This window comes from Gopherus evgoodei, unplaced genomic scaffold (genome assembly GCF_007399415.2).
Source record: "Gopherus evgoodei ecotype Sinaloan lineage unplaced genomic scaffold, rGopEvg1_v1.p scaffold_35_arrow_ctg1, whole genome shotgun sequence".
In the NCBI taxonomy this organism is placed as follows: Eukaryota; Metazoa; Chordata; order Testudines; family Testudinidae; genus Gopherus; species Gopherus evgoodei.
Window position 1 is genome coordinate 5442073 of NW_022060027.1, and position 65505 is coordinate 5507577.

A 65505-nucleotide genomic window follows, 5' to 3' on the forward strand; every position below is an offset into this window, starting at 1 on the left:
TCCGGTGGGGGGGGGGGCTGCCCTGTTTTTTAGCTGGGGGGTAGGTCAGGGGGGCTATGGGGAGGGTTCCCAGTTTGTGTTTTGCTGACGGTTCTGTCCCCCCCCGCCCCCTTTTACCCCCTCCCGGTTGACACATCGTGACTGTTTCATAAGTTATGTTTTTATATGGCTACATTCATGAGAAAATAAAGAGATGAAACGGGGCCCCTGGCTGCCTGGGCAGGGTGGGGGGGCCCCAAACCGCACCCCCCCGTGGCTTACTGGGTAGGGTGGGCCTGGCATGCCTAAACTGGCTCCTGCTGCTCTGTACCCCAAAACCTGCCTGTGGCTGGACCCCTTTGTCCTGTCCTGGCACCCAGAAGCCTCTGGGTGGGGAGTTGGGGGGCTCCCCTCTCTGGGCAGCCCCCCAGGCCAGGAGCTATATGGCTGCAGAACCCAGGTGTCCTGGCTCCTAGCCCCTCCCAGAGCTGGGGATAGAACCCAGGAGTCCTGGTTCCTCCCCTGCCTCTGTCCTAGGGCTGGGCAGAGACCCCTGGAGTCCTGGCTTCATTGCACCCCCAGACCTGCTAAGCGACAGCTGTGGGGTGACGGGGGGGGCTCCCCATGGGGGTGTGGCTTAGAGCTGTGCTCTGTTTCCCCCCCCCCCGATCCCTGGCTGCCCCCTGTGGCCAGTCATCCAGGAAGTGGGGGTCCTGCCTCGAGTGGAGGTAGCAGATTTGGCATTTTGGGGGCAGGGGCTTCCTGGACGCCTCCCAATCCCCTGTGGATGCACCAGATCTCTCCCTCTCCCCCCCCCGCTAGAAAAATACCCTCAGGTGGGGGCTGCCCTCAGCCTAATCCCGCACCCCCATCCCTCCCATCCTTAGTGTGTCCCCTAGGGCTGCTTCCCCCCCCCCCACCAGCCTGGCACATGCGGGCGGGGGGGGGGGGCTGAGTTCTGTCTGGGTGGTGCCTGACGGGGGCCCTGATCTCGGGGGTTGGGGGTGGCCTGTCATGGGGCACATGCTGGTCCTGGGTCCTGTGCCCCTGGGAGTCAGCCAGGCCCTGGGCTTCAAGCCCAGCTTGGGGGGCCCTCCCTGAACCTGTATCTGGGGGGTCCAAGCTGTGCGTGTTTCCTATGAAAGCTGAGCCCCCCAGGGCTTTATGGAGCCCCACCAGCGCCAGGCTCCAGGGGCTAATTCTCAGGCCCAAAGGCCCCATGTGGGACTCCCCCCTCCCAAGCTGTCTCCAGCGCAGTCTGCCCCACGGCTGCCCTCCCTCTGCCAGGCTTCAAGCCCACGGGCCCAGGTTTGTCGCCCTCTCTAGGGCCCTGCCACTGGGCTCAGCCCCCCTGCACCTGCCCTGGGGGCTCAGCCCAGCTGGGCTCCTGGCATCACTTTTAGGCAGGTTTTCTGGGAACCCCGGTCTCCTGGAATTGGGGCCCCGAGGTCCAGCCGTGGGCACCCCAGGGTCAAAGCACTCGCCGCTCCCGAGACGCTGTGTCTGCGAAGCCCCCTAGGAGCTCAGGTTCAGCTGCTTCGCCCGCATGTGGCGCCGCGTTACAACCCTCCGGGGGTTGGGGTCGCTCTAGGACTGACTCCCCCCCAGGTTTGGGGTCATCCGCAGTCTTTAGGGGGCGTTTCCTCCAGCTCCTTGATAAAAACGGTGCCCAGGGCCGGGCCAAGAACAGGTCCCCGCGGGGTGCCCAGAACTCACTGGGGAGCCGGCACAGCCAGTGTTCAAGCCATTTAACGAGGGCCAGTTTTTAATCAAACTGCCCCGGTGGTACCAAGGCAATCTGTATGCACTCCCTATCCGTGGCCCCACGAAGTCCCGGGACCTCCTGGTCAACCTCCTCCTCGCCCTGGCGAAAAAGGCCATCCACGCGACCAGGGAGGGGAGGTTGGCCGACGGAGACTCCGGTGACTGTGGGGCTTGCTTCCGCTCCATGGTCCGATCACACATCCGGGCGGAGTTCCTCTGGGCGGCGTCCACTGGCTCCCTTGCCGCCTTCGAGGAGCAGTGGGCGCTGTCCGGGGTTCTCTGCTCGGTGTCCCCGTTAGGTTCCCTCCTTCTGACCCTTTGACCTCACTCCTGTCCCTGTTCTTTTATTAGTTGTCCCCCGCACTCAGTGGGTTCTGTGGCCCTGTGGTTCCTCCCCTTAGGCTGGGGGAGGATCCTTTAGCAGTGGGCGGGCTTTGCCTGCCCACTTCCCAGACACCCAATAGATGGTACCAAGGCAAATGGCTCAGCACAGTTACCTCTCTGCCCGTTCGTTCGACAGGAGCTGGTTTGCATAACCCAGCGTGATTGGCATTAATGACCTCGCCCACCATCCTTCATTAACCAGCTCGGGGTCTGGCTTCAATTACCCGGTTCGGCCCATTTACCCTTTTTAAATACTACCACAACACGGCTTTTGCCCTGTCTCCCGGCCCTTCCCAGGGTGCCGAGACGTTGGGGAAAAGCAACGGTAATGGCCCAGCGAGCTCCTCGGCCAGCTCTTTTAAAACTCTTGGATGGAAGAGATCTGGACCTGCTGATTTCACACGATCCCACTGCGGTAGCTGCTGCTTACCGGCCTCGAGATACTGGTGGAATGGAAGGTGTTAGGATGGATTATGAATACATCCTTTTTTTTTTTACTCAAATACAGATCAGAAATATTGAACAATTGTGTCTTTTCTGCATTATTGTTGCTATTCTAGTGTCTTCATCTAGGAGTGGACCAATACCACTAATATACACCTCTAGCTCAATATAACGCTCTCCTTGGGAGCCAAAAAATCTTACCGCGTTATAGGTGAAAACCGCATTATACTGAACTTGCTTTGATCCACTGGGATGCGCAGTCCCCAGTTCCCCCCCCCCCAGCGTTGCTTTACTGTATTATATCCAAATTTGTGTTATAGTGGGTGGTATATCAAGGTAGCAGTGTACTTAAAATTACTCCTTCAGTGTCCTTAGTTATGCTGGCTCTAGATGTCTCCTGGTGTCCTTTCCCTTCCCTTATCAATTTCCTACAATTCCTAACTCTTGATTATTTTTAGCAACTACTGCTTGTGTCCATTTATTACACTTTTTCGTAGCTGCTTTTGACTCCCCTTTCAATTAGGCCTCTTTATTTTTTAAAACCCGTCCAGCCGCTTTTCTCACTTCTGGCTTTTTGGACATCATTAAATGTTCTTGAACGATCCTCCATTTCTGTTTGGAACTTTCCTCCTAGCTGCTTTGCCTCTGAATTGTTTCCGGCTTTGTGAAATCAACCCCAGCTGGGACTGGACTGGGCTGGACTCATAAACTTTATCTGACTCCCCTAGGACCTGCCCTGGGGGAGGCACCACTTCCATTTAGCAAATTGTCAGCTCTAGTTTTTAGGAGATCCAGGGCCAGCTGGTTTGGGCAGCAGGGGACCAGGGATCTAGATAAATCCCGTGTGTTCCAGAGCCAGAAGCTGGATTCACCCTGCTGGGTTCCAGATCAACGCTGTGTGTTTATCCGCTCGTGTGCTACACCCACTCCCCCTGGCTCTAGATCTGTGCAGGTGAGTTCCAGATGGATGCCTGCGTCAGTGGGCTGTGGCGTGGTCTAGGTCCCCGGCCTTGTTCTGGAGCTCCAGACCTGTCCCTGCCAGTCCCCCCGCAGAGGGCCAGGGGCTCCCTATTTTCCAGACACCCCACTTCACCTTTTCCAACCCCCCTTTCCAGGTTGTCAGCAGCAGAATTCAGCTGGCACATTCCCCCCCCCACACCACCTTAACTCTGCCTCCCACTGGGCAGCCATCCCCTTAACTCTGCCCAGCATCCATTGGAACAGACCTGGAACCCGCAACATGAATTCCCCAGACATGTTTGTGTGGGGAGGGGCTCCTGGCTGCAGGATGGATGGGGGGGGGGCAAGAAAGGGGCACTAGGAAGATGGAAGCTTAGTGGCAGGAGGGCTTGGTGGAAGAACAGGCTGCAGACGGGCATCTTGCTGGGGTTTATTGGGCCTGGGGCGGACGCTTCCCCCACCGGCCCCACACACTAAAGCATCATGTTAAATTGAGCACAGATGACTCCTGCCTGGCGGGGGGGGTCCCATCCCTCCTCCCCCCCCCCCCACTGGAGGGCGCTATTTCTCCAGGGGGGCATAATTCAGCAGCTTCTCGATCAGATCCACGTGGGAGAGCAGCATCCGCCGGCAGCAATATCGCTTCAGCCCCAGGGCGTCCAGAGCGTCCCTGCAGAGAGACGAGTTAGAATGGGGGGGCTGCGGGTCGGGAGTGAGGGGCACCGGGGGGAGAGGGGGGCTGCAGGTCGGGAGTGCGACGCCTCGGGGGGGCGGGGGAGGGGCCTGCAGGTCGGGAGTGAGAAGCACCGGGGGGGGGCCTGCAGGTCGGGAGTGCGGCGCCCCGGGGGGAGCGGGGGGGGGCGGCAGGTGGGGAGTGCGGCGCACCAGGCGGGGGGGGGGCTGCAGGTCGGGAGTGCGGCGCCCCGGGGGGAGCGGGGGGGGGCTGCAGGTCGGGAGTGCGGCGCCCCGGGGGGAGCGGGGGGGGGGCTGCAGGTCGGGAGTGCGGCGCCCCGGGGGGAGCGGGGGGGGGTGCAGGTCGGGAGTGCGGCGCCCCGGGGGGAGCGGGGGGCTGCAGCTCGGGAGTGCGGCGCACCCCACTTACCCCTCCGTATACTCCGCCTGCAGCAGCCCCAGATACGCCTCCCACTTGTTCCCCACAACTTTCCCGCACGTGAAGCACCGGACCGGGATGATCATCCTGTGGGGGAGGGGGAGACACTGAGCGGGGGGGGACCTGCCCCGGAACCCCCCCCGCGCCCAGCAGCCCCCGCCCCGCCGCGCGGCCGCCAGGGTCCCGGTCCGGTCCGGTCGGGGGGTCGGACTCACCCTGCGCAGCCCCCGGGAACCCGCCGCCGCCGCCGCTTGTTTATGTCGGGTCGGCGCCGGCCGCTAGGGGGCAGCGGGGCCGGGGGGCGGGGCCGGCCGCGGGGGAGGGGCGGGTTCAGCCCCCTACGCGCGGGGTTATGGGGGGGCGCCGGCGGGACGGGTCTGAACCCGAAAACCAGCCCCCCCGGGACCGAACAGCGCTGGACCCCCCCTCAGCCCGTTACCCCAATTTACCCCGGTCCCCTATCAGCTTTTCCCCGCCCCCAGAGACCCCCAACCCCTCCCCCTCCAGCCTCTTCCCCAGCCCCCGCCCCCAGAGACCCCCCAGCCCCTCCCCAATTCCCTTCCCCAGCCCCCGCCCCCAGAGACCCCCAGCCCCTCCCCCTCCAGCTTCTTCCCCAGCCCCCGCCCGCAGAGACCCCCAGCCCCTCCCCAATTCCCTTCCCCAGCCCCCGCCCCCAGAGACCCCCAGCCCCTCCCCAATTCCCTTCCCCAGCCCCCGCCCCCAGAGACCCCCAGCCCCTCCCCCTCCAGCCTCTTCCCCAGCCCCCGCCCCCAGAGACTCCCCCAGCCCCTCCCCAATTCCCTTCAGCCCCCGCCCCCAGAGACCCCCAGCCCCTCCCCAATTCCCTTCCCCAGCCCCCGCCCCCAGAGACCCCCAGCCCCTCCCCCTCCAGCCTCTTCCCCAGACCCCGCCCCGAGAGACCCCCCCCGCCCCTCCCCAATTCCCTTCCCGGCCCCAGAGACCCCCAGCCCCGCCCCCATTTCCTCCCCCAGTCCCGCCCCTTCTACTCCCTCCCCTCCCGTTTTCTCACTCCCCCCACCCCCGCTGAGTCTGGAATTTCCCCTCCTCCATCCCGCCCCCCCGAGCGAGCAGCGCCCGCAGTTTAGGGGGATCCCGCAGCGCCCCCCAACCCGCCGCCGCCAGGGGTCCCAGGTGAGGGGGGCGGGAGCTGGGACAGCGGATGCGATGGGGGGGGGCCTAACAGGACTGAACTTTCCAGCCCCCAAACTCCAGGGAAACTCGGGGGGCCGGGGGGGCACAACATCTCCACCTACCCCCCCAGAGAGGCAGGGGAGCGAGGATATTCGGGGCAACCCCCCCGTAACCCCCTTGGGCCCAGTGGATCTGGGGACGGACGAGGGGACCCAGAACCCCCACGTGCTCCAGCCCCCTGGGACAGACAAGATCCCCCCGCCCCCCATCCCCAGCGAGGCGGGGCAGCAAATGGGGGGAGCCAGGATGGGTCACTGCACCCCCCCCGGTCAGGGACCAGCTGACAGGCGAAGGGGAACTGAGCAAAGGGGGGTGTCAGTGAGGGGCACCGGCGGGGCTGGGCTGGCAGGGGCTGCGGGTCGGGAGTGGGGGGCACCGGCGGGGCTGGGCTGGCAGGGGCTGTGGGTCGGGAGTGGGGGGCACCGGCAGAGTTTGGGGGCCAGGACTGGGCGATCGGGGGGGCTGCGGGTCGGGAGTGGGGGGCACCGGCAGAGTTTGGGGGCCAGGACTGGGCGATCGGGGGGGCTGCGGGTCGGGAGTGGGGGGCACTGGCAGAGCTGGGGGGAGCTCCCCCAGAGGTGCAGACCCCCAACTCTGCTGGCCCCCCTCCCCCGCAGCTCCTGCACCATGGGCCCGACCCAGCGCTGCCTCCTCTGTCTCAAAGTTGAGCTTTTCATCTTCAATCTGATCTTCTGGGTGAGTCTCTGCTGTGAGCGTCTCTGCAGCAGTGCCCTGGGCCTGGGGGAGGGGCTGTGGCTAGGTCCCCTGCCCCCGCCCCCCTCAGCTGGGTGGCTGTGGGGCGTTGGACGGTGGGGCTCTGGCTGGGTCCCCTGACCCCGTCCCCCCAGCTAGGTGGCTGTGGGGCGTTGGACGGTGGGGCTCTGGCTGGGTCCCCTGACCCCATCCCCCCTAGCTGGGCGGCTGTGGGGCGCTGGGCGTGGGGCTCTGGCTGGGTCCCCTGACCCCGTCCCCCCAGCTGGGCGGCTGTGGGGCGCTGGGCGTGGGGCTCTGGCTGGGTCCCCTGACCCCGCCCCCCCCAGCTGGGTGGCTGTGGGGCTCTGGGCGTGGGGCTCTGGCTGGGTCCCCTGCCCCCGCCCCCCTCAGCTGGGTGGCTGTGGGGCGTTGGACGGTGGGGCTCTGGCTGGGTCCCCTGACCCCGCCCCCCCAGCTGGGCGGCTGTGGGTCTGTGAGGCACTGGGCGTGGGGCTCTGGCTGGGTCCCCTGACTCCACCACCCCCCAGCTGGGTGGCTGTGGGGCTCTGGCTAGGTCCCCTGCCTCCATTTCCCCCCCTCCCCAGCTGGGCAGCTGTGGGGCACTGGACGTGGGCTCTGGCTGGGTCCCCTGCCTCCATTCCCCCCCTCCCAAGCTGGGCAGCTGTGGGGCGCTGGACGTGAGGCTCTGGCTGGGTACCTTGACCCTGCCCCCCCCAGCTGGGCGGCTGTGGGGTGCTGGGCGTGGGGCTCTGGCTGGGTCCCCTGACTCCACACCCCCCCCCAGCTGGGCAGCTGTGGGGTGCTGGGCGTGGGGCGCTGGGCGCGGGGCTCTGGCTGGGTCCCCTGACCCCGCCCCCCCCAGCTGGGCGGCTGTGGGGCGCTGGGCGTGGGGCGCTGGGCGTGGGGCTCTGGCTGGGTCCCCTGACCCCGCCCCCCCCCACCTGGGCGGCTGTGGGGCGCTGGGCGTGAGGTGCTGGGCGTGGGGCTGTGGCTGGGTCCCCTGACCCCGCCCCCCCCAGCTGGGCGGCTGTGGGGCGCTGGGCGTGGGGCTGTGGCTGGGTCCCCTGACCCCGCCCCCCCCAGCTGGGCGGCTGTGGGGCGCTGGGCGTGGGGCTGTGGCTGGGTCCCCTGACCCCGCCCCCCCCAGCTGGGCGGCTGTGGGGCACTGGGCGTGGGGCTCTGGCTGGGTCCCCTGACCCCGCCCCCCCCAGCTGGGCGGCTGTGGGGCGCTGGGCGTGGGGCTCTGGCTGGGTCCCCTGACCCCCCCCAGCTGGGCGGCTGTGGGGCGCTGGGCGTGGGGCTCTGGCTGGGTCCCCTGACTCCACACCCCCCCCAGCTGGGCAGCTGTGGGGCGCTGGGCGTGGGGCTCTGGCTGGGTCCCCTGACCCCGCCCCCCCCAGCTGGGCGGCTGTGGGGCGCTGGGCGCGGGGCTCTGGCTGGGTCCCCTGACCCCGCCCCCCCAGCTGGGTGGCTGTGGGGTGCTGGGCGTGAGGCGCTGGGCGTGGGGCTCTGGCTGGGTCCCCTGACCCCGCCCCCCCAGCTGGGCGGCTGTGGGGCGCTGGGCGTGGGGCTCTGGCTGGGTCCCCTGACCCCGCCCCCCCCAGCTGGGCGGCTGTGGGGCGCTGGGCGTGGGGCTCTGGCTGGGTCCCCTGACCCCGCCCCCCCAGCTGGGCGGCTGTGGGGCGCTGGGCGTGGGGCTCTGGCTGGGTCCCCTGACTCCGCCACCCCCCAGCTGGGCGGCTGTGGGGCGCTGGGCGTGGGGCTCTGGCTGGGTCCCCTGACCTCCCCCCCAGCTGGGCGGCTGTGGGTCGCTGGGCGTGGGGCTCTGGCTGGGTCCCCTGATCCCGCCCCCCCCAGCTGGGCGGCTGTGGGGCGCTGGGCGTGGGGCTCTGGCTGGGTCCCCTGACCCCGCCCCCCCCAGCTGGGCGGCTGTGGGGCGCTGGGCGCGGGGCTCTGGCTGGGTCCCCTGACCCCGCCCCCCCAGCTGGGCGGCTGTGGGGCGCTGGGCGTGGGGCTCTGGCTGGGTCCCCTGACCCCGCCCCCCCCAGCTGGGCGGCTGTGGGGCGCTGGGCTCTGGCTGGGTCCCCTGACCCCGCCCCCCCCAGCTGGGCGGCTGTGGGGCGCTGGGCGTGGGGCTCTGGCTGGGTCCCCTGACCCCGCCCCCCAGCTGGGCGGCTGTGGGTCGCTGGGCGTGGGGCTCTGGCTGGGTCCCCTGACTCCGCCACCCCCCAGCTGGGCGGCTGTGGGGCTCTGGGCGTGGGGCTCTGGCTGGGTCCCCTGACCCCGCCCCCCCGGCTGGGCGGCTGTGGGGCGCTGGGCGTGGGGCTCTGGCTGGGTCCCCTGACCCCGCCCCCCCCCAGCTGGGCGGCTGTGGGGCGCTGGGCGTGGGGCTCTGGCTGGGTCCCCTGACCCCGCCCCCCCCAGCTGGGTGGCTGTGGGGTGCTGGGCGTGGGGCTCTGGCTGGGTCCCCTGACCTCCCCCCCAGCTGGGCGGCTGTGGGTCGCTGGGCGTGGGGCTCTGGCTGGGTCCCCTGACCCCGCCCCCCCCCAGCTGGGCAGCTGTGGGGCGCTGGGCGTGGGGCTCTGGCTGGGTCCCCTGACCCCGCCCCCCCCAGCTGGGCGGCTGTGGGGCGCTGGGCGCGGGGCTCTGGCTGGGTCCCCTGACCCCGCCCCCCCCAGCTGGGCGGCTGTGGGGCGCTGGGCGTGGGGCTCTGGCTGGGTCCCCTGACCCCGCCCCCCCCAGCTGGGCGGCTGTGGGTCGCTGGGCGTGGGGCTCTGGCTGGGTCCCCTGACTCCGCCACCCCCCAGCTGGGCGGCTGTGGGGCTCTGGGCGTGGGGCTCTGGCTGGGTCCCCTGACCCCGCCCCCCCCAGCTGGGCGGCTGTGGGGCGCTGGGCGTGGGGCTCTGGCTGGGTCCCCTGACCCCGCCCCCCCCAGCTGGGCGGCTGTGGGGCGCTGGGCGTGGGGCTCTGGCTGGGTCCCCTGACCCCGCCCCCCCCAGCTGGGCGGCTGGGGGGCGCTGGGCGTGGGGCTCTGGCTGGGTCCCCTGACCCCGCCCCCCCCAGCTGGGCGGCTGTGGGGCGCTGGGCGTGGGGCTCTGGCTGGGTCCCCTGACCTGGCCCCCCCCAGCTGGGCGGCTGTGGGGCGCTGGGCGTGGGGCTCTGGCTGGGTCCCCTGACCCCCCCCAGCTGGGCGGCTGTGGGGCGCTGGGCGTGGGGCTCTGGCTGGGTCCCCTGACCCCGCCCCCCCCAGCTGGGCGGCTGTGGGGCGCTGGGCGTGGGGCGCTGGCTGGGTCCCCTGACCCCGCCCCCCCCAGCTGGGCGGCTGTGGGGCGCTGGGCGTGGGGCTCTGGCTGGGTCCCCTGACCCCGCCCCCCCCAGCTGGGCGGCTGTGGGGCGCTGGGCGTGGGGCTCTGGCTGGGTCCCCTGACCCCGCCCCCCCCAGCTGGGCGGCTGTGGGGCGCTGGGCGTGGGGCTCTGGCTGGGTCCCCTGACTCCGCCACCCCCCAGCTGGGCGGCTGTGGGGCGCTGGGCGTGGGGCTCTGGCTGGGTCCCCTGACCCCGCCCCCCCCCAGCTGGGCGGCTGTGGGGCGCTGGGCGTGGGGCTCTGGCTGGCTCTCTCGCAGGGCCGGTTCTCGGCGCTGTCGCTCTCGCTCCCGTCCCTGGGGGTCGCCGGGCTGGTGATGGCCGCCGGCGCCGTGGTGATGGCCGTGGGCTTCCTGGGCTGCCTGGGGGCTGCCACCGAGCAGCGCTGCCTCCTGCTGACGGTAGGGCTGGGGGGGTCGGGCGGGGCGGGGCGGGGTGGGGGGCGGATACAGAGAGGGAGGTGTGGGTTACGGGTGGGGGGGCAGGCGGGGGAGATGGGGGGCGGATACAGAGAGGGAGGTGTGGGTTACGGGTGGGGGGGCAGGCGGGGGAGATGGGGGGCGGATACAGAGAGGGAGGTGTGGGTTACGGGTGGGGGGGCAGGCGGGGGGATGGGGGCGGATACAGAGAGGGAGGTGTGGGTTACGGGTGGGGGGGCAGGCGGGGGAGATGGGGGGCGGATACAGAGAGGGAGGTGTGGGTTACGGGTGGGGGGGCAGGCGGGGGGGGATGGGGGGCAGATACAGAGAGGGAGGTGTGGGTTACGGGTGGGGGGGCAGGCGGGGTGGGATGGGGGGCGGATACAGAGAGGGAGGTGTGGGTTACGGGCGGGGCGGGGCGGGGTGGGGGGCGGATACAGAGAGGGAGGTGTGGGTTACAGGTGGGGGGGCAGGTGGGGGGATGGGGGGCGGATACAGAGAGGGAGGTGTGGGGTTATGGGGGGTCAGGTGGGGGGGATGAGGGGGAGATACAAAGAGGGAGGTGTGGGTTACGGGTGGGGGGGCAGGCAGGGGAGATGAGGGCGGATACAGAGAGGGAGGTGGGGATTACGGGTGGGGGGGCAGGCAGGTGGGATGGGGGGCAGATACAGAGAGGGAGGTGTGGGTTACAGGTGGGGGGGCAGGCGAGGGGGGTACAGAGAGGGAAGCATGGGAGGGGAGGGGGCAGGCTGGGGGTCAGGACAGCCTGGGGGTATGTTGTGGGGGTGGCTTGGGGGGTACGAGGGGGAGCTGCCTGCAGGGCAGGGGCCCAAGGGGAGGGGAGGGGCAGTTTGGACAGGGGGCAGTTTGGGACCCCCCATTGCCAAGCGGGGAGGAGGATCCCCCTGGCTGTCCTGGGGGGCTCTGATCCATCTCCCCCTCCCCCAGTTTTTCGTGGTTCTCCTCACCATCGTCCTGCTGGAGCTGAGCGGGGGCCTGGCCTTCTACGCCTGCCGGGGGCAGGTAAGGGGGTGCCCCACATCTCCCCACCCCATGCCCCTCCCCAACTGCATGGAACCCCCCCGGCCCCTCCCCTTGTTTAATGCCCCTGTACCCCACCCCGTGCCCCCCGGCCGACGTGCTCTGGGTCTCAGTTTGACAGATACGCTCAGGAGGACCTGAAATCGGGGCTGCGGCGATACGGGGCCCCCGGGGAGCCGGCGCTGACCCAGGCCTGGGACACGGTGCAGACCGAGGTGAGCCCCCCCAGTCCCAGCACTGCGCCCTGCCGGTTCCCCCCCCTCAGTGTCTGACGCTCTCCTCCCCCCCTAGTTCCGGTGCTGCGGGGTGCAGAATTACACCGACTGGTTCGAGGTGCGAAACGGGACGGGGGTGCCTGAGTCCTGCTGCCTGGAGCACGGTGCTGCCTGCTCCGGCCTCGACGCCGCCTGGTGGAAGGAGGTGAGTGCCCCTCCCTGCCCTTAACAGCCCCCCCTGAACCCACCCACACACACCCCATCCCGTCTCCCATGGCTCAGCAGGGCTGGGGCACAGTGGGTGGGGTGGCTGGTCACTGTGGCTGGATAACGCCCGGGGGGAGGGTGGAGCCAGTTGCTGTGGCTGGGTAATGCCCGGGGGGAGGGGTGGCTGGTCACTGTGGCCATGTAATGCCTGGGGGAGGGGCAGCTGGTCACTATGGCTGGGTAACACCCAGGGGGGAGGGGTGGCTGGTCTCTGTGGCCATATAATGCCTGGGGGAGGGTGCAGCCAGTCGCTATGGCTGGGTAACGCCTGGGGGGGAGGGGGGACTGGTCACTGTAGCTGGATGATGCCTGGGGAGAGGGTGCAGCTGGTCGCTATGGCTGGGTAAGACCCAGGGGGGAGGGGTGGCTGGTCTCTGTGGCCGGATAATGCCCGGGGGGAGGGGCAGCTGGTCACTATGGCTGGATAATGCCCCGGTGGGTATGGCCAGGTAACCCCTTGTGGGGAGGGAGCACCTGGTCTGTATGGCTGAGTAACGTCTGGGCAGGAGGGGCCGGCCGGTCAATCTCAGGGTTGGAAGGGGGAGGGATAGCAGAGTGGTTTGAGCACTGGCCTGCTAACCCCAGGGGTGAGAGTTCAATCCTTGAGGGGCCATTTAGGGATCTGGGGCAAAAATCTGTCTGGGGATTGGTCCTGCTTTGAGCAGGGAGTTGGGCTAGAACCTCCTGAGGTCCCTTCCAACCCTGATCTTCTATGAGTCTACGAAGGGACCCCAGGAGGTATCTACTCCCACCCTGCTCAAAGCAGGACCAACCCCAACTAAATCCTCCCAGCCGGGGCTTTGTCAGGCCGGGCCTTAAACACCTCTAAGGATGGAGATTCCCCACCTCCCTAGGGAACCCATTCCAGTGCTTCACCACCTTCCTAGTGAAATAGTGTTTCCTGATATCCAGCCTAGACCTCCCCCACTGCAACCCGAGACCATTGCTCCTTGTTCTGTCATCTGCCACCACTGAGAACAGCCGAGCTCCAGCCTCTCTGGCACCCCCTTTCAGGGGGCTGAAAGCAGCCATCAAATCCCCCCTCACTCTTCTCTTCTGCAGACTAAACAGGCCCAGTTCCCTCAGCCTCTCCTCCGTCATGTGCTCCAGCCCCCTGATCATTTTCATTGCCCTCCACTGGACTCTCCAATTTGTCCACATCCTCCTTGTAGTGTGGGGCCCAAAACTGGACGCAGTATCCAGCTGAGGCCTCACCAACGCGGACTAGAGGGGAATGATCACGTCCCTCGATCTGCTGGCAATGCCCCGACTTATACAGCCCAAAATGCCATTAGCCTTCTTGGCAACGAGGGCAACCTGCTGACTCATACCCAGCTTCTCATCCACTGTAACCCCCAGGTCCTTTTCTGCAGAACTGCTGCCTGACCACTCGGTCCCCAGCCTGTAGCCATGCCAGGGATTCGTCCGTCCTGAGTGCAGGACTCTGCACTGGTCCTTGTTGAACCTCATCAGGTTTCTTTGGGTCCAATCTTCTAATTTGTCAAGGTCCCTCTGGATCCTATCCCTCCCTCCAGCGCATCTACCTCTCCCCGCAGCTTAGCGTCACCTGCAAACTTGCCGAGGGTGCAGCCTACACCATCCACGCTGAGATATCGAACAAAACCAGCCCCAGGACCGACCCTTGGGGCTCCGCCTGATCCTGGCTGCCAGCTAGATACGGAGCCGTTGATCGTTTCCCGTTGAGCCCGACGATCTAGCCAGCTCGTAGGCCATTCATGCAGCCCATACGCCTGTAACTTGCTGGCAGGTTACGGTGGGAGACGATCAAAAGCTTTGCTAAAGTCAAGGAATAACCCGTCTGCTGCTTTCCCCTCGTCCACAGAGCCAGTCAGCTCCTCATTCAGCTTGGTCAGGCATGACTTGCCCTGGGTGAATCCACGCTGACTGTTCCCGATCACTTTCCTCTCCTCTTAGTGCTTCGGGATTGGTTCCTTGAGGACCTGCTCCATGATTTTGCCAGGGCCTGAGGTGAGACTGACTGGCCTGTAGTTCCCCGGATCCTCCTGCTTCCCCTTTTAAAAGATGGACCCTACATGAGCCTTTTCACCTGAGACCTCCCCGATCAGCTTTCCAAGATACTGGCCAATGGCTCTGCAATCACATCCGCCGACTCCTTTAGCACCCGGCCCCAGGGACTTGGGATCGTCCAGCTTTTCTAAATAGCCCCGAACCCCGTCTTTCTCCCCGGGGGCTGGTCACCTCCTCCCCAGGCCGTGCCGCCTAGCGCAGCTGTCTGGGGGCTGCCCTTGTTCGTGAAGACAGAGGCAAAAAAAGCATCCAGGACGTGAGCTTTTCCCACATCCTCTGGCACTGGGTGGCCTCCCCCATTCAGCGCGAGGCCCCCACTTTCCCTGACCCTCTTCTTGGTGCTAACGTACCTGACGAAACCCTTCTGGTTACTTGTAACATCCCCGGCCGGCTGCAGCTCCGGGTGGGATTGGGCCTCCTGGTGTCGCTCCCGCAGGCCTTTGTCCAACCTTCCCCTTCCTGTGAGCTGCTGTTCTGTGTCCAGTACCAGCGCGGCTTTCACCGAAAGCCCGGCCAGGCGCCTGCCGTGGGCACAAGTTCCTGCAACCTCACTAAGGACTCTTCCCCCGGCCTCCTGCCCCCTCGGGTTACTCCCCCAGGGGGTCCTGCCCAGCAGTTCCCAGAGGGAGTCAGGCTGCTTTTCTGAATCCAGTCGCTAAAGCCCCAGGGGATAAGGAGGCAGCTGGTCACTGTGGCCAGGTAGTGCCCAGAGGGGAGGAGATGTCTGGTCAGTCCATCTGGGTAACACCTGGGGGAAGGAGGCAGTTGGTCATTATGGCCGGGTAATGCCTGGGATGGGGGGGGTGCCCATCAGTCCAGCCGGGTAAGGCCCGAGGAGGGGGCGGGCGGTACAGGCAGGTAAGGACCAGGGAGGGGCTGGTCCATACGGGTGGATAAGGCCCGAGGAGGGGGCGGTCCGTATGGTTGGGTAAGATCCAGGAAGGGGCTGGTCCATACAGGTGGATAAGGCCCGAGGAGGAGGCGGTCCGTATGGTTGGGTAAGGTCCAGGAAGGGGCTGGTCCATACAGGTGGATAAGACCTGAGGAGGAGGCGGTCCGTATGGTTGGGTAAGGTCCAGGAAGGGGCTGGTCCATACAGGCAGATAAGGTCTGAGGAGGGGGCGCTCGGTACAGCCAGGTAACCCTGGGAGGGAGTGGGCAGCTGGTCCCCACAGCCAGGTAAGGGGCAAGGAGGGGGCGGTCCCTCTGGCTCAGTAAGGCCCGGGAAGGGGGTGGGCGGTAAAGTCCCAGGGAGGGGCCAGTCAGTATGGATGGATAAGGCCTAAGGAAGGTGCGGTCCATATGGCTGGGTAAGGCCAGAGGAGGGGGTGGTCATACGGCTGGGTAAGGTCCCTACAACCCATGGACGGGGTGGTCTGTACAGCCGGGTAAGGCCCGAAGAGGGGGTGGGTGGTACAGGTGGGTAAGTCCCAGGGAGGGGCCAGTCCGTATGGGTAGATAAGGCCCGAGGAGGGCCAGGTCCATATGGCTGGGTAAGGCCTGGGGGGGTGCTTGGTACGGCCCATGGAGGGGGTGGTCCATATGTCCAAGTAAGGCCTGAGTAGGGGGCGGGCCATACGGCCAAGTAATGCCCGAGGAAGGAGCGGTCTGTATCGCCTGGTAACACCCAAAGAAGGGGTGGTCCCTATGGCCCATGGAGGGGGCGGTCTGTACAGCTGGGTAACACCCGAGGAAAGGGTGGTCCCTATGGCTCATGGAGGGGGGGGGTATGTACGGCCAGGTAAGGCCCGAAGAAGGGGCGGTCAGTCCTGCTCTCCAGCTCTCCCATACCAGCCAGCGCGGATTGTGATGACCAGCCGGCACCGGCCCACCCTGATCTCCGGCCCGGTGGGTGGGGGCCGCCGGAGACACGCGGGATCTCGCTGTCAGGGAGGCTTTTGCCACCATCCCCCGGGCCTGGCTCGTAGCAACGTGGGGCCGGATCCTTCTGAACCAGCGACTCCCTGGGGCCCTGGCCGAGCGTTTTATGAACAACGCCATGGCGGGAAGGCGAGTTCGGCTCAGAAATCCGGCGCCCTGGGCAGTGCAGAGAACCAGCAGGTGGGGATCCCAGTGCCCAGCGCTGCCCGTGGGGCAGGATGAGCCGAGGTGACACCCGATCCCACGCCGAATGGGGGCTGGCAGCAGCGTTACTGGGGGGCCAGTCTGGGGCACCGTGCTGCAGGTCAGGCCCGGGGGGGGGGGGTGAACATGCCGGGGCAGAGGGCCGGGCCACAGGGAGGGAGTGATCTGTGGGGTGAGCGGAGCCGCCAGCGGGATCATGGGCCGGGTCGGGCGGGGGCCTGGCTTGGTGACCCCCCATTTCTGTGATTCTCCCATTCCCCAGCCCTGCTATGAGAAGGTGAAATCCTGGGTCGGCGAGAACGTCTGGGCCATGGGCATTTTCGCTGCCTGCATTGCTGTCATCCAGGTGAGGGGGGGGCAGGCTGGGGGGAGACAGCCAGGGGGTCTAATCTGGGGCAAGGGGCCTGGAGCGACCCCCCAGGGAGATCCACAAAGCTCTCAGAATTGGAAAAGGGACCAAAGGTGTGTTGGGGGCCAGCCCAGCTTCTGGGTGAGGGGAGGCAAAACGCCCTGGGCAGAGCTAGCTGGGGTGGGTGGGTGCACCGAGGGGGGGGAAGTGGGGAGCATTATTCACCCATCACCTGACCCACAAACCAGGGGTCACCCGCTGCCGTTAATGGGCAGCAGGTTTAAGACCCCTCAGGCAGTTCTGCTTCACCCAATGCCCCGTTAACCTGTGGAACTCCCTGCCAGGGGATGTTGTGATGCCCACAGGTCAGGGGGCTCAGCAAATGAGAGAGGTTCCCAGAGGTTAGGGCCAGTGCTGGCTGGTAGCCAGGACAGACAGGGACACAGGCCCCCTAATGAATCGCCCAGGTCCCTTCGCTGCCCCCCAAGAGCCCAGCCTGCCCCCCTCCCAACCTCACCCTCCTCTTTCTCCTCCAGGTCCTGGGCCTCATCTCCTCCATGCTGATGTACTGCCAAGTGCTGAAAGTGGAGAAATATTACCACTGACAGGGGGCGCCTGGAGTCTGCCGCCCCCCAGTTCCTCTTACAGCCGTTTCCCCCTCAGCCTGGCCGCCCATCACCCACAGAGCAAGGGGTGCACCCCCCTTACATAGCTTGGGGGGAGTCACATCCTACAGCGGGGGGGAGGCTTCGATTCCAGCCTGGCCTGAGCCCATTCTCCCCAGCCCACTAATACCCCCCTGCAGCTTAGATGCAGTGGCGGGTAGTTCCACTGGCTCAGGTGGGGCAAGGAGAGCCCCCTGCCCCCCCGGCCTGCTTGGGTCCCCCATGGCCACTCATAAATGCAGCCTCTCCTCTGCCCCCCTGTCCTGCTAGCCATACCCCCCCACCCCCCTGCTGCTATCCTGCCCCACGCCCGGCACAATAAATAGTTGTGTCTGGCTCCAGCTCTGCCTTTGTTTGGAGGGGTGGGGGTGGGGGGGTGGAGTGTGTTTTCTGGGAGCTCACTCACCATGGGAGGTTGAGACCCCCCCCCCCACAATCAGAGGCACCAACAGCTGAAGCTGGTAAAAGTCAGCATCTCTTTATTGGCCAACAAGGGATGGAGGGGCGGGGCTCCCCGCGCCCTGACCCACCAATCATCTTTGGACAAAAATAAAGGGGCGAGCCAGGGCCCCTGAGCATCTGGTACAAAAGAGGGGGTGGGGGGTCCGGGCCAGGGACCCACTGGGGTCAGGAACTGAGGCTGGGGGAGCCCCTGCCCCACCTGAAAGCCAGCCCCTGCCTGTCCTCTCAAAGGAGGGGGCAGTCCCCCCCACCCAAAATTCGGGTGTCAGTTCAGGGGAGGGGGTGCATAATTCTCTGCTGGAGGCTGACAGCAGAGCCCCCCCCATGGGGGGGGATGGGGAAGCTGCCCCCCCCCTTTCCAGGGGGGACAGCTCATGTGCAAACAGGGCCTTACAAAAAAAATCTATTAAGACACTTGGGGGAGAGGGGGGCAGCGTCCCCTGTAGTGTGTGGAGGGTGCTCCCCTCTCATTAGCTATAGTGCTGGGGGGAGCGGAGGGGCTCCCCGACATCTGCTGCTGTGGGGGGGATGGAGTGCAGGGGGGACACAGGGCTCCCCCTAATCTTCCGGCAACCCTCGGGATCCTGTAGCATGAGCAGCTTAGATGCAGTGGCGGGTAGTTCCACTGGCTCACGGGGCCCCACAGAGCCTCTGTCACCGCAGGCCCGTTTGGGGGTGGTGGGGATTCCCAATGCTCTGCCATTGGGGGTGTAGTGTCCAAGGGACGGGGTGCTGGTGGGGGGCCCCAGACTGGCGGGGCCCCTCCCCCAGCCGGGGGGGGGTGTCAATACTTTCGCTGCAGTTTCTGGAGGTCCCCGGTGTTGAGGCGGGGGCGGGGCAGGTCCCCGAACATCTCGGTGCCGTCGGAGCCACGCAGGGCCAGCGCCCGCATGCTGGCCGCGATCTTCTCCAGGTCCGGGGACGAGTGCTGGGGGGTGGGGAGGGGGAGGGGTTAGCACCCAGGGGCACCAGCCAGGGACCCCAACACTCCCCCCCACCCCCACCCCCTCTGCAAAGCCTCCAGCCAAGGCCAGTGCCCCCCTGTCCCCGCGCCGGGCCCCCCACCTTGGCATTCTCCTCGTCAGACGAGCGCGGCTCGGGCCCCGCCTGCCGGAAGGCCCAGACGGGCACAGAGACGGGCAGCGACTTGGCGTACTGGTGGTTGGGGGGTGCGGGCGGGGGCTGGGGGGGCGCCTCCTCGCTCAGGCTGCCGTCTGCAGAGGGAAGAAAGTTAAGAGGGGGACCCCGGACAGCACAACTGCTCCCCCCTCCTGCCCCCACCCTTGCTGGCAGGCTCCCTCCCCCATCCACGGTCGTCTGGCCAGACTCCCAGTGCAACGGGGTGAGATGGGGGTGGGGTTTTAGTCAATGAGTTTCACTGCCCTGTATGTGCCTCAGTTTCCCTGGGTGCTGCACCAATGCTAGGTGATGGGAGCTGGGGGTGAGACTTTCGCTGAGGCCCTAGGGGCAGGTGAGGCTGCCCAGCTGTGTGCAGCTGTGTGACCCGAGACCCAGGAGGGGGGTGCGGCCAGGTGACTCTGTGCCCAGGAAGCGAGACAAAGGCCAGGCAGGAGTTGCCAGGGAGGCGGGGGCCTGGGGAGGGTCAGCGTCTGGCCCGGGACTCCTGAGCTGGACTTGGCTGACAGTCCCTGATTTCTGTGCTAACGGGCTCTGCCCTACGCTGTGACGCTTCGGCTAATAAACCTTCCGTGTTACCGGCCGGCTGAGAGTCACGTCTGACTGCGGAGTGGAGGGGCAGGACCCTGTGGCTCCCCCAGGCCCCCCGCAGGCGCATTCGCTGCGGGAAGCGCATGGGGGGAGGGGGATGCTGAATGCCCCCCCAGGAAGGTGGAAGCCGCGTAAGCTTCTTGCCTGGGGCCAGTCTGCTCGCAGAGAGCCCCTCCCCCCCCGGAGTCCTGCCTGGCTTCCTACGGACATCGGCCTAGTGACTCCATGACACCCCCCCCCAAACCTACCGTCAGTGCTCTCCGGGTCCGAATCGAAGAAGGGCTCGTAGTCCTGGCTGGGGGAGTCCTCGTCCATCACAAAGAGACCTGGGGAGCCGCAGAAGAGCCCGTGAGGAGATGCGGCCACCTCTGAGGTGGGGCGCTGGGGCTGGGTATCCGGAGACCACTTATTGGGGCCGGGTACACGGGGACCCCATGCCCGGCGGAGGAAGTGGCCCTCCCTGGGGTGGGGTGCAGGGGCTGGATGTACAGGTCCCCTTGCCAGGTGCTGAGATGTGGCCCCTCTGGGGTGGAGCGGGGGGCTGGCTATACAGGGATACCTTGCCCAGCGCTGGTATACAGGGACCCCTTGTCTGGCACTGAGACGCGTCCCCCTCTGGGGTGGGACGTGCAAGTCCCTCTGTCTGGCAGCGAGACGCGTCCCCCTCCGGGCTGGGGGGAGCAGATCCCTCCGCCCGGCAGCGAGACGCGTCCCCCTCCGGGCTGGGGGGCGCAGATCCCTCCGCCCGGCAGCGAGACGCGTCCCCCTCCGGGCTGGGGGGCGCAGATCCCTCCGCCCGGCAGCGAGACGCGTCCCCCTCCGGGCTGGGGGGCGCAGATCCCTCCGCCCGGCAGCGAGACGCGTCCCCCTCTGGGGCGGGGCGGCGCAGATCCCTCCGCCCGGCACCGAGACGCGTCCCCCTCTGGGGCGGGGCGCGCAGATCCCTCCGCCCGGCACCGAGACGCGTCCCCCTCTGGGCTGGGGGGCGCAGATCCCTCCGCCCGGCACCGAGACGCGTCCCCCTCTGGGCTGGGGCGCGCAGATCCCTCCGCCCGGCACCGAGACGCGTCCCCCTCTGGGCTGGGGCGCGCAGATCCCTCCGCCCGGCACCGAGACGCGTCCCCCTCTGGGCTGGGGGGCGCAGATCCCCCCGCCCGGCACCGAGACGCGTCCCCCTCTGGGCTGGGGGGCGCAGATCCCTCCGCCCGGCACCGAGACGCGTCCCCCTCTGGGCTGGGGGGCGCAGATCCCCCCGCCTGGCAGCGAGACGCATCCCCCTCTGGGCTGGGGGGGCGCAGATCCCCCCGCCTGGCAGCGAGACGCGTCCCCCTCTGGGCTGGGGGGCGCAGATCCCTCCGCCTGGCACCGAGACGCGTCCCCCTCCGGGCTGGGGCGCGCAGATCCCCCCGCCTGGCAGCGAGACGCGTCCCCCTCCGGGCTGGGGCGCGCAGATCCCCCCGCCTGGCAGCGAGACGCGTCCCCCTCCGGGCTGGGGGGCGCAGATCCCTCCGCCTGGCAGCGAGACGCGTCCCCCTCCGGGCTGGGGCGCGCAGATCCCCCCGCCTGGCAGCGAGACGCGTCCCCCTCCGGGCTGGGGCGCACAGATCCCCCCGCCTGGCAGCGAGACGCGTCCCCCTCTGGGCTGGGGCGCGCAGATCCCCCCGCCTGGCAGCGAGACGCGTCCCCCTCTGGGCTGGGGCGCGCAGATCCCCCCGCCTGGCAGCGAGACGCGTCCCCCTCTGGGCTGGGGGGCGCAGATCCCCCCGCCTGGCAGCGAGACGCGTCCCCCTCTGGAGCGGGGCGCGCAGATCCCTCCGCCTGGCAGCGAGACGCGTCCCCCTCTGGGCTGGGGCGCGCAGATCCCCCCGCCTGGCAGCGAGACGCGTCCCCCTCTGGGCTGGGGCGCGCAGATCCCTCCGCCTGGCAGCGAGATGTGGGGCACGGATAGAGAGACATTTCCCCCCCCCCAAGTCGGGGACATGGACTCACCCGTGGTGTCGCTGGGGGGCTGCTGCTTCCCGGGTGCCTCCACCTCCCTGGGCACAGGCATGTTTTTCTCCTCCTCTTCCTCCTGCCCCCCCGCAGCCTCTGCCGGGGCTCCCTGGGCGCCCGCTGTCCAGTGGGGGCCGGCAGGCGGGTCCTGGGGGGGGCAGCTGCGGGAGTAGGGGCTGGAGGGGGGCCTGGGGGCGGGCGGGGGCCGGGCGGCGTATGTAAACGCTGTGGTCTTGTGGACGACGGCGATGTCCTCCAGGTAGCGGCGGGCGGCGTCACCCAGGGCCCCGCAGCCGTGCTGGGCGTAGGCGAAGCCGCCCGGCTGTGGGGCCCGGAAAGCCGTGATCAGAACCACCTCGTTCCCCGTCCGGCGCCGGTACCGCTCGGCCTCCGCGATCAGCCCCGCCCAGCTCTCCCGGTGGTTGTCGGCCATGCCCGTCATCCTGGCCTGGGGGAGACACGCGGTGAGCGCCAGGACGCCTGGGTTCTCTCCCCCTCGGGGAGGGGAGTGGGGGGGTTGGGAGCCAGGATACCTGGGTTCCCTCCTGCCTCGGGTGGGCATGGTCGGGGGGCCAGAGCCCGGACATCTGGATTCTCTCTCTGCCAGTGAGGGGGGAGTAACGGGTGGGGCTGAATCCAGACACCTGGGTTCTCCCCCTGCCAGTGGGGGGAGGGAGTAACAGCGGGGGGCAGAGCCCGGATGCCTGGGTTCTCTCCCTGCCCATAGGGGGATATTGGGGGGGCGGACACCTGGGTTCTCTCCCTGTCAAGGGGGGAGGTATCAGGGGAGGAGCAGAGTCCAGATGCCTGGGTTCTCTCCCTGCCAGTGGGGGGATATTGGGGGGGGGCAGAGCCCGGATGCCTGGGTTCTCTCCCTGCCCATACGGGGGTATTGGGGGGGCAGACACCTGGGTTCTCTCCCTGTCAATGGGGGGATATTGGGGGGGGCCAGAGCCCGGACACCTGGGTTCTCTCCCTGCCCGTGTGGGGGTATCGGGGGGGGGCAGACAACTGGGTTCTCTCCCTGTCAAGGGGGGGGGGGCAGAGCCCAGATGCCTGGGTTCTCTCCCTGCCCATAGGGGGATATTGGGGGGGCGGACACCTGGGTTCTCTCCCTGTCAAGGGGGGAGGTATCAGGGGAGGAGCAGAGTCCAGACGCCTGGGTTCTCTCCCTGCCCGGGGGCGGGTATCGGGGGGGGGCAGTGCCCGGACGCCTGGGTTGTCTTCCTGCCCAGGGGGAGGTAGGGGGGGGGCAAAATACCGGACGCCTGGGTTCTCTCCCTGCCCGGGGGAGGGATATGGGGGGGGCAGAGCCCGGACGCCTGGGTTCTCTCCCTGCCCGGGGGGGGTTATCGGAGGGAGGGGCCAGAGCCCGGACGCCTGGGTTCTCTCCCTGCCGGGGTGGGGGGTATCGGGGAGGGCAGAGCCCGGACGCCTGGGTTCTCTCCCTGCCCGGGGGGGGGTTATCGGAGGGAGGGGCCAGAGCCCGGACGCCTGGGTTCTCTCCCTGCCCGGGGGGGGCAGTGCCCGGACGCCTGGGTTCTCTCCCTGCCAGTGGGGGGGTATCGCGGGGGGGCAGAGCCCGGACGCCTGGGTTCTCTCCCTGCCCGGGGGGGGTATCGGGGGGGCCCGGACGCCTGGGTTCTCTCCCTGCCAGTGGGGGGGGGGGGGTATCGGGGGGGCCCGGACGCCTGGGTTCCCGAGGTCCCGTTACCTGCCCCGCCGCCTCCTGCCTCCCTGTGTCCGTCCCAGCCCCCGGGGTCACTGCGCGGCCCACAGCGGCGTCACCCCCTGACTCCTGACCTTTCACCCCGCTTTATAACCCCCTGGAGCGGCTCCGCCCCCGCCCCGCACAAGCATGGCGTCCCCCGCAGCGCCCTGCACAAATATGGCGGCAGCTTTGTTGCCCCGCACAAATATGGCAGCCGCCACTAGCCTCCCCCCCTCTTTTCCCTTCTAATCCTCTCCTTCCCGCCCCCCGCACCGCGGGGGAGACCAAGGCAAACTTGGTGGACGTACAAAGGTGGAAGTCGCCGCCGGCCACGCAGGGACATGGTGTCACCGTCACGTGGGGACGGACAGCGAGCCCGCCCCGCACAAAGATGGCGGCCGTCCCTGGCCTTTCCTTTGCCCCGCCCCTCGCGTGAGGCGGAAGTGACGTGTTGTTGTTTCCGGAAGTGGTGGTCTGCGGAGGATGGAGTCGGAGGGCTGCCGGGTGAGCGCGGGCCGGGGCCGGGGCTGGAGGGGACCTGCCGGCGGGGGGCGGGGCCGGGGGGGACCTGCGGGCGGGGGGAGGGGCTGGGGGGGTCCCCGGGCGGGGTTGGGGGGGACCGGCCGGCGGGGGGAGGGGTTGGGCTGGGCTGGGCTGGGGCGGTCCCCGGGCGGGGGGAGGGGCTGGGGGGGTCCCCGGGCGGGGTTGGGGGGGACCGGCCGGCGGGGGGAGGGGTTGGGCTGGGCTGGGCTGGGCTGGGGGAGGTCCCCGGGCGGGCTGGGGGGGACCCGCCGGCTGGGGGGGACCCGGGGCGGGGCGGGGCTGGGGCGGTCCCCGGGCGGGGGGAGGGGCTGGGGGGGTCCCCGGGCGGGGCCGGTACCTGCTCTGGCTGACCCCCCCCCCCACAGGTGGCCTTCGAGAAGGACGGGGTTTTCCTGCACACCAGCGCCAAGCGCCACCCGGATCAGGACTCGCTCATCCCGGGGGTCATCCGCATCCTCGAGAAGGTGCCGGAGGGGCTGCGGGGCGGGAGTGAGGGGCACCATGGTGCTGGTGGGGGGGCAGGGCTGGGCTGGCGGGGGGCTGCGGGGCGGGAGTGAGGGGCACCGCGGGCGGGGGGCTGCGGGGCGGGAGTGAGGGGCAGCACGGGTGGGGGGCTGCGGGGCGGGAGTGAGGGGCAGCACGGGTGGGGGGCTGCGGGGCGGGAGTGAGGGGCAGTACAGGTGGGGGGCTGCAGGTAGAGAGTGAGGGGCACCATGGTGCTGGTGGGGGGGCAGGGCTGGGCTGGCGGGGGGCTGCGGGGCAGGAGTGAGGGGCAGTACAGGCAGGGGGCTGCGGGTCAGGTGTGAGGGGCACTGGCCGGGCTCTGACTGCACCCCCTGCCCGCAGGGCTCAGAGCACCTGCTGCAGTGGACGCCCCTGGAGGAAGGTGGTGATGGTGCCCAGATTGTTTTCTCCAAGAAGGTGAGTGGCTCCCCCCTGGAACCCCTCCCGTGCCCCCCTCCCCAGCTCCTCTAACCCCGTGTCTGCCCTGCAGGAGCCCCCGGGCGCGGCTGAGGAGGAGCCCTTCGATCCAGGCTACGAACCTGACTGGGCCGTGATCAGCACTGTGAGGCCCTGCAGGCCGCAGGAGGAGCCCCCAGGTAACGGCTATGGAGATGGTAGGGCAGGATTGGGGGTGGGAGGTGTGTGGGGTGAAGCCTGGCTCGTGGATCTTGGGGTGCAGCAGGGGCCTGAGAGGGTTGGGGGCTGGGGTACTGGTGGGGCAGTCCTGGATGGTGCGGCCGGGAACTGGGGAGGTGGCGCGGGGTGTTAGTGCCGGGGGCCCAGCGTGAGACAGCTGTGTGGGGGCTGTGCAGCTGGAGGGGTGTTAGTGTGGGGGGCACAGCAGGCGGGTCATGGAGGGGCAGGGCTGGGCAGCAGGCCAGGTGCCCTAACCCACCCCCATCCCTCTGCCCTGCAGGCTCTGTGCCCCCGCCCAGCCCCCGGGCGCAGTGGGCCTTCACGCTCAGCCTGTCCGAGCTGCAGTCCATCCGCCGGAGTCGGCCGGGCCTGGGCTGGTCCTACCTCATCTTCATCAGCCGGGACAGTGGGTCCCTGCCCGCCCTCCACTTCCACCGCGGGGGCAGCAAGGCCCTGCTGCGGGCGCTCTGCAAGTACCTCGTCCTGGCCATGTGAGCAGGGGCAGTGCTGCCGGGGTGGCTGGGTGGGGAGGAGCTTGTGAACTGGGGCACCGTCCTGGGGAGCTCGCAGCTGGGGACACTGGGGGGCAGGGCACTGCTGGGGGCAGCTCGCAGTAGGGGTTGGGGAGTGAGGCGCTGCCATTGGTCCAGATTGGGTGGCCCAGGTGGGGGAGCCGGCGACATGAGGCTGGCACAGTGGGCACTCGAGGTGGTCCTGGAGGGCAGGGGACAGTTAGCGGGGGGAGGGCACGCAGCAATGCTGGGGTAACTGAGGATGCTGATGCTGGCTCCCCCCGGCAGCTCCCCCAAGGACTCCCGGCTTTACCTGGTCTGCAGCCATGACTCGTATGCGCTCTCACATGCCTTCGACGAGCTGCAGCTGTTTGACGAGAACTCCTCCAACCTGGTGTCGGTGAGTTCCCCAGTCCCCCCAGCCCGCCCGGCCCGGCCTTGGGGAAGCCCTCCCCACGGCCTGTCTCAGCCATGAGCCCCACCCCTCTCATGACACGGGGGGGAGGGATGTAGAGGTCGGGGGGGCTGGGAACGAGGACTCTTGGGTAGCATCCCTGTGTCATGGAGCGTGGGGGAGTCGGGGCCCCGCTCCCCCCACTTCCTGCGATGCACCAGGACTCTCAGCTGGCCAGTAACACAGAAGGTTTTTTAGCCGACAGGAACAGCCCAAAACCCAGCGCTTGTGGGTACAGAAACAGGACCCCTCAGTCAGGTCCTTCTTGAGGGTTGGGGAGCTCAGACCCCGGTTCTGGTCTCCCTCCATTTTCCCCAGCCAGCTCCAAACTGAAACCTCCTCCAGCTGCCTCCCCCCGGCCCCTCCTCCAGCCTTTGTCCGGTCTCCCGGGCAGGTGTCGCCTGGCCTCAGCCCCCTCCGGGCCCAGGTTATGCAGCCGCTGTCGGGTATCAGCCTCAATGACGTCATCCCCCTATTTCCCATCCCCAGACAGTAAACTGGCGAAACTTCTCCGCAGCATTGCCAGGTTAACGCTCCCTGTTCTGTCACACCCTGGCTCTGGAAGGGGGGGGGGCGGCCTGGGAGCCAGGACTCCTGGGTTCTCTCCTGGCTCTGGGGGTTCACATCCAAGAGTGACTCTTCCCCCCCAGCGTTTCCTGCAGGACCCCTACACTGCCACTTTCGGGGGCTTCTCCAAAGTCACCAGCTTTTTCCGTGGGGCCCTGCACCATGAGGCCGGCAGCGCCCTGCGGCCTCCGGGCGCCACCGCCGCCACCAGCCTGGAGGATGAGCCAGGCTTTGAGGTCATCACGTGCGTGAGTGTCCCCGGCCAATCCAGGCGCACCCCAGAAGCACCAGCCAATCGTGTCTCTGTGTGGTGCGGCTGGAGCAACCGCCAGTCGGGTCCCTCACACTTGTAGGGTGTGGCTGGTTAGTGGGGTGGAGCCAGCCATGCAGGTGGGGCGTGGGTGGCAGGGGGCAGAGCTGGTGACATAGTAGGGGTGGAGAGTGGGTGGCAGGGGGTGGACCTGGCCTAGTGGGGAGAGCGGGGGGCAGGGGCAGGGCTGGGTTTGTGGGGGGAGCGGGCAGTGGGTGGCAGGAGGCAGAGCCGAGCTTGTGGGGGGTGGGCGTGGTGTGCGCTGGGGGTGCCTTTCCCGCCTGCCCCGTGACCCCCTCCCGTTCGCAGCAGGTGCAGCTGGGGCCGCGGCCGGCCGTGTGCCGGGAGGCCCCGATGACGGAGCAGGAGTGGGGGCAGCACCTGGACCCCGAGGGGCGCATCACCCACCTGGACAGGCTCAAGAGTCGGATCTTCGCTGGGGTGAGGGCAGGGCCTGTGGGGTAGGTGGGGCGGCCGGGTCTCTGGCAGACAGCTGTGCTTGGGAGCTGGGGCCCTGGAGACAGGTGGCCCCAGCTGGGAGGAGGGATTGATGGGGAGGTGGCCTGGCTGAAGGGCACAGTGGGGCTGCAGGAGAGGCCTGTGCTTGGGGGACTGGGGGCCCTGGGCTGGAGGAGGGGCTGGGCTGGAGGAGGGGGCTCGGCGGGGGCACGGGGCTGCAGGGTGTGGGCAGGGCTGGGTTGGGAGGGGGCCTGGCTGGGCACTGGGGAGGCGGGGCTGCAGGGTGTGGGCCGGGCTGGGCACTGAGGGGGCGGAGCTGCATGGTGTGGGCGGGGTAGAGGTGAGGCTCTCTGGTAGGAGGCGGGGCTGGGTTGAAAGGGGTGGGGCTTCAGGGTGTGGGTGGGGTAGAGGAAGGGCCTTAGCTGGCGGTGGGGTGGGGCTGGGTTGCAGGAGAGGGCAGGGCTGCAGGGTGTGGGTGGGGTAGTGGTGGGGCCCTGGTGGTGGGCGGGGTAGAGGCGAGGCCCAGGTGGTGGGTGGGGCTGGAGGAGGGGGAGGGGCTGCAGGGTAGAGGCGGGGCCCAGGCAGTGGGTGGGGCTAGAGAAGGGGGCTCTGAGGGGGGAGGAGGTTGGAGCTGGTTCGACTTCCATGTCCATCACTTGGGGGGGTCCCAGGGCCCTGCCCCCCGGGTCTCACCCCAGCCGCCCCCCCCTCCCCAGGGCCTCAGCCCAGCTCTGCGCAAGGAGGCCTGGAAGTTCCTGCTGGGCTACTACAGCTGGGAGAGCAGCAGCGAGGAGAACCGGGCCCAGGCCCGGCGCCGAACGTGAGCCTCCGCCCGGGCTGCGGGTCGGGAGTGAGGGGCACCGGCAGAGCTGGGGTGGGGGCAGGGCTGGGTGGGCAGGGGGCTGCAGGTCGGGAGTGGGGGGCACTGGCAGAGCTGGGGTGGGGGCAGGGCTGGGTGGGCAGGGGGCTGCAGGTCGGGAGTGGGGGGCACTGGCAGAGCTGGGGTGGGGGCAGGGCTGGGTGGGCAGGGGGCTGCAGGTCGGGAGTGGGGGGCACTGGCAGAGCTGGGGTGGGGGCAGGGCTGGGTGGGCAGGAGGCTGCAGGTCGGGAGTGGGGGGCACCGGCAGGGCTGGGGGCTGCGGGTCAGGAGTGAGGGGTGGGGGCTGCGGGTCGGGAATGTGGGGCACCGGCAGGGCTGCTGGGGGGCAGGGCTGGGCTAGCAGGGGGCTGTGGGTCGAGAGTGAGGGGTACCAGCAGGGCTGGTTGGGGGCAGGGCTGGGCTACCAGGCGCTGTGGGTCGGGAGTGAGGGGCACTGACAGGGCTGGGGGCTGCAGGTCAGGAATGGGGGGCACCGGCAGGGCTGGTGGGGGGCAGGGCTGGGCTAGCAGGCGCTGTGGGTCGGAAGTGAGGGGCATTGGCAGGGCTGGTTGGGGGCAGGGCTGGGCTAGCTGGCGCCGTGGGTCGGGAGTGAGGGGCACCAGCAGGGCTGGTTGGGGGCAGGGCTGGGCTAGCAGGCGCCGTGGGTCGGGAGTGAGGGGCACCAGCAGGGCTGGTTGGGGGCAGGGCTGGGCTAGCAGGCGCCGTGGGTCGGGAGTGAGGGGCACCAGCAGGGCTGGTTGGGGGCAGGGCTGGGCTAGCTGGCGCCGTGGGTCGGGAGTGAGGGGCACCAGCAGGGCTGGTTGGGGGCAGGGCTGGGCTACCAGGCGCTGTGGGTCGGGAGTGAAGGGCACTGACAGGACTGGGGGCTGCAGGTCAGGAATGGGGGGCACCGGCAGGGCTGGTGGGGGGCAGGGCTGGGCTAGCAGGGGGCTGTGGGTCGGGAGTGAGGGGCACTGGGAGGGCTGGTTGGGGGCAGGGCTGGGCTAGCTGGCGCCGTGGGTCGGGAGTGAGGGGCACCAGCAGGGCTGGTTGGGGGCAGGGCTGGGCTAGCAGGCGCCGTGGGTCGGGAGTGAGGGGCAGCCCCTCACCCCGCTCCCCCTGCCCCAGGGACGAGTATTTCCGCATGAAGCTGCAGTGGAAGTCGGTGAGCGAGGAGCAGGAACGGCGGAACTCCCTGCTGCGCGGCTACCGCAGCCTCATCGGTCAGTGGCCCCCGCCCCCCTCCCTGCCCTGGGTGACCCCCCCAGAGTGAGCCCCTGTGACCCGGTGCCTGGAGGGGCAACGCTCGGGGTGGATGCTCCCCACACCCCTAACCGGGGAGCGGCTCTGGCTAGTTCCCCCCAAGCCAACCCCAGCCCCCTTCGTGAAATCCGGTTCACCATTCTTGTGCGCACCCAGGCACCTGCGCACGCCTGTTCCCTGTGTGCAGCACGCCGAGATAAACCGAGGCACACGCCAGCTTTGGGAAAGTCCCCCCACAGAGCCCCCCCACAAAGCCCCCCCCAGCCATGTAACACCCCCCCCCCTTGCAGAGCGGGACGTGAGCCGCACGGACCGGAGCAACAAATTCTACCAGGGCAGCGAGAACCCGGCACTGGTCCTGCTCCACGACGTGCTCATGACGTACTGTGTGTACAACTTTGACCTGGGTGAGCCGGGGGCGCCTGGGGGGTGGGGGGGTCCTGTGCCGCGGGGGGGCCAATCTATAACCCCGTTGTCCCCCCCAGGCTACGTGCAGGGCATGAGCGACCTGCTGTCCCCCGTCCTCTACGTCACCCAGAATGAAGTTGATGCCTTCTGGTGCTTCGCGGGTTTCATGGAGCTGGTGGTGAGTGTGTGGGGGGGGGACCGGAGCTGGGGGGGACGAGATGGAGGGGTTCGGGCCCCCCTAACCCGCCATCTCCCCGCAGCACCATAACTTCGAGGAGAGCCAGGAGAGCATGAAACGGCAGCTTGGCCAGCTGGGGCTGCTGCTGCGCGTGCTGGATCCGCCGCTCTGCGACTTCCTGGGTGAGTGCCCCCCCCGTGCCCCACCCCCTTGTCATGGGGGCTGCGCGAGGGTCTGTGCACCCCCCCCGGGCCTGCTCCTCGGCTCCCCCCCAGTCCCAACTCGGAGCCTGCCCAGCGGCCCGTCCTCTGCCGCATTCATCACCCTCTTCCCACCACCTCCATACACGGGGAAACTGAGGCACGTGCGATAGTCATGCAAAACACTAAGAAAATTCCCATTTCATCACATCTCTAGGACTCCCCGGGGCTGGAGGGGGGCCAGAGGGGACAAGCCCCGTTTCCCCCCCCCCCCCGTACCCTGAGCCAGCCAGTCCCCCTCCCAGGGCTGGGCCCCCTCACTGACAACCCCCCCCGTCTCCCCCCAGACTCGAAGGAATCCGGCTCCTTGTGTTTCTGCTTCCGGTGGCTCCTGATCTGGTTCAAACGGGAATTCGCCTTCGAGGACGTGCTGCAGCTCTGGGAGGTGGGGGGGGGCTGTGTGTGTTGGGGGGGCTGGGGGGGGCTGTGTGTGGTGTTGGCTGGGGGCGTGTAATCCAGGTGGGAGGTTTGGTGGGTGACCCCTGCCCCTGGTAGGTAGATACATGGGGGGGAGGGTGTCCCTGTGGGGGGAAGGGCTCAGCTGGGGGGGTCCTTGTGAGTCTGTCTGGCAGGGAGGGGCCTGGGCCCCCCGCTGACCCTGCCCCTCCCCCCAGGTGCTGTGGACGGGGCTGCCCTGCCCCAGCTTCCACCTGCTGGTGGCCTGTGGGATCCTGGACTCGGAGCGCGAGGCCCTAATGAACTCGGGGTTCGGCTTCAGCGAGATCCTCAAGGTGAGACCCCCTGTGCGCCCCACGAGATCCCCCATCCCAGCTGCCCCGGCTCCGACGCCATCTCGGGTGTCCCCTCGCTCTGGCCCCAGCCCCCCTATGCCGGAGTGGGGAGTGTTCACCTGGGAGTGGTGCAGGGGAGATTTACTAGTTTTCTGCCAACACGGGGCGTGCCTCAGTTTCCCCGGGTGCTGCACCACTACAAGGTGGGGATGGGAAATAAGGGGGTGACGTCACTGCGGGGTGATACTTGTGACCTGAGCCCAGGAGGGGGCTGGGGCCAGGTGACACCTTCTGCCCGGGAAACTGGACAAAGGCTGGAGGAGGGGCCGGGGGGCTGCTAAGGGGGGTTTCAGTTTGGAGCTGGGGGGCAAGGCCAGAACCGGGGTTGGGGTGTCCCTGGGTCATGGGGCGACGCTCTGGGACTGCTCCTTACGAAGGCAGGACTCGGGGGAGCCCCCTCTCTGACCCCGGAGCATCCAGCATCCCCGTTCCCCCATGCGCTTCCCGCATGAGTGCGCCCGGGGGGGGCTGGGGGAGCCAGAGGGTCCTGCCCCCCCCCACTCCGCGGTCAGACGTGACTCTCAGCTGGCCGCTAACAGGAACAGCCCAAAACAGAGCTTGTGGGTACAGAGACCAGGACCCCCCAGTCTGGTCCATTTTGGGGGGTGGGGATCCCAGACCTCGGTTCTGCCCCCCCATCTCCCCAGCCACCCCCCCCCCGCCCAGCCCCCCCTCTGGCCTGTGTCTCTCCCGGGCCAGGAGGCCACCAGATCCCTTTGTTCTCCAGCCCCTTCAGTTGGCACCTTGCGGGGGGGGGGCCAGGGGACAGGGTGTCGGCATCACCCCGGCCCTCTCGGGCTCTGCACCAATCACCCCCTAGACACTGCACAGGGGAAACTGAGGCACCCACCTGATGTTCAGAGAAAACATTCGAACTTTCCCGTGTCCTCCCCCCCCAAACCCGTCCTTTGTTCTCCAGGCGTTACCGTAATACACCTAAGAGAACTACGCGGGTGCTGGGGGATCCTGGGGCGGGAGTGGGGATCCAGGGCACAACCGTAACGTACCTAATAGTTGTCCCCCCCTTCCCCCCCAGCACATCAATGAGCTGACGATGAAGATGAGTGTGGAGGAGACGCTGAGCCGGGCCGAGGCTCTGTACAGACAGCTGGCGGCCAGCCCTGTGAGTGCCCCACGGCCTGCCCCACGGCACCCCCTGCCTGCCCCCCACACCCCAGCCCTGTGAGTGCCCCATGGCCTGCCCCACGGCACCCCCTGCCTGCCCCCCACACCCCAGCCCTGTGAGCGCCCCACGGCCTGCCCCACGGCACCCCCTGCCTGCCCCCCACACTCCAGCCCTGTGAGCGCCCCACGGCACCCCCTGCCTGCCCCCCACACCCCAGCCCTGTAAGTGCCCCACGGCCTGCCCCACGGCACCCCCTGCCTGCCCCCCACACCCCAGCCCTGTGAGTGCCCCACGGCCTGCCCCACGGCACCCCCTGCCTGCCCCCCACGGCCTGCCCCCCGGCACCCTCTGCCTGCCCCCCACACGCCAGCCCTGTGAGTGCCCCACGGCCTGCCCCCCGGCACCCCCTGCCTGCCCCCCACACCCCAGCCCTGTGAGTGCCCCATGGCCTGCCCCACGGCACCCCCCTGCCTGCCCCCCACACCCCAGACCCGTGAGCGCCCCACGGCCTGCTCCATGGCACCCCCCTGCCTGCCCCCCACACCCCAGCCCTGTGAGCGCCCCATGGCACCCCTCCTGCCGCCCCCCACACCCCAGCCCCGTGAGTGCCCCACGGCCTGCCCCCCGGGACCCCCCTGCCTGCCCCCCACACCCCAGCCCCACTGAGTGCCCCACGGCCTGCCCCCCGGCACCCCCCTGCCTGCCTCCCACACCCCAGCCCCATGAGTGCCCCACGGCCTGCCCCCCACACCCCAGCCCCGTGAGTGCCCCCCAGCCTGCCCCCTAGCACCTGCACCCCTGCCCCCCGGCACTCCCCAGCCCCACAGTTCCCCCCTGCCTGCCCCCCAGCACCCCCAGCCTGCTCCCCACAACCCCAGCCCGGTGAGTGCCCCCCGGCCTGCCCCACAGCATCCGCACCCCTTCCCCCCGGCACTCCCCAGTCCTGTGTGTGCCCCCTAGCCTACCCCCTGGCCTGCCCCCCGACGCCCCCACCTGCCCCCCGGCGCCCCCACTCCCTGGCCTGCCCCCTGCCTGCCTGCCTGCCTCCCACACCCCTGCCTTACTGCCTCCTGCCTTCCCCAGCCTGCCCCCCACCTGCCCCCTGCCTGCCTCCCACACCTCCAGCCCCCCGTCTGCCCCCTGCCTGTCCCCAGTGGCCCCTCAGCCCACCTCCCACACCCCCAGCCTGGTGAGTGCCCCTCCGCCTGCCTCCCACACCCCTGCCGCCCCCATGTGCCCCCCCCCCGAACCAGCCAGTCCTGGCCCCGTGTCCCAGCCCCCGGTGACCTCGCTGTTCCCACAGGAGCTGCCACGGAATGTGCAGGATCTTCTGGGGCTGGGGGGGCCCAAGGGGGGTAGCCCCCCAGCTAGCCCACCTCAGCCCCTCTCGCCCAGCCAGGCCGCGGAGCTGGAGCTGACGGGCAGCGTCTCATGCCCCCAGCCCGACAGCAGCATCGAGATCCTGCCCCCCGAAGAGCCCCCCATGGCTCGGAGCCCCCTGCCCTGAGCCAGATGCCGGGGTCCACCAGCCACTGCCACCTCTTCACACAGCACTTTAATGGGGGGGGGTGTCTGCTGAGGGGTATCAGGATGCCCGTGGGGGGCATCGGGGCCAGACTTTGTTCCCAGGGTGTACTGGGTTCTGCTCCCGTCCCCGCAAGCCGGACTCCTGGGTTCCAGCCCCGGCTCTGTCGAGGGAGGGTTTTCTGTCACCCCACTGGCCCGGGCCCATGATCCTGGGCGGAGGCCTGGGCCTGACTCCGGTGCCATGTGGGGGAGCAGCAGCCTCGGGGGGCCCCTGCCCGGCCCCTGCTGCCTGTGAGTATCCTGAGGTGGATGGGGAGGGGGCAGCATGGGAGCCAGGACTCCTGGGTTCTCTGCAGGCCCAACCCCTGTGCCCCTAGGGCTGCTCTTCACCCCAGCCCCGGGGGGCCCCCATTGCTGCCCGGGGGCTTGCTGCTTTTGGCCATGTACAGATCCCGAGGGGTGGGGGGTCCCTGCTCCCCCCTGACACTGACCCCCTCTAACAGCAGCTGTCCAGGGGTGCCCTGCCCCCACCTCCCACTTGCTTTGTAATGTACATTAAACACTCGTTTACCAAATGGCTTGGGTATGTTTCCTAATTGGAGGGCTGGGAGCCAGGACACCTGGGTTCTGTCCCCGGCTCTGGGAGGGGCTGGGAGCCAGGACGCCTGGGTTCTCTCCCTGGCTCTGGGAGGGGAGGGAGGGGCTAGTGGTTAGAGTGAGGAGGGGTGGGAACCAGGACTCCTGGGTTCTCTGCCTAAGCGGCACCAGGAGGCCCCTTGTCCTCCCAAAATCAGCATCCGCTTCCCTGCCAGTGACCCTCCCTGAGAATGTAATGGGGGGGGCCCAGATCCCCCCGCCAGGGAAGGGAATTTCCTGGGTCTGCTCTAACCTGCCCCAGCCAGAGCCCTGTGTCCCCCTCCTCAGGGAGTCAGGGGCAGGGGTCTGGATCCTGGGGAGGGGGGTGGGCAGAGATGCCCCGGACTCCTGGGTTCTAGGATTCCTCCAGCAGGTCATTGTTGGGCTGTTGTTTGTGGGGGGGGGGCTGGATTATTCCTCCCTGGGAGGGAGAATCTAGGCCACATGTGTTCCCCCCCCCCAGCAGGGGCTATTTCTGGCCATGCGGCCCCCTCGGTGGCTCCCTTACATAACCAGCTGCGCCCCCGGGACGCGACCTAGTTCTAGCAGCAGGCGGGCGAAAGGCAGCAGCTGCTGCCCCCCGCGGGGCCGGGCATGGAGGGGGGGCTGTGCCAGGCTGGAACATGCACCCCCAGCTTTCCCCCCCCCCCAGCTGGGCTGGTGCCTCTCACTCCCAACCTGCAGCCCCGCCCAGCCCTGCCCCCCCCCCCCCCCCCGGTGCCCCTCACTCCCGATCTGCAGCCCCCAGCCCTGCCGGTGCCCCTCACTCTCGACCCGCAGCCCCTCCCAGCCCAACCCTGCTGGTGCCCCTCACTCCCGATCTGCAGCCCCCAGCCCTGCTGGTGCCCCTCACTCCTGACCCACAGCCCCTCCCAGCCAAACCCTGCTGGTGCCCCTCACTCCCGACCCACAGCCCCTCCCAGCCCAGCCCTGCCTCCCCCCCAGTGCCCCTCACTCCTGACCCGCAGCCCCTGCCAGCCAAGCCTGGCCCCCGCACCCCTGCTGGTGCTCCTCATTCCCGACCTGCAGCCCCTGCTAGCCCAGCCCTGGGGTTCCCCCCAGCCCTGCTGGTGCCCCTCACCCCCGACCTGCAGCCCACTGTTAGTCCAGGCCCCTGCCCCACTCTCCCAGTGCCCCTCACTCCCGACCCGCAGCCACCCCCAGTCCAGCCCTGCCCCTCCCCTCCCCAGCCTTGCCGGTGCCCCTCACTCCCAACCCACAGCCCCCTTCTCTCCCAGGTGTTGCTCTATGTTTGTCTCCAGGCCCTTTGCCAGGCTGACCAAGCCCCACAGAGGCCCCATGGCAGGAGAGGGGAGGGTCCAGCTGCCGTGGGGGAGTCACAGACTCTCTGACCCAAGGCCAGTCCTGACACTGGCCACACATTGACCTCCGCTCCAGGCCCTCCATGGGTCCCGGCCATCCCAGCCCTGCCGCCAACAAGATGCCCGTCCGCTGCTCTGGCCTGCAGCATGAATGGGGGCTTTGGAGCCCCCAGAGGAGACAGCCCCCCCTCCACCACAACCCCAGCCAGAGGGGAGGCGAGCCCAGGGCCGGGCTAGCAGGGGCTGCAGGTCAGGAGGGAGGGGCACCGGCAGGGCTTGGGGGGGGGAAGGGGGCCCAGGGCTGTGCTAGCAGGGTCGGGAGTGAGCGGTACTGGTAGGACTGGGCTGGCAGGGGGCTGTGGGTCGGGAGTGAGGGGCACCAGCAGGGCTGGGAGCTGCCAGCCACAGATCATTTAACCCAGTCTTGTGTTGGGGGGGGGGGCTCATACTGGTAGTAAAGAAGGACAGAAAGGAGGGCAGCCCCCCCCCCCGGGCCTGGAGAATTAATTAGCTACAAACGAGCTAAACTGGGTCTGGAAGGACTGAAATAGACACAAAATACAGCAAACCCCCTCCCCCTCCAGAATCCTGCGTTCTCTCCCAGCTCTGGGAGGGGAGTGGGGTCTAGGGGTTAGAGCAGAGGGCTGGGAGCCAGGAATCCTGGGGGTCTCTTTCCCATCCCCCCAGTGTCAGGCCCCGGCGGACCCGGCTCTGGGAGCTCAGGGCTGCTGGGGAACGGGCCGGGGGGGGGGGCGGTCCCTGGGCCACATCCGCTCTGCAGGGGGCTCAGAGCTGGGCTGGGTCGTGGCCCTGGTGCCTGATGTGGCTTCTCGCTGGCTGCGGCCAGCTGGGCCCCTCGGAGCGGCCAGGAGCCGCCCAGCCGGGCCCCTCGGAGCCGCCAGGAGCCGCCCAGCCGGGCCCCTCGGAGCCGCCAGGAGCTGGCCCAGGGGACAGACCCTCGTTATGGGCTTGGAATTAACATTAATTCACTAACACACGGGCTGGATGCGGGAGAGGGACATGGGAGGGTTGGCGCCAGACCAACCTAGGGTGGGCATCACGCCCAGCCCTCTCCCCAGCCCTGCTGGTGCCCCTCACTCCCGACCCGCAGCCCCAGCTAGCCCAGCCCTGCCCCCACCCCCAGCCCTGCTGGTGCCCCTCACTCCTGACCCGCAGCCCCAGCTAGCCCAGCCCTGCCCCCACCCCCAGCCCTGCTGGTGCCCCTCACTCCTGACCTGCAGCCCCAGCTAGCCCAGCCCTGCCCCCACCCCCAGCCCTGCTGGTGCCCCTCACTCCCGACCCGCAGTCCCAGCTAGCCCAGCCCTGCCCCCACCCCCAGCCCTGCTGGTGCCCCTCACTCCCGACCCGCAGCCCCAGCTAGCCCAGCCCTGCCCCCACCCCCAGCCCTGCTGGTGCCCCTCACTCCCGACCCGCAGCCCCAGCTAGCCCAGCCCTGCCCCCACCCCCAGCCCTGCTGGTGCCCCTCACTCCCGACCCGCAGCCCCAGCTAGCCCAGCCCTGCCCCCACCCCTGCTGATGCCCCTCACTCCCGACCCGCAGCCCCAGCTAGCCCAGCCCTGCCCCCACCCCCAGCCCTGCTGATGCCCCTCACTCCCGACCTGCAGCCCCCTGCCACCCAAGCCCCATGTTTGCTAGGCCCCGGTGCCTCTCGCTGGGGCAGGGTTTGGAGGGGACCATTGGCTGAGGGGGGGGGTCACAGATGGGGGGGCAGTGCCTGGAGAGGCTCAGCTTGGGGTGGGGCTGGGAAGTGGTTGCCCAATTCTATCATTTTCCCCCCATCGCCCTTAGGCTCAGGCCCCCCTCAGCCCCGGTAGCTGCCCACCCCTGCCCCAAGGAAGAGGCCCCTAAAGGATGGGGGGGAGGAGGGGCTGGGTAGCTGGTGGGGGCTGGGTCCCTGTTCCCCTGGCACCGTGTAGGGGCCCCCCAAAATCCTCCCCCCCTGCGCTGGGCGGAAGGAGGCGCTGGCCACGGGGTGAAGGTTTCATGAAAACGATTCATTTATTTCATGCTGTAACTCCCGGCCTGGCCTCATGCAGACCTCGGCCCCCCCCCGCTCCCCCCACAGGCAGGGACTGTGGGGGGGAATTGGAGGGGTGGCAGATAACAGGGGAGAGAAAAGAAACAGCAACAAAAGCACAACCCCCCCACGGAGCTGCTCAGCACCCCCCCAGCCTTGAGCGCTCTGGTGGGGGGGGGTCCAGGCGGGCTGGGGGGGCAACACCAGGGCCCCCCCCAGGGGGTCGCAGTGGGCCCATCCCGCGTAGCACCAGAGTTGAATGGGAGCAGGGGGTGGAGGCTGGGAAGATGCAAGCCCCCCTCCAGAGGCGAGGGGGGTAGACAGATTGGGGGGGCTGGTGGCAGCGGGGGGGTGGGGTGATGTGCGGCGGGGGGGCGTGTGGCAGGAGGGTTGGGGAGGGGCCTGGCTGAATGGACACAGGAGGAGTGGTGGAGGGTCAGGCAGGCTGGGGGGGCAGGGGGGTGGAAGGACAGACGGATGGAGGGGGTGGCTGAGAGGTGCGGGAGGGAGGGTGGGAGTAAAGAAGGTTGCGGGGGAGGGAGTGGGGGAGTGGCTGGGGGCAGGCTGGAGGGGGGTGGATGGGGGCAGGATGTGGGGGGAAGAGATGGGGGAGTGAATGGGAGCAGGCTGTGGGGGTGAGGAGAGGGGGGAGTGGCTGGGGGGGCAGGATGCGGGGGGAAGGGGGGGTGGATGGGGGCAGGATGCGGGGGGAAGGGGGAGTGGCTGGGGAGCAGGATGCCGTGAGGAAGGGGGGGGATGGGGGCAGGCTGCAGAGAGAAGGGGGGGGTGGATGGGGGGCAGGCTGTGGGGGTGAGGAGAGGGGGGAGTGGCTGGGGGGGCAGGATGCCGTGAGGAAGGGGGGGATGGGGGCAGGCTGCAGAGGGAAGGGGGGGTGGATGGGGGGCAGGCTGTGGGGGCGAGGAGAGGGGGGAGTGGCTGGGGGGGCAGGATGCGGGGGAAGGGGGTGGATGGGGGCAGGCTGCGGGAGGGAAGAGAGGGGTGGATGGGGGCAAGATGTGGGGGTGAGGAGAGGGGGGAGTGGCTGGGGGGGCAGGATGCCGTGAGGAAGGGGGGGATGGGGGCAGGCTGCAGAGGGAAGGGGGGGTGGATGGGGGCAGGCTGCAGGGGGAAGAGATGGAGTGGATGGGGGGCAGGCTGTGGGGGTGAGGAGAGGGGGGAGTGGCTGGGGGGCAGGATGCAGGGGAAGGGGGGTGGATGGGGGCAGGCTGCGGGAGGGAAGAGAGGGGTGGATGGGGGCAAGATGTGGGGGGCAGGAGGCAGGCTGCAGAGGGGAGTGGCTGTGGGTTGGAGGAGGCAGGATATGGGGGGGCAGGCTCAAGGCCTTGGCTGATTTGGGGGCTGCTGCAAGGCATGGGGGGGTCACCCTGGGTCCTGCTGGCACCGCGTGTGTGTGTGTGTGGGGACCCACTGGCTTGTCCCGGGGGCTCAGCCAGGCCCTGCCCCCCCAGTCAGGATGGGGGGGCAGTTATTGCTTTGTGGGGGGGGGGCAGCACTAGGAGACCACCCCCCAGCCAGGTGCACCAGCTCACGAGCCCTCCCCCCAGGAGAGGGGTGGGGGCTAGTACTCGCACTCCGCCCCCCCCCCGCAGGGAGGCTGTAGAGGGGTGGATGAGAGACGGGAGGGCTGGATCAATGGGGGGGACATGGCACATGGGGGGGCACAGGTGGAGGCCCTAGAATTACACGTCATCCAGCAATTCCCCCCCCCCATCACAATTCATTTGGCACAATTTTGGGGTTGGGGCCAGGACCCACCGCGGGGGGAGGGGGACATATGGGGCAATGGGACCCAGGTGTCCAGGGGAAGGAGTGGGTCCCGTCCCCCCCCCCGACTCCATCACAGTGGTGTGTTGCCATGGAAACCGGAGGGGGGTTGTTTCTATGAAAAAATAATGTCACTTTTCCTCATTTTATTAAACATCTGCTTGAAAAAATAGATCTGTGCCCCCCATGTACCCCCCCACCTGCCCATCCCCCCCTCACTTTGCACCTTTCCCTTCCTCCTGCCCCCCCCGGGGGGCTGGGCCATCCCCAGCTCCCCCCCTTCCTGAGTCTAAATCAGCTGTATGTGCCCCCCCGCCCTTGGCGGGGGGCAGGCCGTGGCTGGAAGACATTGTCATCCCTGTCCTCTGTGGGGCTGCCCCACAGCTATAGGGCTCACCCCCCCCCCCGAGTTCTTGACTCTGGGACTCCCCCCAGAAGATAATTTAATCAGGAGCCAGCACAGTTGCCCCTCCCCCTTGATTTTTCTCACTCCCCCAGCTCAGTGCAATGGGGGGGGCAGCTCCACAGGGGCTGGGGGGGCTGGGGGGACCCTTAACCCCCCCCCCAAATAAAGTCAATCCCAGCCACAAGTGAGGTGCTGAAATTCCCCAGTTGGGGGAGGGACTGGGGGGCTGTTAAAGTGCAAGATGGGGGGGAGCAACACAGAAAAATATTCCCCCTCAGCGATAGATGGGGGTTAGACACGGGGGGAGCTAAGTTTTCACGGGTGGGGGGGCTTATTTTAAAAGAATCGGAACCCCCCCCAACATGCACGTGGGGGGAGCAGTAGACAGGCTTTGCCCCCCCATAAATAGCATGCTCCCCCCAGCGAGGGGGGCTCGGAGCTGGGGGGCGTAGCCCAGCCAGGCTCGGGGGGGGGGGGCGTGGAAGGTCCTTTGGTCAATATGACCCATAAGCTGCCATCTGCAGTGGGCAGGGACTGGGGTATGTGTGGGGGGGACGCACTGCAGGGGAAATCCCCTTCCCCCCAGCCTTCCCTCCCCTCTGCTTCTCCGGGGGGGGGGGGAAGCCAGACCCCCCCACAACTAACAAGAAAATCCTTTGAGTTTTGCATAGGAATTGTTGCATAAGAATGGGGGGGGCAAGAGACTGGAAGGGGGTCTGGGGGGGATCTCAGAGCATTGCTGGGAAAGGGCAGGAACTGAGGGGACCCCCCCACAGGAGACCCCCCCCGGCTCAGACTGGTGCTGTTGCATAGTGCGACGGATGAATTTCCGGGGAGAGGGGGGGTCTGTCCACCCTGCAAAGGGGTGTGGGGGGGTGACATTGGTGGGGGCAGACTCTCCCCAGCCCTAGGCCATGCAGCTGCTGAGGGGGGGCTCCAACCGCTCTGAGGCCTAGTTTGCTGCGTCCACGGTAGGTGGAGGTCGTGGGGGTCTTCTGGGGGGGGAACTGAGTGAGGAAGAGCAGGGCCAGGCGGGGGGGAGGCAGAGGTGTGCCCCCCCACCTCAAACGGCTCCCCACAGCCCCCCCACTGCATCCCCTCCCGCAGGGGAGGAGGGCAAACCGGGCGCTAAGGGACAGGGGACCCAGGATTTGGGGGGTCCGGTGCTGCGCCCCCCTCCAGACTGGGGTGGTGATGGGGGGTTGCATATAACACGAGCAGATTCACATGCAGACACATGCTGGCTGGCACAATGCAACTTGGAGATCAGCTGGTGGGGGTGGGCAGTCCCGATCCTGCGCCCGCAGGCAGGAGCCCCCCACACACACACGCTGGTCCCACCTCTGGCCGCTGGGGCCCCTCGTTCCGCTGGGGCCGGCGTCTGGCCCTGGGGCGCAGCCACGGGGGGGATCACAGTGACGGGCCATGCCAGGAGGGTGGCACGACCCTAGGGCAGAGGAGGAAGGGGTGGGGGGGAGCCGGCAGGCCCCCCCCTCACCCCATGCTGGCACTCCTCTGTCCGTCCGACCCGACGGTCCACGAAGTCTGTGCGTCCTGGGACCGGCAGCCTGCAGCCGGAGAGGCCAGCGCGTTGCTTATTGCTTGTGTGATCCATGGAAGATCCATGCAGGAGAGAACCGAGCGGGCGGGGGGTCCGGGGGGGTCCTCGAAGGAGCAGAGTCTGTGAGTCCAGAAACCGGAACAGAGGGGGGGTGTGTGGGCGGGGGGGACAGACAGACTGATGGGCGCACAGGGATGGACAGACAGAATGGTGCATATGGGGACGGACAGCCGGAGGGGTATGGATAGAGACAGATAGACACCTGGAGGGGTGCATATGGGGACAGGCAGCTGGAAGGGGGTAGGTGAGGACAGACAGACAGTTGGAGGGGGTGTATGGGGACACACAGCTGGAGGGGGGTTGACGAGGACAGACAGACAGTCGGAGGGGGGTGTATGGGGACACACAGCCGGAGGGGGGTTGACGAGGACAGATAGTCAGAGGGGGGTGTATTGGGACACACAGCCGGAGGGGGGTTGACGAGGACAGACAGTCGGAGGGGGGAGTATGGGGACACACAGCCGCAGAGGGGTTGACGAGGACAGACAGACAGTCGGAGGGGGGTTGACGAGGACAGACAGAGTGGGGTGTATGGGGACTCACAGCCGGAGGGGGGTTGACGAGGACAGACAGTCGGAGGGGGGTGTATGGGGACACACAACCAGAGGGGGGTTGATGAGGACAGACCGACAGTCGGGGGGGTGTATGGGGACACACAGCCGGAGGAGGGTTGATGAGGACAGACAGACAGTTGGGGGGGGTGTATGGGGACACACAGCCGGAGGGGGTTTGACGAGGACAGACAGACAGTCAGGGGGTGTATGGGGACACACAGCCGGAGGGGGGTTGATAAGGACAGACAGACAGTCGGGGGGGTGTATGGGGACACACAGCCGGAGGGGGGTTGATGAGGACAGACAGACAGTCGGGGGGTGTATCAGGACACACAGCCGGAGGGGGGTTGATGAGGACAGATGGTCGGGGGGGTGTATCAGGACACACAGCCGGAGGGGGGTTGATGAGGACAGACAGACAGTCGGGGGGGTGTATGGGGACACACAGCCGGAGGGGGGTTGACGAGGACAGACAGACAGACAGACAGTCGGAGGGGGGTGTATGGGGACACACAGCCGGAGGGGGGTTGATGAGGACAGACAGTCGGAGGGGGGTGTATGGGGACACACAGCCAGAGGGGGGTTGACGAGGACAGACAGACAGTCGGAGGGGGGTGTATGGGGACACACAGCCGGAGGGGGGTTGATGAGGACAGACAGTCGGAGGGGGGTGTATGGGGACACACAGCCGGACAGAGGGAACGGACAGAAGGACCCAGAGGTGCAGTGTGGGGCAGCGGGCTCCTGGACTCCCCCCCGCAGTATTTGGATTCTCAGAGCAAACGTCCCTCCCGCCAAAAATACAAACTCTGCCGCCCCCACAGCCCCAGGTCAGGCCCCTCCCCGGAGGGACCCAGGCGTCCTGCTCCGGGGGGGGCAGGGGCGGGACTCAGGGATGTTCCAGGAGGTGCCATGGAGCGTGTCCTGTAGCAGGCGAAGGGGGGACGGGACCCACGCTGCCCCCAGCGACGAAGCCCCCCTGGTTGCCCCCGGCGACGCCTCCTCTCTTCTGCCTTGTTCTTCTGCTTTAAAAGTCGGGGGGGCGGAGTCCGGGGCCCCCGGGCTAGAGGACGGAGGGCAGGGGCGGGCGGGGGCGCCGGGGGGCGCCGGGCGAGCCCAGGGGGCTGGGGGCGGGCGAGAGCCGCAGCCCCACGATGCTGTTCAGACTCCGGGACTTCTCATAACCTTCGGGGGGCACCGGTGGGGAGAGAGAGACGGGGGGTGAGTGGGGGGGAGGCACCTGCCCCCCTACCCATGGCAACCCCCAGCCTGTTATCCCCCGACCCACGGCACCCTGACCCACGGCACCCCCAGCCTGTTATCCCCCGACCCACGGCAACCCCCAGCCTGTTATCCCCCAACCCACGGCACCCCTGACCCACGGCACCCCTGACCCAGGGCAACCCCCAGCCTGTTATTCCCCGATCCATGGCAACCCCAACCCATGACAACTCTGACCCCCAGCAACCCCCAGCCTGTTATTCCCCTGACCCATGGCACCCCCGACACACAGCACCCCCCAGCTTGTTATCCCCCGACCCACAGCAACCCACAGCCTGGTTATCCCCCAACCCATGGCACTATACCCCATCAAGGCCCCCATGACTCACAGTACCCTGTGCCCTGAGCACCCCCCAACTCATAGCATCCTGTAATCCACAGCACCCCACACCCCAGGCAGCCTGTGGCCCACAGGACCCCTCTGACCCTCCAACACCTAGGCCACCCCCCAAAAAAACCACAGCAACCCACATGCCTATGCACCCCCAGCCCCTCCCCACTCATCGCCAGCAACTCAGCCCCAGCCCCCCAATGCAGCTCCTGTCACCCCCACCCCCAAACATCCTCCAAATAGCAAGTATCCTCCCCCAGGTCCCAGAAAACTCTGCCCCCCCCCACACTCTGCTCCTACCAGTGCCGGCTGCCAGCGAGGCGGGGGGGGCGCCCGGGCCCCCAGCTCTCATCCCCTTTCTCCCCTCCCCCTGCCCCAAAGGGTGTTTGGGGTGTCCCCCCCAAACCTTTCAGCCCAGCGAGCCACTGGAGAACCCAGGAGTCCTGGCTCCCAGCCCCCCGCCCCCGCTCTAACCACCAGACCCCACTCCCCTTCCAGAGCTGGGGAGAGAACCCAGGAGAACCCCCTGCTCTACCCACTAGATCCCACCCCCAACCCCAGAGTCAGTCGCATCTCAGCCCACATAGAGGGGTCCCAGTATAACCGCAGTCCCTTCAGCCCGCCCCAGAGCCAGCCGCATCTCAGCACTGGGGGAGGGGTCCCCATATACTCAGCCAAGTGAAAGGTCCCCTTATAACCATCCCCCACATCCCTCCCAGAGCCAGCTGCATCTCAGTGCTGGGGTAGGGGTCTCCATATAACCCACCCTTGTGCCCCACCCCAGAGCCAGCTGCATCTCACTGCTGGGGGGGTCCCCATATAACCCGCCCCTGCACCCCACCCCAGAGCCAGCCGCATCTCAGGGCTGGGGCAGGGGTCCCCATATAACCAGCCTCCGTGCCCCACCCCAGAGCCAGCTGCGAGGGGTCCCCATATACCCAGGCTCTGTCCCCCACCCAGAGCCAGGTTCTTGCCCCGAGCAAACAGCGGAAAGGAGCCCGTAAGGAGCAGTGGGGGGGGGGCCGGTTAGTGCGGGCGCCCTAGGCTGGTGGGGTGTGTCAGGGGATATGGGTGGTGGGGAGACACTGATCTGCTCAGAGTGGTGGCGGAGGCTGCTGGGAGGGAGGTGAGGTTTTGTGGGGGGTGTCTGTGCCCCACGGGGTGCCGGGGCAGGGTACGTACCTGGCTGACGCAGCCGGGGCATTACAGGGGCACTGGGCGAACCCTACAAGATGTATGAAATGGGGTGTTAATTGGGGTCAAATATTGGAGCAGCCCAGGGTGAATACGAGGGGAGTCCTGAGCACCCCCCACTTGCATCCCCTCCACCCTCCCCCAATACCCTGACCCTGAAACCCACCCCTCGCCCCCTGTACTCCTCCTTCTGTCTCCCCCACTACTCCCTGCACCTCCCAGCCCATGCCACCCCCATTCCCAGCACCCCATCTCTTCCCCTCCCGCCCATGAGATGCCAACCCCAGCTCCGATACCCCCAGGAGGAATATGGAGACCTGCCACCCCCATGTGACCTGCCCTTAGTCATGGCCTCTGGCCTTGTCTCCCTTTGGGGTGGGGATAATATTTTGTTTGACTACTGCGTGTGCCTCAGTTTCCCCACATACTGTGTGGTCATGGTAGAGTGGGGGGGGGCGAAGAGGCTGTTTGCTCACTGCACAGACCCAGGTGTGACCCACACTGGCTGGCTGGGGCCAGGCCCCCACATGCCCAGGGAGGGGCCCAGAAGACAATGGCCCCCCCACTGCCCAGCCTGTTGGCACCCAGCAGCTAACGGCCACGGGTGCCCCCTGGGCAGGGAGCTGGGCGGCTGCGACCAGCTGGAGGACAAGGGTCCGGGGGGATTCGCTCTGTGTGGGGCTGGTGGGGGGAGCTGGGGCACCGGCACTAAGGGGTCGGGGGCTCTGGGCTCGGGCCCGACCCAGCTGGCCTCGGCTGTAATTTCTGCTCTCAGCACTAACCCAGGACTCTCCGCTCTGCGCCCAGACCCCCAACAACCCCCCCACACTCCGCTCCCAGCCGAGTCACTCCCGAATCCAGAGCTGGGGGGCCTGTCTGCCCCCGGGGCCCATCCCGGGGCACTCGCTGCAGGGGACTCCCGGCCTGACCCCGGGGCAGGGGGCTGCAGGCTCTGAGGGGGGGGCAGTGGGCAGGAAGCTGAGGGGCTCACCCCACTGAGAGCGACCCCCAGGGGGCTGCAGGGGTCCCCCAGGGTCCAGGCCAGAGCTCTCTCCTATCACAATGAGGGGTTCCAGGCATTGTCCCGGGGGTCCCCAGCACCCCCCAACCCAGGGCAGGGACCCCTCATATTCACCCACTGCCGGCTGGCCCCATATTTGCCTCAGAGATGGAGATGTGGCCGAGGAAAAGCAGCAGGTAAAAAGCAATGGACTGGGGGGCGGGGCGGGGGGGCACTCGGGATGTTGCGGGGAGGCCCTGGCAAGGGGGGCGGGGGGCGTGTGAGAGTCGGGCGGGCGGGGGTGGGGCCTAGGGAACCAGGGGCGGGGCTTGCGGAATAGCCAGCGAAGGGGGTGGAGCCTAGCCGCCGGGGGCGGGGCCTATGGAACGTAAGGGGCGGGGCCTGGGAGCTGAGGGGCGGGGCATAGGAAATATCCCAGCTAAGGGGCGGGGCCTGGGATTTGAGGGGCGTGGCCTGGGGAATGTCCCGGCTAAGGGGCGTGGCCTGAGATTTGAGGGGCGGGGCCTGGGAAACCCCAGGCTGGGGAATCACCAACCCCCAATCCCCAACCGCCAGCCCAGACCTTAGTTAAAGGGCCAGAGTCCCTCACCACTCCCCCTTTCCCCACACTGGAAATCCTGACCCCCAAGTGCAGCTGAGTGGCTGAGTTTTGGTAGGACCCACAGGAATGGGTCTGAGGGGATGGCTGGGGGTTTGGGGCGGGGGGAATCAGCCAATCAGGAGGACGTGGGGAGGGGGGTATCAGGCAGGGGAGGGGACTGGGGCTGCATGGGGGAGGGGGGATCCTAAGAGACCCCACTCCCTTCCCTGAGCCAGGATGGGACCCAGGAGTCCTGGCGGCCAGCTAGGCCTGGCTGTGTCTTTAGCCTCAGATGAAGATGGGGAGGGGGCTTGTTCCTGGCTGGGCTCAGACAGGGTGGGGGGTGGCGGGGCTAGGGGGGTGCATGGGGCGGGGAAGGAGCAGCCTGGGCAGCTCAGATGAGAAAGGAGGGAGGGGGCCCAGCGAGGTGCTGGGGGGATCCATGTAGGTGTGTGTCCGGCGGGCGGACGCGGGGGTGCAGGGCTGCAGTGGGGGGATGGGAGGGGGTGCAGCACAGGATGCAGCAGGGGGCGTGGCCTGGGGGGGCAGGGCAGTGGGGGGCAGGGGGTTACTCACCCTTTCCCAGCATGCCCTGCATTCTAGTGCTGGCTCCAGGAGGCGGCAGTGGCATTGAGGTCATGCAGGCACCAGGGGGCAGCGTCCGTGGGCGGCAAGCGCAGTGCGGCTATGGGGGGGCCCGGGCGGAGGGGGGGCACGGCGGAGATGTGGAGGGGGGAGACAAACAAACAGAGACGCCACGTGAGGAGGAGGCACTGACGGGGGAGGGGAAGGGACCCACCATCCAATGTGCCCCCCTCAACGCGTCTCCTGGGTGTGTCATCCTGGCCGGGCCCCCCTGGTTCCCCTCGCTGCAACCCCACTGCACCCTCCTCCACTGCACCTTCCCCCGAACCATCCTCACTGCTTCCCCCTGCAACCCCGCTGCACCTCCCCCACTGCACCCTCCCCATTGCACCCCCATGAACCATCCTCACTGCTCCTCCACTGCAGCCCCACTGTACCTCTCCCTGCTGCATCGCCCCCACTGCACCCTCCCCGCTGCACCTTCCCCGCTGCACCCCACTGCACCCTCCCACGAACCATCCTCACTGCTCCCCCACTGCACCTTCCAACCACTGCACCCCCGCTGCAACCCCCACTTCATCTCCCTCGCACCTTCCCCCATTGCACCCCCGCTGCACCTTCCCCTTACTGCACCCTTCCCCCAAACCATCCTCATTGCAACCCCACTGTACCTCCCCCCACTGCATCCCCCACGAACCATCCTCACTGCTCCCCCACTGCACCTCCCCCTGCTGCACCCTCCCCGCTGCACCTTCTCTGTATGCACCCTCCCCCACTGCATCTTCCCCTGAGCCATCCTCACTGCTCCCCCACTGCACCTTCCAACCACTGCACCCCCTGCTGCAATCCCCACTTCATCACCCATGCACCTATCCCCGAACCATCCTCACTGCATCTTTCCCCCACTGCACCCCTTGCTACAGCTCCACTGTACCTTCCTCGCAATGCAACCCCACTGCATCTTTCCCAAACCATCCCTCTGCACCTTCCCCCAAATCATCTTCACTGCACCATCCCCCCACAGCACAATCACTCACTGCACTTGCCTCTGATGGCACCATCTCCTACTGCACCCCATCCTCACTGCACCCCCACTGCATCCCCTCCTTCACCCTCACTGCACTTTCCCCTCACCTTCCTCACTGCATCTTCCCTCCATTGCACCTCCCCACGGCACGATTGCTCACTGCACCCCCCACTGCACCCCCACACCATCCTCACTGCACCTTCCCTCCACTACACCATCTCCTACTGCACCCCCCAAAGCTCTCCCCATTGCACCATCCCCCACTGCACCGTTCCTCCACCACATCCCACACGGCACCCCACACAGCACCATCGCCTACTGCACCTTCCCCACACTGCACCCCCGCCACCGCACAATTCTCCCACTGCACCACCACCTGCTTCCCTGCTGCCCCTTCCTCCCACTGTACCTCCTACTACGCCCCCATCACACACACTCCCCCCAGTGCCTGCCCCATCCCATGACTCACCTGCTCCTCAGTGCCTAGCAGGGGGAGGCTGGGGGAGGGGTTTGATAGATTTATTGACCAGCTGGGCTCCCACCCCCCCCCCTATTTGCCCTGGACCCCCTCTTAAAGGTGGGCTTGGAAGGGGCCTGACCCAGGAGTGGGGTTCAAATGTTCCTCCATCCCAAGCCCTTGTCTGGAGGGAGGGGCCTGGGCTCCCGCCTTCTTCAGCCGCCCTCCTCCTGGTCAGGGCTGTCACCCCCTATCTGGGCCCACCCCATGGTCTGCCCCCTCCCACAGGCTCCAGCAACTGCTCCTAAGGGGGCTGTGAGGGTGTGACAAAGTGGGAGGTTTTCTAGGTTTTTCCATGTTTTCCAGTGGGTTGCATGCAGAGGGGGTGGGACTCAGTGTCCCCAGGTGTTACGGTTTAACGAGGGGAGGGGAGAGGGAGTTTGTGGGTACAGAGGGCCGGAGAGGGAACTCGGGACCCCGGCCGATGGCCTGGAGGATGAAGACTCAGCGACTCATGCCCTGGTGACCCAGAGACCCAGCTCAGGAGTTGCAGCCGGTTCTGGCCGGGGGAAGGACAATGGGCTGCGGGAACAGGACCCCAGCGACCTGACCAGCTGGGTCCAGCCAGAGGGGCCAGAGGACGGGAGGGGAGAGGAGACCCAGGCCATCCTGTTTACGACCCTGTTTCCCTGGAGAGAAGCCAATGGACAGAGGGGGCTTGGGGCCGGGGGTATCAGATGCCCAGCCGGGAAGCAGGGGGCTCGGGGCTGGAGAGGGGGAGCAGGCAGAGCCCCCCTGGCTGCAGGGAGACTGGGATGTGCTGGGCTGAGGGGGGCCAGGCCTGAGGCCGGAGAGTTTCCTGTGCTGGGTACAACCCTCAATAAACCCTCCTGTGTTACGCTGGCTGAGCATCGCTCCGGGCTAGAGAACAGGGGGAATCGGCCCTTTGGGGGCTGGAGGCCCCAGGGGTCCGGAGCGAGGGGACCCCCTGAGGGGCCCACGGCAGAGACAGACGTGCTGAGGCTCAGAGAGGTGCAGCTCCGGGAGGTGGAGGGGCCTGACCCTGAGAGAGAGTGGCCCCCCGAGAAGGGCTGTCACACTGAAGGGGGTTCCCCCCACGGACCACACGGGGCCATGAGTGGGCACAATCTGTGAGTCCGTGACAGATGGGGGGGGGCATTAGACCCTAGTATGAATCCTGGGGGATCAGTTCTTGTTGACTGCTCTGAGGAAGGGGGGGTGTCTTCAAGTCAGGGGGAGGGGGCTGATGAGAGGATGGAGGCATGTCTGTGCTATGGGGAGGAAGTGGGTCAGGATGCGGGGTCTGTCCTTGCCATGGGCTGGGGGGCTGGAATGGGTCTCAGTGTGGGGGAGGAGGAGGTGGGGGGCAGAGTGAGGGGGATGGGGGGTCCCATTGGATGGAGGAGAGCAGTGCCCGTGCTGGCAGGGAGGGTTGGTGGGGTGTAGGAGGGGGGTTGTCATGGGGCAGTTGACATTAGTGGGTGTGAGCGTCTGTACCCCAAAGCAACCCCCTTGCCCCCTCATATTCCCCATTCTGGTACAGAGCATCCCTTGTGAGGTGTCATTTTAAAAGTGGGGAACGGGGGGGGGGGGCAGGCTAATTCCTGCTGGCGCCAGCTACCAGGGCCAGATGCTTGATTCAGATCCACCCGGGTTTACACAGCTCGGCCTGGGGGTTGGGTTTCTTGTGTCGGGATCTGGACACTCCCTGACCATCGCTCTGTCGGCAGGTCATCAATCTGGTTCCTATGGGCTTGGGGGGGTCAAGGCGCTGGGGGAATCTGGTGCCTCGTCCTCTCTACGGACAGGGGAATAAACTGACCCCGGCCGGGCGCTGACCGGGGCGGCTGGTATCTCTCTGGGGTGCGGGGCTGGGGAGAAGCCGTCGTGGAAGTGCAGCTGTAGGGGGTTGCGAGGTCTGCAGCTTGACACAGGGGCTTGGGGGCCAGCCGGGGGGGCTGCAGAGGGGGCCACGCTGCACCGGGGGCCGGCCAGGGGAGGGGCGCTGCAGAGGGGGCCAGGCTGCACTGGGGGCTGGGCGGGGGGGCTTCAGAGGGGGCCATGCTGCACCGGGGGCCGGCCAGGGGAGGGGCGCTGCAGAGGGGGCCAGGCTGCACTGGGGGCTGGGCGGGGGGGCTGCAGAGGGGGCCACGCTGCACCGGGGGCTGGGCGGGGGGGCTGCAGAGGGGGCCAGGCTGCACCGGGGGCCGGCCAGGGGAGGGGAGCTGCAGAGCGGGCCAGGCTGAACTGGCAGCCAGGCGGGGGGGCTGCACTGGGGGCCGGCGGGGAGGGCTGCAGAGGTGGCCGGCCGAGGGGGCTACAGAGGGGGCCAGGCTGCACTGGGGGCTGGGCGGGGAGGCTGCAGAGGGGGCCGGCCGAGGGGGCTGCAGAGGGGGCCAGGCTGCACTGGGGGCCGGCCAGGGGAGGGGAGCTGCAGAGGGGGCCAGGCTGAACTGGTGGCCAGGCGGGGGGGCTGCACTGGGGGCCGGCGGGGAGGGCTCAGAGGGGGCCGGCCGGGGGGGCTGCACCGGGGGCCGGCAGGGGGTCACCTTTGCGGATGTTGCCGTCGGGCGCCGGCCCGAACTCGCCGGCCGTCAGCAGGAAGCAGGCGCGGTCCCGGCTGTAGCGTTCGTGGGCCGCGGGGGTGACGGGCGACTTCTCCTCGGGGGACAGGGCCTGGTCGATGGTGGGACAGTCCTCGTTGGCCAGCGCCGCCTTTGCCGCGTCGCCGTTCTGCTTGGAGTCTGCCAGCGACACAGCCCGGGTCAGGGGAGCCGAGACCCCTCCCCGGGGGAGAACCCAGGAGTCCGGGCTCCCAGCCCCCCCCCCCCGCCCCACCTATTGCTGGGTATTATCTGGGTGAATCCACAGCAGTGAGCAGCCAAAGGGCGGGAGGGGGGAAGGGCCGGCCACACTTGCCCAGAGCCCCCCCCCAGTGATGCCCTTCTGCTGCGGGGAGCCCCCTGAGCACCCCAAAGAAGACTCCATCCCCCCTGGACGTTTTCATGTACCTGATCTGCCTGCATCCAAGATTCTCCTCTCCTCCCAGAGAATGAACCCAGGTATCCTGGCCCCCCCCCACTTCACCCCCATTCCTCTCCCAGAGCCTGGAAATGAACCCAGGCATCCTGGCCCCCCCGCACTTCACCCCCATTCCTCTCCCAGAGCCTGGGAATGAACCCAGGCGTCCTGCCCCCACCTTCACCCCCATTCCTCTCCCAGAGCCTGGGAATGAACCCAGGCGTCCTGCCCCCCCTTCACCTGCATTCCTCTCCCAGAGCCTGGGAATGAACCCAGGCGTCCTGCCCCCCCTCTTCACCCCCATTCCTCTCCCAGAGCCTGGGAATGAACCCAGGCGTCCTGCCCCCCCTTCACCCCCATTCCTCTCCCAGAGCCTGGGAATGAACCCGGCGTCCTGCCGCCCCCTTCACCCCCATTCCTCTCCCAGAGCCTGGGAATGAACCCGGCGTCCTGCCCCCCCCTTCACCCCCATTCCTCTCCCAGAGCCTGGGAATGAACCCAGGCGTCCTGCCCCCCCTTCACCTCCATTCCTCTCCCAGAGCCTGGGAATGAACCCGGCGTCCTGCCCCCCCCTTCACCCCCATTCCTCTCCCAGAGCCTGGGAATGAACCCAGGCGTCCTGGCTCCCAGCCCTGCCCCCAGGGCCCGTGCAGCACCATCTGCTCCTGTCCCCACTCCCCCTCAAATCCTCAGCGGGCCATATGCTCTTGCCCCAGAGCATTGTGGGAACGGGCTGCTGTGGATGTGAGAGCTGAGCCCCAGCCCCCCCCAGCACTGACAACCCCCCACCCCCGCCGCCCGGAACAACCCCCGGGCTCCCACTGGGACACAGTCATTGCCCTGTGCGGCCACATCACACAGACTGACCCTCGGCACCTTCACAACAGCCAACACACTACGCACTCCCCGTGCACACCCATCGTGGCGCACCCCCGGCACAGCGCATGCCCCTGTGCACACCCATCGTGGCGTACCCCTGACACATCGCACACCCCTGTGCACCCCGGCACAGCGCACACCCTTAGGCACACCCATCATGGTGCACCCCTGGCACAGCGCACGCCCCCGTACACACCCATTGTGGTGCACCCCCGGCACAGCGCACACCCCTGTGCACACCCATCGTGGTGCAGCCCTGACACAGCGCACACCCCTGTGCACCCCCGGCACAGCGCATGCCCTTAGGCACACCCATCATGGCGCACCCCGGCATAGCGCACACCCCTGTGCCCCCCCGGTACAGCGCACCCCACCTGCGCACCCCTGGCACAGCGCACACCCCTGCGCACATCCGGCACAGTGCACACCCCTGTGCACACCTGGCACAGTGCACACCCCTGCACACACCCGGCAGAGCGCACACCCCTGTGAAGCCCCGTCGCAGCGCACACCTCCACGCACACCCATCACAGCACACACCCCTGTGCACACCCATCACAGTGCACACTCCTGTGCACACCCATCACCGTGCACACCCAGCACAGCTCATCCCCCGTGCACACCCGTCACAGCGCACCCTCCCTGTGCACCCCCGGCACAGCGCACACCCTGTGCACCCCCGGCACAGTGCACCCCCCCTGCTCACCCTCGGCACAGCGCACTCTCCTGTGCACACCCATCACCATGCACACCCAGCACAGGTCACCCCCTCGCGCACAGCCGGCACTATGCACATCCCTGTGCACACCCATCGCTGCACACAGCTGGCACAGCACACAGCCGGCACAGCGCACACCCGGCACAGCACACACCCCTGCGCACACCCGGCACGGTGCACTCTCCTGTGCACACCCATCACCATGCACACCCAGCACAGGTCACCCCCTCGCGCACAGCCGGCACTATGCACATCCCTGTGCACACCCATCGCTGCACACAGCTGGCACAGCACACACCCGGCACAGCACACACCCCTGCGCACACCCGGCACGGTGCACTCTCCTGTGCACACCCATCGCTGCACACACTTATCATAGTGCACACCCCTGTGCACCCCCGGCACAGCCACACCTGGCATAGCACACACCCTTGTGCACACCCAGCACAGCGCACACCCCGTGCACACCCATCACTGCGCACACCCAACACAGTGCACACACGGTGCAGCACACCCCCATTCCCGTGCATACCCAGCACAGTGCACACCTGGCATAGCACACACCCCTGTGCACACCCAGCACAGCGCACACCCCGTGCACACCCATCGCCATGCACACCCAGCACAGTGTACAGTCCTGTGCACACCCGGCACAGCGCATCCCCCCATGCACACCCGACACAGCACACATGCTGTGGGACAGGGCGTGGGGCTGGCATCGCCATGGGGCAGGGCGCAGGGCAGGGCATGGGGCTGGGATCCCCTTGGGGCAGGGCACGGGGCTGGCATCACCGTGGGGCAGGGCGCAGGGCAGGGTGTGGGGCTGGCATTGCTGTGGGGCAGGGCGTGGGGTGTGGGGGTGGGATTGCCGTGGGGCAGGGCATGGGGCTGGCATCGCCATAGGGCAGGGCGTGGGGCACAGGGTTAGGATTGCCGCAGGGCAGGGCGTGGGGCCTGGATCCCCACGGGGTGGGGCATGGGGCTGGCATCCCCACAGGGCAGGGCGCGGGGCAGGGCCTGGGGCAGGGCATGGGGCTGGGATCCCGGTGGGGGAAGGTGTGGGTCTGACATCGCTGTGGGGCAGGGTGTGGGGCTGGGCACGGGGCTGGCATCGCCATGGGGCAGGGCTTGGGGCTGGCACCCCACGTGGCAGGGCTTGGGGCTGGCATCCCCGCAGGGCAGGGCACTGGGCTGGCATCGCCATGGGGAAGGGCTTGGGGCTGGCATACCTGTAGGGCAGGGCACGGGACCTTGATCCCCATGGGGTGGGGCATGGGGCTGGCACCCCACGGGGCAGGGCTTGGGGCTGGGATCCCCGCGGGGCAGGGTGTGGGTCTGACATCGCCATGGGGCAGGGCGTGGGGCAGGGCTTGGGGCTAGCATCCCTGTGGGTCAGGGTGCTGGACCTGGATCCAAATGGGGTGGGGCATGGAGCTGGCACCCCATGGGGCAAGGTGTGGGTCTGACATTGCCGTGGAGCAGGGCGCGGGACCTGGATCCCCATGGGGCAGGGCTTGGGCCTGGCACCCCACGGGTCAGGGCTTGGGGCTGGCAACCCGCAGGGTAGGGTGCGAGACCTGGATCCCCGCAAGGCAGGGCTTGGGGCTGGCACCCCGCAGGGTAGGGTGCGGGACCTGGATCCCCGCAGGGCAGGGCTTGGAGCTGACATCCCCGCGGGGCAGGGCGTGGGACCTGGATCCCCACAGGGTAGGGCACAGGACCTGGATCCCCGTAGGGCAGGGCTTGGGGCTGACATCCTCGCGGGGCAGGGCGCAGTCCCCTACCTGCCCGGTTGATCTCGATGATCTCCTCCTGGGCCAGGGGGCAGGCGTCGGCGGCGGGGGGGCCGGGCCGGGGGCCGGGGGTTCCCTCTGGCTTGCAATAGTTGGGCGAGCCGGGCTGGGGCGCCCGGGGGATGTGTTTGTTCTTCTTCTTGGGCAGTTTCTGCTTGGCCATGGCCAGGGAGTAGTACATGCCGAAGTTGTTGACGATGACGGGCACGGGCATGGCGATGGTCAGCACCCCGGCCAGGGCGCACAGCGCCCCCACCAGCATGCCCGACCAGGTCTTGGGGTACATGTCCCCGTAGCCCAGCGTGGTCATGGTCACCACGGCCCACCAGAAGCCAATGGGGATGTTCTTGAAGTAGGTGTGGTTGCTCCCCATGATGTCGTTCGGGTCGGCCCCGATGCGCTCCGCGTAGTAGATCATGGTGGCGAAGATCAGGACGCCCAAGGCCAGGAAGATGATGAGGAGCAAGAACTCATTGGTACTGGCCCGGAGCGTGTGGCCCAGCACCCGCAGCCCCACGAAGTGCCGGGTCAGCTTGAAGATCCGCAGGATCCGCACGAAACGCACCACGCGGAGGAAGCCCAGCACGTCCTTGGCCGCCTTGGAGGAGAGGCCCCGCAAGCCCACCTCCAGGTAGAAGGGCAGGATGGCCACGAAATCGATGATGTTGAGGCTGCTCTTGACGAACTCCAGCTTGTCCGGGCAGAAGCAGACGCGCATGAGGAACTCGAAGGTGAACCAGATCACGCAGGCCCCCTCCACGTAGGTGAGGAACGGCTCCGTCTCCACCTCCACCGCCACCTGGGTGGCCGTCCCGTTGGCCACCGCCACCGGCTCCGTCTTGTTGATGATGCGGTTGAAGGCCTCGTGCGTCTCCAGGCAGAAGGTGGTGATGGAGAGCAGGATGAAGAAGAGGGAGGCGAAGGCCACGTACTGGAGAGGGGGTGGGGGCGGGGCGAGGGGTGGACGGAGATGGGTGGGGATGGGGGGCAAACATGGAGGATTGTTAGTCATCCCGTTCTAGAAATCTCAACAGCAACAACAACAAAACCCCCCCAAAAACCTCCTGGAGAGGGGAACCCCCCGGCAAGATGGGGATCCCCCCATGCCCCAGCCCTGAGCCAGCCAGCTCCCCACCCTGGGGCCAGATGGGAGCCAGTGCCCCCCAGAGGGGAGAGGCCCATACTCCATTCCCTGCCCCCCTGAGCCAGCCACTTCCCGCCCTGGGGGTGGATTGGAGCCAGCGCCCCCCAGAGAGAAAGAACCCAGGAATCCTGGATTCCTCCCCCCTCCTTCCAATGGCTCCATTTATACCCGGGTCACCCTGGGCAGAGGGATCCAGGGAATGGGAGCATTCGCACGTGGGGGGGGGGGGATGAAGGGGTTTGTGGGGAAACATGGAGCCCCCCAGAATTCCAGTGGGAGGGGGCAACCCTCAGCGCCCCCCCCCCAGTGAATGAGCACCAATATCTCTGCTGAAGACAGGGGAGACACCAAACAGCTGGGAGAGAACCCAGGCGTCCTGGCTCCCCGCGCTGTTAATTGGGGAGATGATCAGAACACGAGGCGGGAAGTGGGGAGGGGGAGTCACCGGCTCTGCGGCTGCCCCCCCCCGGAAGTAACAGGAGGGTGCTAGGATCAAGTAGAACCGGGCCGCGCGGGGGGGACATACGGGTCCGGGGGGCGGGGGGGGGACATACGGGTCCGGGGGTCGCGGGGGGGGAACGGGCCAGGGGAGACACACGGACGGGCTTCGGGACCGGGAAGATTGAGGGGGGCAGCCGTGGGGAGCTGCGGGGCGGGGGGCGGACATACGGGTAGGTGCGGGGGGGGCGCGGGGCCGGGGGGTCTGCGAGGAGATCCGCGGGGGGGCTGCGGAGCCGGGGGGACACGGGGGGAACCGCGGGGGGCTGCGGAGGGATCCCTGGGGGCGTGAGGACCCAGGGGGAGCCGAGGGGGGGCTGCGGAGCCGAGGGGAGACGGGGGGGCTGCGGGCGGATCCGGGGCCGGGGGACACACGGGGCGGGGCGGGCCCAGGGGGACACGGGGGGAGCTGCGGGGGGATCCACGGGGGGGTGGGGACCCGGGGGGGCTGCGGTGAGCGGATTGTGCCGAGTTTGCGGGATTCGCTGCTGCAGCGCTGCGGGGCCAGTCCAGCGCCCCCTAGTGGGCGACCTGCGCCTCTCCCGCCCCCGCCATAGATCCGGGCGGCCCTGCTGCGGGGCCGGGGGGGGACGTGTATAAATAAACCCAATAGCCCCAGAGCCCCGGCCCCCAGCACGGACGGGGGGGTATCACGCTGCCCCACCCGGGAGTTTATCTGGGGGGATCCTAAAGAGCCCCCCACTGCACCCCGTCCCATCCCCCCTGCTCCCCATCCCCCTACTGCACCCCGTCCCATCCCCCCTGCTTCCCATCCCCCCACTGCACCCCATCCCATCCCCCCTGCTCCCCAGCCCCCCACTGCGCCCCGTCCCATCCCCCACTGCGCCCCGTCCCATCCCCCCTGCTCCCCATCCCCCCACTGCACCCCGTCCCATCCCCCCTGCTTCCCATCCCCCACTGCACCCCGTCCCATCCCCCCTGCTCCCCATCCCCCCACTGCGCCCCTTCCCATCCCCCACTGCGCCCCGTCCCATCCCCCCTGCTCCCCATCCCCCCACTGCACCCCGTCCCATCCCCCCTGCTTCCCATCCCCCACTGCGCCCCGTCCCATCCCCCCTGCTCCCCATCCCCCCACTGCACCCCGTCCCATCCCCCCTACTTCCCATCCCCCACTGCACCCCGTCTCATCCCCCCTGCTCCCCAGCCCCCCTGCTCCCCAGCCCCCCACTGCGCCCCGTCCAATCCCCCCTGCTTCCCATCCCCCACTGCGCCCCGTCCCATCCCCCCTGCTTCCCATCCCCCCTGCTCCCCATCTCCCCCTGCCCCCTCACAGTCTCCCCTGCTCCACAGCCCCCCTATCCACCCACTGCACCCTGTCCAACCTCCCCACTCCCCAGTGTCCCTGACCTCTCCACTGCGCCCCATCCCAGCCTCCTTGCTCCCCAGCCCCCCAATCCCCCCACTGCCCCATCTCATTCCCCCCCACTCCCCAGTGTCACTGCGCCTCGTCCCAGCCTCCAGTCCTCCCACTGGACCCTGTCCCGACTCCCCCCTGCACCCCCCCCCAACTGCAGTCTTCTTCTATGGCAAGGCAGGCTGTGGCCTGTGTGTGTGTGTGTGTGTGTGTGTGTGTGTGTGTGCGCGCACGCGCGCACCCACAACTGTGTGTTCCCGTGTTTGTGTGTGTCTTTTGCTGTGTGTCTGTGTTCACTGTTGTGTGTGTGTGCATGTGTGTCTGTGTCCATTCGTGTGTGCATGTGTCCATGTCTGTGTGTGTGTGTCCATGTCTATCCATGTGTGTCTGTATGTGTGTCTGGGTGCATGTGTGTCTAGGTGCGTGTGTGTCTAGGTGCGTGTGTCTGTGTGTGTCTGTGTGTCCATGTCTAGCCGTGTGTGTCCGTGTGTATTTGTGTCCATGTCTAGCCATGTGTGTCCGTGTGCCTGTCCATGTCTATCCGTGTGTGTCTCTGTGTGTGTCCATGTCTATCCATGTGTGTCCGTGTCTGTGTGCATATGTGTCCGTGTCTATCCATGTCCGTATGTGTCCATCTCAGTCCATGTGGGTCCATGTCCGTGTGCACAGACACACCTGTGCAGGCTGTTACATTCCCTACACTCCTGCTCTGAGCCCAGCCCCTCGCTGGGGTGGAGGGTTTGTTTCCAAGCTCTGGAGGCTCGTGTGCCCGCTTGGCCCCGCAGCCGTCCAGGGCAGACGGGTCAGGAACGTGGCCCTAGACGCTGGCACCTTTCCTCCTGGGGTCCCCCTGGACCTGCCAGCTCCACCCACCCCACGGATACCCCCAGGGCGCTGGGCTGTCAGCCCTGACCACCGGCTGCATGGGCACGGCCTCAGAGAGGAGGCTGGTGCCGTCGGTGAGGGCGGCTGTTGCGGCCGAGGTCTCTGCTGGCAGATGTACCCGTCCATTGCCACGCTGCCAGGCAGGAGCTGGGCAGGGGATGGTTCTGCACCTATGGCCTCAGCCCGAGCGCAGCGTGTTTCACAGGGGGCGGGTTTAACTCCTCAGCTGACAAGTTATCCATCCGTCTGTCTACCTGCCCATCCACCTGTTCATCCATCCACCTACCCCTCTACTCATCCATCTACCTGCCTGTCCACCCGTCCATTCATCCATCCGTCCATCTACCTGCCCGTCCACCCTGTCCACCCGCCCCCTACCTATCCATCTACCTGCCCATTCATCCATCCACCCATCCCTCTACCCATTCACCCGTCTACCTGCCCGTTCACCGTCCGTCCATCCACCCGTCCATCTACCTGCCCATCCACCTGTCCATCCATATCCACCCGTCCGTCTACCAGCCTGTCCATCCATCCACCTGCCCCTCTACCTGTCCATCCATCCGTCAACCTGCCCATCCACCCGCCCTTCTACCCGTCTGTCTAGCTGCCCGTCCGCCCGTCCATCCATCCACCTGCCCTTCTACCCATCCAGCCGTCCGTCTACCTGCCCAGAAAACTATCCATCCATCCATTCACCCCACTACCCATCCACCTATCAATTAATCCATCCATCCATCCACCCAACCCACTACCATCCGTCCATCCATCCATCCATCCATCCCACTACCTATCCATCCATCCACCCGCCCCTCTACCCACCCATCCATCCTTCCTTCCATCCATCCATCCATCCACCCACCCACCTCATTCCCCACCCATCCACCCTTCTACCCATCCATCCATCCACCCACCCCTCTACCCATCCCTCTGTCCACCCACCCAGTCCACCCTGCCCTTCTAGCTGTCCATCCATCCACTTGCCCCCTACTCATCCATCCATTTACCCATCCATCCATCCAATCCGTCCACCCTCCCTGCTACCCATCCATCCGTCCACCCACCCCTCTATCCGTCCACCCGCCTCCCTACCCACCCCTCCATCCACCCTCCCCACTACCCCTCCATCTGTCCTCCCATCCCACTACCCACCTCTTTGTCCACCTGCCCCTCTACCTGTCCCTCTGTCCACCTGCTCCTCTACCCATGCACCCATCCGTCTACCTGCCCATCCACCTGTCCATCTGTCGACCCGCCCTGCTACCCATCCCTCCATTCACCTACCCCTCTACCCATCCATCTGTTCACTTGTCTGTCTATCCATCCATCTGTCCATCCGCCCTCTCTCCACCCACCCCTCTGCCCATCCATTTGTCCACTTGCCCAGCTACCTGTTCGTCCACCCTGCTATCCGTCCATCTGCCCCTCTACCTGTCCACCTGTCCACCCACCCTCTATCCCTCCAGCCGCACCTCTGTCCTTCTCCCCATTCCTCCGTCCATCTGCCCCGCAATCTGTCCATCTGTCCCTCCCTCCCTCCGTCCATCTGCCACTCACTCCCTCCTTGTCCTTGGACCAAGTCACTAGAGGACAGGAGCCCGGTGGGAAGTCTCGCATTTCATTCCCTCCCCCCTTGGAGATAACTTTTCTCACCACCCCCCCACTACCAGCAGCAGCTGATGGGGCAAGGAGCGGGGGTCACCCTGTGCATCTGGCAGAACCGGCTGCACTAGAGCACCGCTGGGTGGGGGTGGGGGGCTGAGGTGCATCCTGGAGGTGGGGGGGCATGGCAAGCTGGGCTGGATGCAGACTGCAGTGCGGTCCCCCCACCTCCGACCCGCTGCCTCTGCAGAACCAGCCCAGCGCAGAGCCAGCGCCAGCCACTGTCCTCAAAGTGATCCTGAACTGGGGGGGGGGAACAGGGCTGGGCTAGGGGTGCAGAGGGTGGGACAGGGCTGTGCTGGGGGTGGGAACAGGGCTGTGCTGGGGGTGCAGGGGGGCTGGGACAGAGCTGTGTTGGGGGTACAGGGGGCTGGGACAGGGCTGCCGGGGGTGGGGGCTGGGACAGGGCTGTGTTGGGAGTGCAGGGGGGCTGGGACAGGGATGCGGGGGGTGCAGGGGGGCTAGGACAGGGCTGCCAGGGGGGCTGGGACAGGGCTGTGTCGGGGGTATGGGGGGCTGGGACAGGGCTGTGCTGGGAGTGCGGGGTGGGAGGCTGGGACAGGGCTGCAGGGGGGAGTATGAGGGGGCTGGGACAGGGCTGTGGGGGGTACAGGGGGGCTAGGACAGGGTTGCAGGGGGAGTATGGGGGGCTGGGACAGGGCTGTGGTGGGGTGCAGGGGGGCTGGGACAGGGCTGCAGGGGGTACAGGGGGGCTAGGACAGGGCTGCGGGGGGAGTATGGGGGGCTGGGACAGGGCTGTGGTGGCGTGCAGGGGGGCTGCTGGGGGGGCTGGAACCCGGTTGCAGGGGAACCTGGGGCAGCTGCCTGGGGGCATGGCAGGCTGCAGGGGGCTGGGGCGGCGGGGGAGGGGTAAGCAGGGGGAGGATGGGCCGTAAGGTGATTGTCTCTCCCCCAAGGGGTCAGGCTGGGCATGTCGCCCCCTGCTGGGGGTCAAGTCCCCCCCAAAAATCCCAGCCCCTCACCCCCATGCCCCTGCCATTGCACACTCAGTCCTTTCCACACTTGCTCTCGCACACTCACTTTATTTCCTCTTTGCACACACACCCTCTGCCCCGTTCTTTGCCACCACAGCTGGCTTCTCTTACACACACAGCTCTCTCCCTTCTCACACACACCGGGCCCCTCACACACTCACACACCACATCTGCACATTCACATCCCTTGCACACTCCTCTGTGCACACTTGAAAGAACCCTCGCATGCAGCGCATTACACATGCACGCTGACCTTGACACGCACGCTTAGATGCTCACAGTGACATTTGCACCATTCCCTCACACTCACACTAGCTTTGGTACACACACAGCTGCATGCTCACATTGACCTTTGCACGATTCCCTTGCACACTCACATTGACTTTGGTGCGCACACACTTGCACGGTCACACTGACCCTTGCATTATCCCCCCACACACACATCGCCCTGGTGCACATCCTTGCACACTAAGACTGACCATTGCACTATTCCCTCATACACTCTCATTGACCCTGGCATATCTACCCTTGCACACTTATGCTGACACTTGAAATATCCTTTTGCCACTCGAAATGACCCTTCCACTATCCCCTTACACACTCACACTGATGATGCCACACACACCCTTGCACACTCAAACGGTCACTTGTACTATTCCCTCACACTCACATTGATCATGGCACACATACTCGTGCACACTCACAGTGACCCTTGCACTAATCCCCATGCACTCACATTGGATGTGGCACACATACCCTCAAACGCTCACACTGAAATGTGCACTACCCTTTTGCACACTCAGAATGACCCTTCCACTATCCCCATCACACACTCACACTGACCATGCCACACAAACACTTGCACACTCAACTAGTCACTTGCACTATTCCCTTGCACACACATTGGTCATGGCACACATACCCTTGCACATTCACACTGACCCTTGCACTATTCGTGTGCACAGCTACAGTGACCATTGCACTATCCCCTCACGCACTTACATTGAGGCTGGCATGCACACACAAGCCCTGGCACTCTTCTGGTGCCCCTTGCCCAATCCTCATGCACCCTCCCTCTGACCCCGACTCTATCCCCATGCCCTCTCAAGCTGGCCTTCACCCCCCCATCCAAGCAGGACACCGTCCCCTTGCACGGGCCCACCGTGACCTCAGCTCACGTGCCCCAGCCCCACTCGCACACGTGCTCCCCTCACTCGCTTACCCTGGCTATCTTGGAGGAGTACGGGTCCTCAAAGAGCGCCCAGAGCTTGGGCTGCCAGCGGCGCCACCAGCCGGCCTGGCGTCCGTCCTCCTGCAAGCAGAGCCGCTTGAGGTCCCCGGCGGCGTCCTCCTCGTCCTGGGCCTCGGGGGCCTCGAAGCTGTCGAGCGCCTCCTCGGCGTCCCGGTGCTGCCGGTAGTTCATCCAGCAGCAGGCCTCCACGTCGGTCTCGTCGATGCCCCAGAAGGCCAGCTCCTCCTCGAAGAGCGGGCCGCAGACGTCGGCCGGACAGTGCAGCTTGCCGGTACGGTAGTAGTTGAGGACGTAGGCGAAGACCTGCGGGTGGCGGTCGAAGAAGAACTCGTCGGCAGCCGGGTCGTAGTCGAAGTTGCTGCAGGCGTCGGGCTCGGTGAGCCAGGCCAGGCGAGTGCCGGGCAGGGTCTGCAGGGTGCTGCGGTAGGTCTCGTGCCGCACCCCCCCCACGTTAATCACGATCTTCTCGCTTTCCTCGTGCCGGCCCATGTCCCCCCTGGCGCATGACTTGGCTGGCGCCTGGCTGCCCGGCTTGCGCCCGCGGAAGGACGAGACGCACACTGAGCTGAGCATTGGGGGGGGCGGGCACGGCGCGCCCCCCGGCACGCTGCGGGGGGAGGGGAGGGGGCAGTCAAATCAGGGCGCTCTGCGGGGGAGGCGTCATTGCAGGCCCACCTCCGCTGGCCCCGGCGGGAGGGGGCGCAGGACTGAGGTGGGGGGGTCGGGATCCCAGACGTGGGGGGGCGCTGGAGTTTGAAGAGAGGCAGAGAAGCTGGCAGGCAGCAGGCGCTGAGGGAGAGACGAGAAACAAGGTTAGTGTGGGCTCCATCCCTCCGCTGAGCCTCCGTCCCTCCATCCCTCTGCCAAGACTTTCCCATTCCCTCCTTCCCTCCATCCCTCCGCTGAGCCTCTGTCCCTCCATCCCTCCGCCAAGACTTTCCCATTCCCTCCTTCCCTCCATCCCTCCGCTGAGCCTCCGTCCCTCCATCCCTCCGCTAAGACTTTCCCATTCCCTCCTTCCCTCCATCCCTCCGCTGAGCCTCTGTCTCTCCATCCCTCTGCCAAGACTTTCCCATTCCCTCCTTCCCTCCATCCCTCCGCTGAGCCTCTGTCCCTCCATCCCTCTGCCAAGACTTTCCCATTCCCTCTTTCCCTCCATCCCTCCGCTAAGAATTTCCCATTCCCTCCTTCCCTCCATCCCTCCGCTGAGCCTCCGTCCCTCCATCCCTCCGCCAAGACTTTCCCATTCCCTCCTTCCCTCCATCCCTCCGCTGAGCCTCCGTCCCTCCATCCCTCCGCCAAGACTTTCCCATTCCCTCCTTCCTTCCATCCCTCTGCCGAGCCTCTGTCCTTCCGTCCCTCCACCAAGACTTTCCCATTCCCTCCTTTCCTCCATCTCTCCATACCTCTGCTGAGCCTTTCCCATTCCCTCCATCCCTCTGTCCCCTCTATTCCTCCATCTGTCTGCTGAGCCTTTCCCATTCCCTCTATCCCCTCTATTCCTCCATCTGTCTGCTGAGCGTTTCCCATTCCCTCCATCCGTCCTCCGAGCCTGTCCCGTTCCCTCCGTCCCTGCACTTTCTCTCTTTCTTTTCCTTTCCAGAGTGTGTTTGGGTCTCAGATCAGGGACCCTCCCCCCAAACAGGCCCCCCAGCTCTCCCTGCTCCTGCCCCTCTGTCTCTGTATCTGCCCCTGTTCCCCTGCTCCCCCCTGTCACAGCCCGTCCTGTCCCCCTCGACCCCTGGGGTCCCGGCTGGGGTCTGCAGGTGCTGCAGGGACCTGGCTGGGGGCACTTTGGGGCTGGGGACTGGGGTGGGCGGACGCTGCCGTCCCGTCATGGGGCTGTGCACTCAGCGGGGGGAGGGGGGATTCGGAGCCTGCAGTCACCCCCCCCCACTCTAGCTGAAAAAGCTCAGCTTTCACCTGGGGGGGCTACTTCCCTTGCCCTCCCCCCAAATTTTTGCTGCAAACTCGCTGCAGCCCCCCCCCCGCGTCCTTCAGGGACTCTTGTGTAACTGAGGCTAGCAGCTCCCCCCCCCCCGCGAGCGACTGGGAACGAGGCATAAATACCTCACGGGGCTCACCGCCCCCCCCAGCAAGGCTGCTAAGCCCCCCCCCATGCAACTCCCCCCCCACCCTGAATCCCCCCCCTCGCCTCAGGTGAGTGCATCAAGGGCAGGCGGGGGGGGGGCTGGGAGCCGGGACAGCTGCCTCAGCAGATCTGGTGTAGGGGGAGTGAAGCCCCCCCCGCACTCAGAACCTGCCGCAGCTGGGCTGTGGGGGGCTATGGGACAGCTGAGAGCGGGGGGGAGTCCTGAGGTGGGGGGTCTCTGGGGCTGGGGAGCATCCTGGGGGGCACTGTGGGACTGGTACAGGGGGTGCATGCTAAGGGGGGGCTGGGTGTGCGAAGTATCAGGGGGTGGGGGGTAGCCCGAAGGGGGTCTCTGGGGCTGGGTGTGAGCTTTCCAGTGGGAGGCTGGGGTTGGGGGGCATTCCAGGGGGCTGGAGGTGGGGGCGATCTCAGGCTGAGTGAGAGGGTTCGGAGGAGCTGGTGTGTGAGGATTCTGGGGGGTCTTGGGCTGGATGTGGGGGTTCTGGGGGGTGGGGATGGGAGTGGGGGTCAGGGGGTCTGGATGTAGGGGGATTTGGGGGTGCTGTGGGAAGTTCCGGGGGGGGGTTGGATGTGGGGTGTTGGGGGTGGGGCTGAGGTGGGGGTTCGGGGGTGCTGGATGTGGAGGGGTTCTGGGGGGGCTGGAGGTGGGATCCCGAAGGCTGCCGGAGCACAGAGGTCCCCCCGTTCTGCCCCGTCCCTCTGTTAATTGTCCCAGTGTGTGGATTTGCCCCCTGGCCCCTGAGCTGAGTGGTGGGTGCGGGGGGGGGGGGAGCAGGACCCACAGGCAGCCCACCCCGGGGGTCCGGACAGGCTCTGCTCAGGAGCCTCCCAGGGGAGGCCTCCAGGAACTCGCTGTGTGTGTGTGTGTGTGTACACTGCATGTGTGTGTGCTGCGAGTGTGTGTGTGTGTTGCTGTGTGCATGTGGGAGAGCTGGTGTGTGTGTGCATGTGCTGGTGTGTGCATGCTGTGTGTGTGTCCGTTGATATATGTGCTCTGTGT

At 67.4% G+C, this 65505-nt stretch overlaps 6 protein-coding genes across 15 annotated transcripts in view; 3 read left to right on the forward strand and 3 right to left on the reverse strand.

The window, feature by feature from the left end:
- Positions 1 to 245, forward strand: part of PRMT1 (protein arginine methyltransferase 1) — an 11770-nt gene extending 11525 nt beyond the window's left edge. For all 3 annotated transcript variants that reach the window (XM_030545096.1, XM_030545095.1, XM_030545097.1), the window contains one exon: positions 1 to 245. This exon is cut by the window's left edge and continues 398 nt beyond it. The gene's annotated coding sequence lies outside the window, so the exon portion shown is untranslated.
- A 3700-nt stretch (positions 246 to 3945) lies between these two features.
- LOC115641742 (DNA-directed RNA polymerases I, II, and III subunit RPABC5-like) lies at positions 3946 to 4940 on the reverse strand. Its single transcript, XM_030545098.1, has 3 exons — positions 4858 to 4940; positions 4634 to 4729; positions 3946 to 4201 (listed from the first exon to the last, which is right to left on the reverse strand). Exons 2-3 carry the CDS (start codon positions 4726 to 4728, stop codon positions 4093 to 4095), a joined length of 204 nt encoding a protein of 67 aa, XP_030400958.1. The 5' UTR covers position 4729; positions 4858 to 4940; the 3' UTR covers positions 3946 to 4092.
- Positions 4941 to 5680: 740 nt separating this feature from the next.
- Positions 5681 to 17346, forward strand: LOC115641787 (tetraspanin-4-like). Its single transcript, XM_030545172.1, has 8 exons — positions 5681 to 5794; positions 6472 to 6550; positions 10141 to 10332; positions 11299 to 11373; positions 11505 to 11606; positions 11683 to 11811; positions 16270 to 16353; positions 16893 to 17346. Exons 2-8 carry the CDS (start codon positions 6482 to 6484, stop codon positions 16959 to 16961), a joined length of 720 nt encoding a protein of 239 aa, XP_030401032.1. The 5' UTR covers positions 5681 to 5794; positions 6472 to 6481; the 3' UTR covers positions 16962 to 17346.
- On the reverse strand, positions 13851 to 23284 carry AKT1S1 (AKT1 substrate 1). 6 transcript variants are annotated; one of them, XR_003998115.1, is made up of 8 exons: positions 22918 to 23031; positions 21737 to 21803; positions 21201 to 21651; positions 19460 to 19537; positions 18549 to 18697; positions 16874 to 16934; positions 14273 to 14670; positions 13883 to 13906 (listed from the first exon to the last, which is right to left on the reverse strand). XR_003998115.1 is itself a non-coding variant. In XM_030545171.1 (7 exons), exons 2-7 carry the CDS (start codon positions 21788 to 21790, stop codon positions 14651 to 14653), a joined length of 813 nt encoding a protein of 270 aa, XP_030401031.1. In that variant the 5' UTR covers positions 21791 to 21803; positions 22918 to 23031; the 3' UTR covers positions 13851 to 14650. The 6 variants fall into 6 exon arrangements, 5 of the variants coding, with proteins under 5 accessions (XP_030401031.1, XP_030401027.1, XP_030401029.1 ...); XM_030545171.1 differs by having other exon boundaries at positions 13851 to 14670; XM_030545170.1 differs by lacking the exons at positions 13883 to 13906; positions 14273 to 14670; positions 16874 to 16934 and adding an exon at positions 18175 to 18411 and having other exon boundaries at positions 22918 to 23023.
- A 79-nt stretch (positions 23285 to 23363) lies between these two features.
- Positions 23364 to 33886, forward strand: TBC1D17 (TBC1 domain family member 17). Its single transcript, XM_030545166.1, has 17 exons — positions 23364 to 23418; positions 23823 to 23921; positions 24304 to 24378; positions 24452 to 24557; positions 24878 to 25088; positions 25398 to 25509; positions 26214 to 26378; positions 26750 to 26881; positions 27616 to 27719; positions 28887 to 28981; positions 29312 to 29428; positions 29507 to 29607; positions 29690 to 29789; positions 30155 to 30252; positions 30482 to 30598; positions 31695 to 31781; positions 33088 to 33886. Exons 1-17 carry the CDS (start codon positions 23398 to 23400, stop codon positions 33289 to 33291), a joined length of 1944 nt encoding a protein of 647 aa, XP_030401026.1. The 5' UTR covers positions 23364 to 23397; the 3' UTR covers positions 33292 to 33886.
- An 8850-nt stretch (positions 33887 to 42736) lies between these two features.
- On the reverse strand, positions 42737 to 63000 carry KCNC3 (potassium voltage-gated channel subfamily C member 3). 3 transcript variants are annotated; one of them, XR_003998116.1, is made up of 6 exons: positions 62363 to 63000; positions 54573 to 55512; positions 50720 to 50914; positions 46657 to 46765; positions 44468 to 44510; positions 42826 to 42858 (listed from the first exon to the last, which is right to left on the reverse strand). XR_003998116.1 is itself a non-coding variant. In XM_030545189.1 (5 exons), exons 1-4 carry the CDS (start codon positions 62963 to 62965, stop codon positions 46680 to 46682), a joined length of 1824 nt encoding a protein of 607 aa, XP_030401049.1. In that variant the 5' UTR covers positions 62966 to 63000; the 3' UTR covers positions 44255 to 44510; positions 46657 to 46679. The 3 variants fall into 3 exon arrangements, 2 of the variants coding, with proteins under 2 accessions (XP_030401050.1, XP_030401049.1); XM_030545189.1 differs by lacking the exon at positions 42826 to 42858 and having other exon boundaries at positions 44255 to 44510; XM_030545190.1 differs by lacking the exons at positions 44468 to 44510; positions 46657 to 46765 and having other exon boundaries at positions 42737 to 42858.
- Between the last annotated feature and the right edge of the window lie 2505 nt (positions 63001 to 65505).

Bases quoted from the DNA above. Each gene is read 5' to 3' on its own strand.
- LOC115641742 (XM_030545098.1), bottom strand. From the start codon at position 4,728: ATGATCATCCCGGTCCGGTGCTTCACGTGCGGGAAAGTTGTGGGGAAC. The intron at 4,202-4,633 runs GTAAGTGGGGTG...GTCTCTCTGCAG, and splicing joins CAGGCGGAGTATACGGAGGG to GGACGCTCTGGACGCCCTGG.
- LOC115641787 (XM_030545172.1), top strand. From the start codon at position 6,482: ATGGGCCCGACCCAGCGCTGCCTCCTCTGTCTCAAAGTTGAGCTTTTC. The intron at 11,374-11,504 runs GTAAGGGGGTGC...TCTGGGTCTCAG, and splicing joins TCTACGCCTGCCGGGGGCAG to TTTGACAGATACGCTCAGGA. The intron at 11,812-16,269 runs GTGAGTGCCCCT...CCCATTCCCCAG, and splicing joins ACGCCGCCTGGTGGAAGGAG to CCCTGCTATGAGAAGGTGAA.
- AKT1S1 (XM_030545167.1), bottom strand. From the start codon at position 21,790: ATGTCCGGGCTCTGGCCCCCCGACCATGCCCACCCGAGGCAGGAGGGA. The intron at 21,652-21,736 runs GTATCCTGGCTC...TGTCTCCCCCAG, and splicing joins CGAGGCAGGAGGGAACCCAG to GCCAGGATGACGGGCATGGC. The intron at 18,412-19,459 runs GTAGGTTTGGGG...CCCACCCCCCAG, and splicing joins GGACCCGGAGAGCACTGACG to CACTCGTCCCCGGACCTGGA.
- TBC1D17 (XM_030545166.1), top strand. From the start codon at position 23,398: ATGGAGTCGGAGGGCTGCCGG. The intron at 26,379-26,749 runs GTGAGTGTCCCC...TCCCGTTCGCAG, and splicing joins GCTTTGAGGTCATCACGTGC to CAGGTGCAGCTGGGGCCGCG. The intron at 30,253-30,481 runs GTGGGGGGGGGC...CCCTCCCCCCAG, and splicing joins ACGTGCTGCAGCTCTGGGAG to GTGCTGTGGACGGGGCTGCC.
- KCNC3 (XM_030545190.1), bottom strand. From the start codon at position 62,965: ATGCTCAGCTCAGTGTGCGTCTCGTCCTTCCGCGGGCGCAAGCCGGGC. The intron at 50,915-54,572 runs GTAGGGGACTGC...TGTCGCTGGCAG, and splicing joins CATCGAGATCAACCGGGCAG to ACTCCAAGCAGAACGGCGAC. The intron at 42,859-50,719 runs GTGACCCCCTGC...TGCCCCCCGAAG, and splicing joins CGACGGCAACATCCGCAAAG to GTTATGAGAAGTCCCGGAGT.